At 38.6% G+C, this 70,795-nt stretch overlaps 1 protein-coding gene across 1 annotated transcript; it reads right to left on the bottom strand.

Moving 5' to 3' along the window:
• Window positions 1-10,140: 10,140 nt before the first annotated feature.
• On the bottom strand, window positions 10,141-38,905 carry LOC140141425 (uncharacterized). The gene is made up of 7 exons (XM_072163273.1): window positions 38,822-38,905; window positions 18,445-18,669; window positions 16,978-17,061; window positions 15,674-15,802; window positions 14,524-14,661; window positions 13,175-13,294; window positions 10,141-12,363 (listed from the first exon to the last, which is right to left on the bottom strand). Exons 2-7 carry the CDS (start codon window positions 18,656-18,658, stop codon window positions 11,843-11,845), a joined length of 1,206 nt encoding a protein of 401 aa, XP_072019374.1. The 5' UTR covers window positions 18,659-18,669; window positions 38,822-38,905; the 3' UTR covers window positions 10,141-11,842.
• Window positions 38,906-70,795: the final 31,890 nt, after the last annotated feature.

Below are 70,795 nucleotides of genomic sequence, written 5' to 3'. Positions count from 1 at the left end.
ACCAGACTTTACACTAAGGATAAACCCAATGCACTTGTAAATGTAAGTGTTTCCCATCAAAATGTTAGTTCCTGTCATATGTGACGTGTCATGTCAAAAGGAGACACTTTTGGGCAGGTTATCAATTTTGAGGTTTTTACATATCTTAAATATAGAGATATTTTGCTCCACAATGCCATTTTCCCCAATGAAATCAGACATTCCTAAGCGAAGGTATGGAGTTTGTAAGTTATGGTACTATAAAATTGATAATTGAGATATCAGCCTTTAAAAATATTATTGACAATGTTGAGAGTAGGAATTACCTTGATAAATGTCTCAAAAAATACAAGATGCCAGTTATTATTTTCTGGTCTGAAACTATCAGTCAATATTTTAAACATTAATTACATCACAAATTCGCAACAAACCCAAATTGTGAAAAAATCACCCTGGGCAGATTTTTGGCTAATACGTCACATATAGTTGAGTGTTTATAACAAGGTCACATTTCCTTGATGCAATGTTTGCTTTAAAAAGGAATGAAAACTGGTCTTGGAAAAAAAAACACTGAAAAGCCATGTTTTTTTACCATTTTCTGTGAATTTGATTCAGAAATAGGCTGAAAAACACTGAAAACAATAACAAAAAATGCTGAAAATTTTCATGCCTGAAAAAACATTCTGATAAGGTTTTTTTTTTGCAATTTCTTATTTTCAAGAGAAGACAACACATTTGGCACCCTATAAAAAGTGGGCAAATTGCAGTAAAAGAAATTCCGCATAGCACATAGCCTTTTTATTTTTGTCCCTGAACTTATGCAAAGTACATTATCTTTATACAAAGCACATTATCTTTTTGTAACATCATGTAGGCCCCCCCCCCCCGTGTTATCACTTGACATTGGCTATGTGTGCGCATGATCATTCCCAATTTCGAGAAAAAAGGGGTTATTTTTAAACTATGTTCGCGAACATTATATGTTTGCGATATTTAAAAAATAGGGTTGTTTTTTATGACGGTGTACATGTACTCAAAATTACAAAATAGGGTATATTTTTGTGAATCTGAGCATGTTGAAATCCCAAGAAATCTTAACATTTCTTGCTCAATTTACTCCTGGATTTCAAGTTTTGTGAAACTTTTGTCTTGTGCCAACACTTGTATAAAATCAGGTCTCACAAGCAGCTGAAGAACTATCAATGTCATATTTTTTATGTAGAGCAGAGCAAGGGATTGACATAGCATTATTTGTGCCTTATCCTAAATGGGCTATTGAAATTCACATTCCCTGTGTGGAAGATTAAGATCATGTCTTCCATAGGGGGTATTATATGAATATCAACTGGAATAGGTCTGTCTATAAAACAAAGTATCTGTCCAGGAAAAATGTGTGTTCTTTTCAAAAGTAGTACAAGTTACAAATGTTGAAATGTTTTGTACATGTTTATACTTTTGGATAATAAAAGTTAAAGGATCAAAGTATTTGACTTGCGTGACTGTGTTCTTCACCAAGTAATGTGGAATTGATATGTGAAATGTTATGTAACAACAACAACAACAACAAGCAGCTTTTATATAGCGCCGTAACATGAGCAAAACACGACCTCGGCGCTTTACAAAAAAAATATCTTAAACTACACATCTTACATTACTAATTTAAACAAACAAACAAAGCAGCATGAAACATGGGGAAAGAAATTAGTCCGGGAATAAATGAGTTTTTTTTTGGCTCTTGAAAGAAGCAACTGTGATAGAGTTTCTGATGACATTTGGTAAAGTGTTCCATAACATTGGGGCAGCATGTGTGAAAGTGCGATCCCCTTGAGTAGTGAAAGTTCTGTTGACAACAAGGCGAGGTTGGTCATGCCCGGAACGCAGGTTGACAGACGGAATGTAAATGTGAAGGAGTTCAGTGAGGTAAATGGGGGCTTGATTGTGCAGGCACTTGTAAGCAAGCAGAAGGGTCTTAAAGATGATTCGCTGTTTGACTGGCAACCAGTGCAGCTCTTGAATCAGTGGAGAAGTGTTCTCACGTCTGCTTGCCCGGAAAATGAGACGTGCAGAGCGGTTCTGGATCTTTTGAAGCTTCTGTATGTCTTTGGCTGCGATGTTAATAATGTAACAGTTATTGTCCAAATATTACCTAAATCACAGGTTCTCAATTACACGTGACCTGTTCCGACAAAATCATGAATAAGTCACATTTTTTACATTTCATGATTTGAATAAAAATGTAAGCATGGGACAATAAGCTTCAAAATGATTCCAAAATTATATACATATAGCATCAATACTTTTCAAGATATGTGACATGATCAAGGGGAATGAGTCACATGTCGGCCCTGGTCGAAAATGAGTTTTACATATGTTCCTAAAGAGGACGTTTAGAGCTTTCAGAAACTGAAAACCCCATGTTGATACGATTTTTCTTGTGTCTCTTTTTACATAATAGCTAGGATTAAATACCAGACTCATCTCAAGTGGAGATCACTTCAAATCATTCCGAAGTCGCATGTTTTAGGAATAGAGGACACTCCTTGACCATATGTGACTTTGGAGATGATTTGAAGTGACCTCCACTTAAAGGAGTATTTTGTGATCCTAGCATCCTCTATTTATGTCATTTTTAATTAGATATCCACAAAAAAAACCTATTCCCGAAATTTCAGTTGATTCCGATTTTTCGGTCGCGAGTTATGCATGATTATGTGTATTACACTGCTCCATAGACAATGCGTTGTAATTTCGTTCTGGTGCACCAGAACGAAATTCAAATTTCACGATATCTTTGCTAAACGAATTAATCTGCAAGAAATATTTTGAACATAAACATTATGTAGCCAGAGGTTTCCAGTGATATAAAAAACTTTTTTTGAGAAAAGTGGGGGGATGAGGCTCTGGAGCACGAAATGCCCTTTTAAGATGAGTCTGGTATTTATTCCAAGCTAATTATGTGAAATGAGACACATGTAGCAGCCGACAAGTGCATCATTTTGATATGGATGTACACAAATGATACCTTGATATTTTTGCCAACTGTTATTCTGACTAATTGGCTAATTAGTTTTCTGCTTTACACAGGATTGAATAGGGATTATCATCATAGTTCAACTGTTCATTTAAAGCCATATTCCCGGTGTCGTCACTTAACATTCAAAGGCGTAACGCATGATCGTTCCCTAAGTCAAAAACACCCCCTATTTTGCGCGGTTTCAAGAACATTTTCGTCATTTTTACCCCTATTTTACACTAAAACGGGTACAAATTAGCCTTTAAAAATACCCCTATTTTTTTGCATTTCAAGTACACTTTTACAAAAGTACCCCTTTTTTAACATTTCAAGAACACACGCAAAAACACTTGTTCCGATTCACTTTCTTTTCTGAGGAGAACTCTGTTGTCCTTTTAATATATTAATGAGGAAAATAACAGAAAAATATACAAATACATCCAATAGGATGCATCAAACTCGTCATAATCGCGGCATTTCTGGCATTTGCCACGAAGAGTTTGTGGTCCGGTTTGTGAGTACCCAGTTTGTCAAGGCTCCGGAGGCCGGGCGCGTCATTAATAAAGCCGATGAAAAAAGTCCCATGAATTCAGCGGCCAAACTGGGTAAGTCCCCAGTGACGTAATCGGTGTATTCAAACCATGAAACAAATAAAACCGAGTCGAGCGTGTTGCTGAATATTTAGGCCGGGATATTAGGAAGGCAAAAAAGTTTCACAAAAGTGAAATCCGGGAGTAAATTGAGCGAGAAATGGTAAGATTTCTTGGGATTTCAACATTATCAATTTATCATGATTCACAAAAATATACCCTATTTTTTAATTTCGAGTACACCGTCATCAAAAACAACCCTATTTTTTAAACATCGCGAACATAAAATGTTCGCGAACATAGTTTAAAAATAACCCCCTTTTTCGCGAAATTGGGAACGATCATGCGTACACATAGTCAATGTTAAGTAACGACACCGGGGCCATATTATAACATTTGCTGAGGAGGACGCCCTCACTGAATTTTTTTAATTCATTTTTTTACACAATTAAATTGTACTTTATTAAACCAATATAGCCTGCAAAAATCAAGACTCTAGGTGCCGTAGTTTTGTCAAAATCCGAGATTTTGAATAAAACGCCGGATTCGGCGCTTTATTACGATGGAATTATTAGTCGACGCATACACGATGTTCATAACACACAGTACGTGACGGCGTGCGGGACGGTGATATACACAACAAAAGGTCGTACTATAACATGACCGAAGGAGTGGTACGTATTGGCGACATGTGCGCTGGTAGTAAATTCCAATTTTCTTTGCTTTGCCGTAGTTGTTCGGCTCACAAATAAAAGGGGATATATCTGACAGTAAAAGCTAACATTTTATGGCAAAGAAATGCTAATCTATTTTGTTTGAAAATGTTATAATATGGCTTTAAATAAACCTCTTTTTACTAAGTACTTTCAATGATTTGAAAATCCACTCCGTCCCAAGGTCAAATACCTTAAAATTAAGAATTCCAAAATTTTTTTTTTATGGGAATGTCATCTTTAAAGGTCAATAACTCAAAAACATGCCTGGCGACTTGTTTCGGGTTTTGTTGGAGCTGGTCAAATATTTACTCGCTGACCCCTATTCAATTGGGTATTGACACAACACAAGCAATAGCCACAAATATCGTACATTTTGGTTATTTTATTGTTTTACATTTTGTAACATGTAATAACATGCATCATAGGCAATCACATTCAATGGCAACATATATCACTTGGCTGTTCCATCTGAAAGTCACGCACCCCCTGTAGAAGATACTGCTATAATATTGCAATTCTAGTTTAAGTACATGGTCATTCCAAGGGGAATTTGGGTGTATTTTATGTTAAAATCCAACTGAAATATATTTAAAAATGTTGAAATATAGTTGGATTTTACCAAATTTGGCCCCAAATTAAAAAATGTTTGTTTGAAATTCCAAAATCTTCCACTGTTTTAGAATGAAAATTGTCTTGAAATCTATTCAGGGGTGTGTGGCTCTCAAAGGAATAGCCCATTGCAGATCTATGAGAAATGCATTCAACACATTGAGAAAATCATCTATAAATAGTATCTATATCTGGTAGTCTAAATGACTATGGATTACAGCTCTTACTGTTTCTCAATTCTACCCATGCCTCATGTTCACTTTTTTTGCATGGTAACTATATGATCCCATGGTTGGCTAAGTGCAGTGGTAACATCGGTGAGTAAGTTATAGGGCACTTTTCCCAATTTGCGAGCACTGTGATCACTCACGGAATATAAAATGTCACATCTAGTAAAGCATGTGTGAAACAGCAACCTTGCTTAATGTCACTGGCTGCAAGGATGTGCATGGAATGTTCTCAAAATACGTACCACAAACAAACATGGCCAAAAGGTTAACATGGACACAACTACCCAGATCTAGTACACCCTTAGTCTGGGGTGTCTCATAAGTCTGACATGAAATAAACAATTAATTTTCTCACTTGTCCACCCAGAACGTTGACCAGCGAGGACGTCCGTCTATGATGATGGTTGACCCTTATAATGTAACCAAAAAGAGAGACAGGTACATAGTTCGCAATAAAGTTTAATTTGATTTTAGTTTACTCAACTGATGTTTAAAAAGAAGTGAACAAGCATTCTGTGAAAAGTGGCGTATAAATCAGGGAGCAAGGAGGCAGATACCCCAATCCCCCCAGTCAGGATTTGAAGATGAATATAACTGCCCTTGACTATGACCAAATTAGTAATATTTGTCAAAAACTTTGGCAATATGTTCAGGAAGAGTTATGGGAGCAGGTCAGCTGGATGACTTTGCCATTTGTACCCTCAAGAAGGTGTGCTTACTGCTATAATTCCCTGTCCTTGCCCCATAGACACCACAAACCCTAGCTACGCTCCTGGTAAATGTCTTAATAAATATTCAAATTTCAAGGGCATCCACTAACCTAAAAACAAAGATGCTGTTTCTCAATGACACTATGAAATTGAAATTAATTTCTTAGTATTTTAGAATGCATGGCATTAGGTACTAGAAGTAGGTAAGTGCAATAGCTGCCCTGTGAACATTTGGCAATTTACACATAGCATATTGTACTCATCTAACACATGGCAGCTACACATGGCAGCTATTGTACCTACTCACTTCTGGCACTGAGCAGTTGATTTGTTCATTGAAAAATATTGGCAATACACATAGCAACAAACTGGCAAATAGGTGTGCACATAAAGTTATATTTTACACAATTTCTCATCAAAGAATGGATATAATTTAAGGATCGTTTGTAAGATTGCGACAGAAATTCGTTACATCTTCATTCATTTTCAAATTATATTTTCCTTGAGCAATTGTTACACATAATCAACATAAACATTAAAAATTAGTCCACATATTTGTGTGACCCAATTTCACAAAATGAGGCTAATGGAGGGAATGCAAAATCTTAAGACACTGCGGGGACAAGTGTCCATGCACCTAAGCTTTCCTGAAGGGGGTACTACACCCCTGGCCAATTTTGTGCCTATTTTTGCATTTTTCTTTAAAATTATAGTACATTGGTGACAAGTAAGATATGTATATTATTGGGGCATGGGCTACAACTACTGTACTGAAAATTCAGCAACTCAAAGCAATTAGTTATTGATTTATTGATCAAATATTGGTTTTCCCTCATTTTTGACTGTAACTCCACAACTGTTGCCTGTCCTGAAATAAATTTCCAGTGCAGTAGTTGTAGTCCTTGCCCCTATAATATAAATATCTTACTTGTTCACAATGCGCTATAATTTTTGAGAAAAATGCAAAAATAGGCACAAAATTGGGCCGGGGTGTAGTACCCCCTTAAACCAATACCTTAATAATGTGTCTAACTAAAATTCAGATGCAAATGACTAAAAGAACTAATCTATCTCATATTTCCTGGAAGTCCTGAACCTGCTGTTGGAATAAAAGTTCACCAATATGTGACCCGATACCATGAAATGAGCGTTGGAACGGTTTTGAGATATCCTGGCTGTTGCGTTGCTATTTTTTAGTTTCACACACACCCATTCAAGCCACACAGTATGTCTGTATGTCCTTGAATGGGGGCACAAATGCACAATGGGCCATTCACGAAGGACATGCTGGCTTGTATAGGTGCCTGGCAAACAAAGAACATCAACTCAATCAGCCAGGCCATCTTGAAACTACCAACTTGCGACTCTACGCTCATTTTGTGGTAGCACGTCACATATGATAATCCCACAATCAGCCTCATGAAGTGATGTTGGGTCACAACATTCTTTTTTCTACACAGATGTGACACGATCAAGAGGAACGAGTCTTACATCGTTAATTTTGATTTTGAGTTATTGATAAAAACAGGTGATACATTCCTACATTTACGTTAGTCCAATTTTGATGGGGTTTGGACCATACTTCAGCATTTTTAAAGTGTGACTGAATAATGAACAAAATCAAAATTGAACATTTTCAGCATTGGACTCGCTCCGTTTGATCGTGCCACACATTCCCACATGATATACAGTTAGTATAAACATGAGATTATTTATACAATTATATTAAATCACCCTATAGTATTCTCCATTAATGGGCTATTCTGTTTGAAATCCACACTCCTGTCAAACATTCCAGTTACACCACATGATCAATCTGGATTGGATTGATCTGGACTGGATTAATCAAGCTGGGCAGCTCAAATATTTTGCCTGTTTTTATGTGTAATTCCAGTTTACACTGATAGCTCAATTCCAGTTACACCACATGATCAATCTGGATTGGATTGATCTGGACTGGATTAATCAAGCTGGGCAGCTCAAATAGTTTGCCTGTTTTTATGTGTAATTCCAGTTTACACTGATAGCTCAATTCCAGTTACACCACATGATCAATCTGGATTGGATTGATCTGGACTGGATTAATCAAGCTGGGCAGCTCAAATAGTTTGCCTGTTTTTATGTGTAATTCCAATTACACTGATAGCTCAATTCCAGTTGCACCACATGATCAATCTGGACTGCATTGATCTAGACTGGATTGATCGAGTTGAACAGCTCAAATATTTTGCCTGTTTTCATGATTAATTCCAGTTGAGAATGAATGAATCCAGTTGAATTTTAAACAATTTGGTCCCTCATTTGGGAAAAAAGTATTACAAATTCATTCCAAAGTTTAAAACCTGTTATTTTGGGATAAAATTGTGTGATCTGGAATGGCAAGAAGAGTTAAGTTTCAATTCTATTATCTTGCTCAAGGGGAGTGCAGTTTTCAAGCGGAACAGCCCATCACTATAATTAAGGGGATTTGGAGGGTTGTTCACCTTATTTTCTTTTCTTTTTTACCCCAAACTTGGAAGTTAATTCAGCCTCCTGGGAAACATCACTCCATAATGATTTCTTACAGAGCCTCTGATTGGTTAATTACATGATACAATCATCTTAGTAACCAATCAAAATTGAACTTTTGGATCTCTCAGCACTTTGAGCATCATCCCCAACAGACCATTCTTACCATATCTCTGATTGGCTCAATAAATGGCATAGTCCTCTTTATAACCAATCAAAATAGTTCTTACAGATCAGAAGGTAGTGCCCATGGGGTAATTCCACAGAATTAAAGAAGGAGAACCGGGACTTGACCGTCATCTTGATACATATATGGAGAAATAATTGGGGTTCTCTTTCTCTAATTCTGTGGGTAAATCTCAAATCAGATAATAGATTAAACAATCATGCTTTAAATTGTAACAATGGACAATGTAACCAAAATATTTTCAACAGACCCAACTGTTTACTTGATACAGAAAATACGATGAAAACTCTCCCAATCCACTTACATCACAAATATTACATAATTGAGTTATCCCAGCATCACCTTTGAAATCATTACATTGTCTAACCTCTATTAGAAAAAAAATTAAAAATAAAATAATTTTTATTTACAGAAATATTCTCATTGATGCTATATGCAATTTCAAACATTTAAACTCAAGATATTTTTGATCCATGATACAAAACTTGAGTAGTGCACCCTGTCATATAGTTCAGCAGTAATGGGGGTATTCCAGTTAGAATCCATGCATGACCTTAATCTCCCACACAAGGGGTGTGAATTTTAAATGGGGATACCTGATGGATGAATTTGAAATCTAGACTCCCTGTGTGGGAGATTAAGGTCATGTCTTCCATGGGATGTATGGATTTCAACAGGAATAATGTAATAATTGAAAAATGTCACCTTAGTGAAAGAATTCATCGTTTAAATAAATAGTTGCCCTTTTGATTTCAACTCTAGCACTCTGGTCTTTCAGGGCTGTAGCTACAAATGACCATATGGGGACGACCGCAAACATGGGTAGCATTTTCGGCCTTCTGGTATATCCATGACCCCTTTTTCAAAGCCTATTTTAGTATATGAATGGGTCCTTTTTTCAAAATTTTCTCAATTTTTTCGGAAAACATCCCAATTTTTCCTTAATCTCCAAAATTTTCAAAATGTTCCCAAAATTTTGGGAAAATTTGTAAAAACTAAGACAATTTTGGTTAAATTTGCCCGAAAATTTTGACTTTTGGTATATCAATGGGTCCAAATTTCTTGAAAATTTGGTATATTTATGGGTCCACTTCCAAAATCTCAGTGCACGTCCCTACCAAAACCAAACTTGAGTACTTCGGGTGCAAGGCAGGCCCAGTACACCCAATCTCCCCCTGGCATTCTGGTCAATCCGAGTCTTACTGCCCGGCACAGAAAAATCACCAAACTACTCATGATCGCAACAACAAAAAATACATTCATCTACATGTTTACAGCAAAACAACTTCCTTTTGCCTGCTACTTGCCTGCTGACTCGTGAGCAATAAATTAAAAATTATTTTTATGTGAACTTATGAACCTAAACATGAGTGCATGAGTAAATGACTTCCAATAGAACCGGTCATTAATATAATAGCATAGGATGTGTTGTACATCACGCTCATGTAATTGCTAAACCATATGTTCAGTATCATCATGATCATAAGTGTTATGATTTAGCCACGTGGTTTATACACGTGGTAATACATGTAATATATAAATGCTATATATATATATATCTATTTATTTTTGATAAAATTCATATTTTGAATTCTGCAAGTCTTTTTAGGGTAAAAAAATCAATGTGGTTTTGGTCAAGATTACAACTTCCTTAATTTGTTTCAATATCAAGGCTAAACTAGGCATTAACAGCAGAAATCTAACAAAGTTATGCTGACGGGATAGCGCCTAGATAGGTATTAACCTAGAAATGGGTTGCGCCAAATGGGGTATTTATCCCAAATTGGCCCAATTTTTACTCAGTAATTCCTCAAATTGACTAATTGTAATACAGAATTGCAAATATTTGGGCGCCAAATATAATTTTTACTAGGCTAAAATCACGTCATAGGGCCTCTTAAACATTGGTCATAATAAATTGGCTTAATTATTTCATACAAAATTAGATTGGAATGCATAAACAATGTATGAATGGTTGTAAATATCACTTAGAACTGGTTGATTAATCACAGAAAATACCCTTAAACCATTTTCTTGAGTTTTCCATAAATATCAGCTAACAATATGAAGAAAACAGAAAGGTTCGCATCCCCTGTTGGATTTACACAGAATTCCTAATGTCCAAGCATACAGAATGAAGACTGGTCTCCCTTGACATGACAACACAGTGTTTAGCTTATTCATTATAGGGGTTAGTTACTACATTAGTAAATTTTGTGACTAATTTTGCATTTTTCTCAAAACTAACTACACACTGGTAACAAAGGTTATGTGCAGGGAATCCAATTACTTCACTGAAATTTCAGTGATTCACAACAAGTGGTTTACATATGTTACGAAATGAGGTACATTCTAGCGGTACCTCTTTTCTTATCATTTAAATAATGTGCCGCTTGTCTTGAGTCACTGAAATTCCAATGTAGTAACTGGATTCCTTGCCCCTATAATATGCATAACTTTTGTTACCAGTGTGTTATTATTTTTTGAGAAAAATGCAAAAATAGTCACAAATTTATCAAGGGGTGTAGTACCACCTTAATGAGCAAACCAAATGACACGTGTAGAGGACATAGTTTGATTTATTAAATATTCCACAAGTGCAAAAAATGACATGTGTGTGGAATAGGGTAATTTGTGATTCACAATCTCTGAATGTCCTTTTAAATCACAGGCTAAATACCACTAATTGCCTTTTACACAGTTTTCAATGGCAAATGGCTAATTGGGCTATTCCATTTAAAATCCACACTACCCCTGTTGAAGATTTAGCTAATATCTTCCACAAAGGGAGCATAAGTTTCGAATAGAATAGACAATTGGGTAACTTTCATTTGGAATACTCACTTCAGTTGTGGTAGATATAGGTAAAACCATTATACAGGGGTATGGGTTTCAAAATGATTAACTCTGACCAATTACATTTGAAAACATACTCCCCTTGTGGAAAATATTTCCAAAATCTTCCACAGGGGTAGTGTGGATTTCAACTGGAATAGCCCATTCTGTGCTGAAACAGTAGCCTTGTTTCATATTTTTATATGATCCAACCTTTTTTCCACACTAGGTCAAATAGAAAGGTTATCTATTATCCCACTCAATTTGACATTTGTTTTTACTTAAAATAAATAAAAAAGAACCAAGATTAACAATTGTGACCATTTCAAAGGTGTCAACTAACAGATAACTCATATGACTTACAAAAATGTACATCGCTATAAATTAAATCTTCTTCATTTGTAGCCCGGCCCTGGAATTTGGTAGCTACCCGATCGGCCATACTGCACGTTCCTTGCGTAAGGATTAGATTGCTGAGGTCCCCCTGGCCCTGGCTGCTGCTGCGGGTAACCCATCTGAGGGTTGTAGGGGGTCTGTTGTTGCTGTTGGCCAGGAGGACCCCCTGGCATTGGATATTGCCCCTGCGGCTGCTGTGGCTGCTGCTGCTGGTTGTAACCGGTTGCTGGGGAGTAGGAGCACCCCCTGGTTGTGAAGATGGGGGATAGTTATATCCTTGTTGTTGTGGTTGCTGCTGCTGCTGTTGTTGTTGTTGCTGTTGATAAGCTGCTTGTTGTTGGGCGGTGTATTGGGATGTGGCTGGTTGTTGCGGCTGTTGTTGTTGATATGCCACTTGTTGCTGTTGCTGCGTTCCGTAGCCTGGTTGAGTTGGAGCTTGCCCGGGTTGAGTTGACCCTGGCTGTGGTTGGCCAGGCTGTGGTTGGCCAGGCTGTGGTTGACCAGGCTGTGGTTGGCCAGGCTGTGGTTGACTAGGCTGAGGATGGCGGGTTGTGGTTGCCCAGGCTGTGGTTGGCCAGGTTGTGGAGCACCTGTGATAAGGAAACATTGCCATGGAATTAGTCATTTTAAAATAACAGGAGTTTTCATAACATTAACTTAATATTTGTTACATAAAATAGCATTTAGTTATATCAATATAATATGAAAACAATATTTAACCGATTTTAAGATTGATAATAATTAAATGCTAGACAGGATTTTTTGTTTTTACCAACCTCTATCGTGTGGTAGAGGACATGCAGGTCATATATTTTATCAGGCAAAAAAAAATTGTTTGCTTGCCTTCCACCGACCGACCCAATATTGACCAAAATCAGGGTCAGTCCTTTTAAAAAATGTTTATTTTAGTTTGTTTTTTGTTCATAATTTTAATGGGTTTTTATTACTTTTTCTGGGTCTAAATTTCATTTCGAAGAAAGAAAATCATTACTGTAAATTGCTTACAGGGCTATTAAGTAGTGAGTCATTTTAATTTTTAAAAAAAACAAACAAAAAAACAACAACACATTTTTCCGACCGACCCACCCACCTCAAAAATCCAACTGAAGGGCAAGCAAACATTTTTTTCTTGGCCTAGCTCATACTACTCAAAATATTGGATCAGTATATCCTCTACCACACGATAGAGGATAGTAAAAACAAAAATTCCTATCGTTTATACTCTAATTTAACCAATCATTTCCGGGCAATTTGAACTTATATTTAACCATGCAGTTGACACCACTGCGTCAAGTAAGTACCGCCAGTGTATGATTAGTTTTTTGTCTAACGCATGTGACAAATTTCTGATATAATTTCCTAAGACTGCTGACAAAGTCTCTAGAAATACTTCATATTTACCTGGATACCCCTGTGGCTGTTGCTGACCATACTGCTGATGCCTGGGTGTGTTAGGTCCATGAGATGAGCTATGACTAGAATTAACACTCTCTGTAGGCGATCCTGGCCTTTCAGGCTGATCTAAACATTACAAAATCATACATGTAGTATATTGTCAACACTTGTGCGTCAATTTTAGTGCTCTGTCAATTTTAAACTAAATTTGCATGTTTTTAAATTCAAAATTTTGAGGTTTCTTACATAGAGCTACTTTTTAGTACATGTATATAATACACAAAAGAACATTATTCGCCTGTTTTTATTTTCATGGAACCTGTCCAGACTGTTTTATTATCTGCATCATTGTTAACGACCAGCGAGTTCTTAAAGATTGTTTTTTATTGTGTGCGTGCATGCTTTTTAAAATCTTTTTTTCTTGCTCTTTATGGCTTTAAGCGTGCAGCATGTATGTTAATAATTGGGCTATTCCATTTACATGTAATATATACTACAATCAGTTTCAGAGAAAACCGGCAGTCCCTTGCTCAGATTTATGCGAGTGCCCTGTTAATGAGCGACATACATACACATAGCTTTGTTTGCCCCGACAAACATTTTGATGCATAATTGGCCAATCAGATTACTGCGTCTGTTGTTATGACTGTTAGATGATTGAATCAGCCAATCACAACCCCACTTCTGTGTTTACGCTGTGCACGCTCTCAAAATGTAAACAAGTGCTGTTCTTCTTTGGCAGAAACTGTAGAACATACTGTAGAACATACTAGAATAACTAGAGGGGAGCGTGGCCTAGCGTTGGACTTTGAATCCAAGGGTCGAGGGTTCGAATCCCAGGTCCGCCTAAGCTCGGCTGGCTCTTTGTGACCTTGAGCAAGGCTCTTCACTCTACTTGCTTAGTGCTTCGGAGGGCACTTTAAGCTGTCGGTCCCGTGTACATGTATTTCTGACATTAATGCAGTGTGCACGTAACAGAACGTCACAGGCTATTCGAAAAGAGCAGGGGATCATCCCGGTACTGTTGACTGTACCTTCAAAAATACACTCATCTACTCTAGGTTCCAGAGTAAAAAATAAGTACAGCTTGTCTGTACACAGTGCGATAATACTCATACATATGAGGGAGGCACTAATAAGGAAGAAGAAGAAGAAGAAGAAGAAGAAGAAGAACTATACCCCATCACAACCCACTTAATGTCTTCAGGTTTCAGTCCAAAACTTGCCACAACAGCTTGCTGGATTTTCAGCTGGTCTCTCATACAGATTAAATAAGGCTGCACATAGGGTATCTAATACAGGGGCTCAGAACCCTATTCAGCCTAGATAATTATAACCCACCACAACCCACTTACCATCTTCAGGTTTCAGTCCAAAACTTGCCACAACGGCTGGATTTTCAGCTGGTTTCTTATAGGGATCAAACAGAGCTGCCTGTGTGCTATCTAATACAGGGGCTGGTGGCTTGTCTTGGGTTGAGTCTGCTGGGGCAGCTGTCAAAGAAAATAACATCATGTTTCAAAAATGCCAATATTGCTGCTCAAAACTGGGCAGAACAATCAACTGAAAGGACTAAGGACATATGAAAAATTATGATGTGTTCCTTCTTTCTAGTCAATAAGCTTCGACCAGCTTGATGCAAAAACAACAGTAATTTGAAATTCTTGTCATGGACCTTTCACACTATGTGCCTTAATCAAGATGTAGTCTTTTTGCATACAAGTGCTCCTACAAGCACTTTTCTAATGCCTCTGAACCAAACAATCTGCTGCTTGCTAGGACCATTTCATGCGGTAAAAGTCATTTTTATTTTGAATGGCAAGCGCCAAGATTGACTGTTACATGATGTAAACACCATCAAGATCGTTTTTTGTTTTTTTGTCGTCTCTTGCTTAAATTTCAATGAATTTCTCCATTTTTTTTTTTTTTTTTCAGATTAGATTTGGTTTAATAGGTGAAATATCCTGTAAGATTTACCCCAAACAGTGGCAAAATCAAGAAAATTAAATTCTCTCAAGGTAGTTTAGAAACCTGCTTTGCTTGCTTCGCAAAACTCCTGTCACTTAAAACCTGTATAACTATTCAAAAGGGTTCAGACCATACTTGATATGCAGTAAACAAGGGCAATTTCCCCATGTTTATCAAGAAGCAGTAATAAATCTTGGTATTGGCCCTATTTTCCAACTCAAAACCCAGAGAATATACCTTACCCTTCCCAGAATCCTTTGCAACATCATACATCCCCTTATTTCATCAAATGATGCTCCCATTTATGTACTTTGTAGTCAGCTTTTCTTAACCAGTATATTCACAACATTGTTTTCATGTGGAGAATATACAGATATGGTCAAAAGTCAAGAAATAAACACTTTGCAAAATCTGGATGTGCTCTGTTTATTGAGGTACATTAAATCACTACTAGATCTACTCATGTTGCATTACAAAGCAAATCAGTAGAGGAAATCAAAATGGGAGAAATGCATTATGGGAAGACTCTGGTCTTACCTTGTGGTTTTTCTACAGCTGGTGGTTCCAATGAATCCATTAAATATATGACTTGATTACGAATGGCAGCAAGCTGGCTCCTAAGATGTTTAACTTGATCACTTTCTAACGGCCTAGGTTGACCATTGACTGGAAAATGTGAGGGGAACGTAAAAGAAAATACAACTTCATTATAGTGATATATCAATGGCCTTGAAAATGGATTTTTTTTAATGTCAAGGCATATCAAGGCATTAACCCCATGGGCACTACTGTCTTCATCACAGTGCCCCTGATTGTTTAATTACATGATATAATCATGTGAGTAACCAATCAAAAGGGAGCTTAGACCTCTTAGTACTTTTAAGCTTAATCCCCTTCAGCCCTGCTGACTATTCTTACCATACCTCTGATTGGCTCAATACATGATATATATCTCTTTGTATACCGATAATCAGGCTGGTAGTTTGCATGGGGTTAACAGAGGTTGTCATTACCATAAAACTGACAGGTTGGTGCCTAGATAAGCAGTTTACCACCTTTTTGAACCGGGCCCGTTTCACAACCTGGGATGTGATTCAGGAGTGTATTCTATGACTATGTGCAGGCTGTTATGGAATGAAGGTCCTCTCATGACCAACAAGAATTTGAACTGCAATGGGGGCAAGATAGAACTGAGCAGCAGAGACACATGTCAGTCTGGAGTTGGTCAGGTAGTAGTTGGCACAAAAGCTCTGGAACATTACCATACATGTAGTACATGTACATTCGATGGAACATTGTAGTGGCACTAACTGCCCTATGGTGGGCTATAGGCTGAATTTAGAAGGAGGTGGGGTCTGTAATACAAATGGCACTTTCACCCCCTGGACACTACTTATCATCTAACAGTGTTTCTGATTGGTTGAGAACTTGAAATGCTGATTTCAATTGCCAATTATGACGAGGCTTTAAACTATTTATGGTCAACTTGCATTTACAGATGATCTTATTAATACCCTCCTTGATTGGTTCAAAATTGGACACAATATTCATTTGGGCCAATCGGCAGGTAGTTCTCATAGGGTTCAACTTTAAACAGACTCGTAGTAATTCTGATACAATTGACAATGGGCTATTCCAGTTGAAATACACACCCCTATGGGAGACACAACCTGAATCTCCCACACAGGGAGTATAGATTTCAAATGGAGTAACCAATTCAGGTAATCCCATTTGAAATACACACTCCCTGTGTGGGTGATTAACATGAAGATGTCTTCCACAGGGGGTGTATGGATTTGAACTGGAATTTACTCATGTAATAAAAGTATGAATTAACTTACCGAAAAGAGTCAACTTTAATATGCGGCTACATTGTATGGCAAACGATAGATCTGAACTATCAAATATTGTTATAAGGTCTCCATCTGAAGAATAAGAGGTAAATATAATATGACTAACAAACTGAACAGCTAAAAATCAATAATAACAACAACAATAGCAACAACAAAATAATACCTAATTTACAACTAAGGCCTAAAAAATTTGTTTGATTGGCGTAACATTAAAAAAATTTAGGGCAGGTCGGTCTGCAATTTTTTCTTTTTTTATAAATTTTTTACACACATTTTAAGCTGTAAATCGCAAATTTTAAAGGCTTTGGATTTTTTTTTTTCAATTTTTTTGCAAAAAAATAAGAAAAAAAGTCTAGGGTCGGGCCTATTTTTAGGGTCGGTCGGGTCACGTCAATCAAACAATTTTTTTTAGGCCTAAGTTAAGGAATACGCAAAGGTGTGTCCCAAAGATATCCTTCCCAGAATCCTTTACAACATGATGCATCACCTCATTACAGCAAATGACACTCCTATTACTCTTAAATGTATTAAATTCAGCTTGAGAAAAGCCTGGTTAACCATGGGTCGATAGTCAAGAAATAAACACATTTTGCAGGATCTGGATATGTGCTCTATTCATTGAGGAACTTTTTGTCACTATCGACCCATGTAGCACCAAAAAGCAATTCAGTTAAAGAAAATTGAAATGGAAGAAATGCATTGTGGGATATCTTCACTGGTCAACACCTCTAACTAAAAACATCCAATTAGGGCAAATTTGCGTGCTTTTTGGGTGTTCTTTGTTAAAAATTGGTACATGTATACTGATTAGGGATGTGATTTTCGGGTAATTTTGTGCCCGGGTACCGGCGCATTTTTCGGGCGGGTAACCGGGTACCCGAAATTGCAAAAAAAAAATTCATGTTTGACCTAAAAAAAAATAAATTGAATTTTGCACATTGTTTTGTGTTTTTAATCTGAAAATTGATACATAGTTTTCATGTCATACTCTATTAATGATATCAAAATGCATTCAAATTCAATGCATTTTGATATCATTAATAAGTATGACATGAAAACTATATATCAATTTTCATATTAAAAACACAAAACAATGTGCAAAATTCAATTTTTTTTTTAGGTCAACCATGATCCTAGCATTTAGGTCTAGGTCCAGAGACACTACAAAAACTGGAAAAAAACTTTTTTTTTTAAATTTGGGGTACCCGGGCAGGGAATTTCCTGCCCGGGTAATAGGATTATCGGGCGGGACTCGAATTCCCGGGACTCACTCACACCCTTAATACTGATGGGTGGTAAAAACAGCAAAAAGTTGGTATAGAGAAAGTCATTATCCAAAAGTCTGTGTGGCACATCGACATCCCCATACAAAATCTTTTGAATACCCCCTTCCCTGGTTAGTGGACATGCCTATGCAAGTGGTGTGAGTAATATCCTAATCAGTATGATACATACCTTCATCTTTATATTTAATCTGGACTTCATCTGTGCTATTCAGCTTGCCTTTATACACCCTCTGCATCATAAGCACCAGCTCGTCGTATGTGATATCTTCATTGTTGATTGGAATGCGTCGGATATCTTCACCAAGTTGTACTTTGATGATGAGCTTGTTGCTGAGGTCTATCTGAGGGAAGTGAGACTCGCTCCGAGAACCACCTGAATCCATCGTCACTCACTCTGCAACAATTTAAAAACAAGAGCCAGGGGTTCAAATTTGCAAGCAATTGCAGGTTCGTGTAAACGTTGCAGTGCAGGGCAATATATTCAAAAATTGTATTCATCTATTGCTATGGTAGTAAATCCTGTTACATTCATCACACTAGCGAGGTCACATCTGGTCGCATGTCATAAGTTGGGTATGCTAAAAGGGTGGAGGGATTACACTTTTCTGAAAATTGCGATACAAATTTGATTGGCTTTCCGTAAGGCAAAAAAAAAAAAGGTGTTTGTTTGCCCAGACACGACCGACCCAAAAAATCAAAAAACATCATACACTTTTTTTTTTCTTTTTTTTTACAATGATATAAAAATAAATAAAAGGATGTTTTTTTCCTATAAATATGCCAAATGAGACTTGAAAGTTAATATTCCAGGCAATCACAGCTTTCATTCCTCCCATTTAGCCCTCCCCAACAACATTTTACCATCAATATAGAGAACCAAGGATGTCAAGTATGGTCTGGGAATTTTGTATACAGGCTTCCAGCCCATCACCCTTGCAACAGACGTGCATTTATGCTGAATATTTATCAAGATTTTGTTGCCAAAGAGATTAAACTTTATATGATAACGTTGAAATACATTAAAGTTTACATTAAATACACACAATTACAAAATGTAAGGCTGAATGTCATATGCACCAATCCGACTAAGTCATTACTAAGGTGTCCCCGACGAATTGTATACAACAGTGAGTTTCAATACACGATCATGAATTGATTGAACAAATTAAATCCCCCGCACTGGTACATGTACATCTTGTGGTTCCATCAATAGATGGCCAAAGATAATAAACGCTTCTCGGATTTGTGAATAGGCCTATATTTTCTCTTACCCCACTTGCTGCAACACGTGTAGGCCTACAGATCTTAAAAAAAAAAAAAGAAAAAAAAAAAAAAAAAAATCGACCTACCGACCCACTCCTTTGTACCCCATGTCTGGGCAAACAAACACTTTTTTTTTTTTGGCCTAACCCCATACCCTACAGCAGTGGTTGATACCTCATTTTAAGCCTAATATTATACTCTTTCAGTCTACTGAAGCATATAATTATACATTATTCAGTAAAAAAATCACATCAGTTGAAATGAAAAATGCCAGGGGTGGAGGACACGGCCCTGCAAGGTGCTAACACTTCAAAGTGTTCATAGTTCTGGTCGCTAGGGTTCAAATCCCCGCACAGGCATGGAATCCTACGTAATATGTATCATGTTCGCTTCCATCTAGCGATCAATAACCTGAATAACCATTGTGTAATTCAATTCAATGGACAAGCTCATACACATGTGGTTCTTTGATGTCAATCGCATACAATATAATCCGTGATCAATAATGAACGTTGGTCAAAAGACGAGCTTACTGAAGTGAAAAAGTATGTACATGCAGATTCATCATTTATGCATATTGCCTTGAAAATCATAAAAAGCAACTGCTTGATCAACCCAAATGATTTTATTAGCGTTATTTCTAAACCAAATTTCAAAACCACAAAGTGTTTTACCTGACTTTTGACCCAGAAATGTATGAATTTGATGAGAAATTGTGATGAAAAATAATATTTTACAAGTCAGATTCAGAAAGAGAAAATCTCATTACACACGTTAATTACATCACAATCCAAACATAGATGGTTAAGTTCATGGAGAATGTTACAAACTGTTGTATGTTTTGCCATATTGTTTTTCTATAGGGAATAATGTTTACTCGTTAAAATCGGACATGAAAACCTATCAAAAACACAACAAAAACGTGCATCGCTATTTGTATGCATGAAACAAATTATAAGAATTGTACAGAAGTGACCTAAGGCCATGTGTTTTGAACTCGCCACCCGTAGCGTTACATCACAAATATATGAATTTTTACACCAATTGAGTTTCAAATTAGAATATCTCCACAATTATCAACCCTAAACTAGCAAAAGTATACATTTTTTGGAAAGCTGAAGGCATAAGGAATGTAACAATACATATTTCAACTCATTATACAGGGTGACCTTGAAGTTATACAGGGTGGAATAAAAAAATTGCGGATACAAAAAGAGTTACTTAATGCATTGCTTATTACTAACTTGCAGTAATAAACTGAAAGTAAATAACATCTATTTAGTTAGAGGATAGGGGGAGCCTACAGACTTTGGAAGATAAAAAATCACAGCTGTTTGGTAATCTCGGAATACAGGGTGTCCAAAAGTATGTTAGAATTTTTTACAATTCATCATATTTTGAACTGAATCATTTTACCCCTAACCCATACAGGAAAAGTAAGTCCATATTTAGATTCCTCATCAAATTTCCTATCAGAAAATGTATACTTTGACTATGATAGGATAAGTAATAAAAATTTTACAGCCACTTTTAGATTTTGAAGACATCCAGTATTACTTACTACAGTGTTTAATATGAAAGCGGGTGGTTTAGATGCGTGAAAGTTTGAATTTTATAGACTAAACCAATCATTAAGAGTTCAAAATGATTAAAAATAATTAGCAGAATTGTTTATCTGTAAATTAAGACCAAAACCAAGGTTATAGCCCCTGTAGCAGTGAATTTATTCAAGTTATACACGTGAAACACCGCGTTCCCATAGAGTTTGTGTGTACCGCTTCCCCCTCCTCCGCTTCCCCCTCCTCCACCACCCTGACTACTCGCAATTCAATCGACCACAGCTTCGTTAGTTGAGAAGCTATATTGTTCATATTTACAGGTTATTTAGTGGTATTATTTAGCTTTTAAATGAGACCAAAACCATGTCATAATCTTTTTGTTTATCCGAGGTATGATGAATTGAACAGATCACAATTTGAAAATACGTAACACCACCACCCTTTTTGGGTGGCGAGTTCAAAACGCGTGGCCCTAACACTTATCAAGGCTGTATCTTGAGAACGCAGCATGGCCTGGTGCTAGAATCTTGGCAAGGACACTCTGGTGAAATAAAGAAAATATATGTGATTGATTTTGTGTGACTTTTGAGCGTTAAATGTTTCAAAATTTAAAAATGAACAAAATGCGAGTAACTATGATGTCATCAACATGACCATTATATTTATGATAAATAATTATTGCGCCCTAAAAGAGAAATGGTAAACAAATGGTTTGAATACATAAATACGACCTTATAGTAACTGTATCTAGAAATTTGTGCAAGTTACTTGTCAATTTTCGCCAGAAGCGAGCTTTTTCCTCACGGTTACTGCCCAGCTCATTAGCGCGATATGGGATATTCTTTACCTCAAGTTTACTGCCCTCTGTTGACGACAGGGCTTCGAACTCTTATCAAGGCGATCTAAGAAGTGCAGGGCCGTGAGGAGCAGGCGGATGTGGAGCAGGCGGATGCGGGAGTGTACAATGTGAAAATTCATATGTCAGCATGTCAAAACTACTGGTTACTTTTTCAAATCTAGGGAGGGTATGATGTATTGACAGCTTTGAATGTTGAATTTGTACAATTAAAACAATTACTGACTACTTAAGGTGGTACTACACCCCCTGATAATTTTTTGACTAATTTTGCATTTTTCTCAAAAAGTAACTACACACTGGTAACAAAAGTTATATGTATATATATTATAGGGGCAAGGAATCCAATTACTTCACTGAAATTTCAGTGATTCAAGACAAGGGGTCATTATATATGTTAAGAAATGAGGTACGTTCTAGCAGTACCTCTTTTCTTATCATAAATAACGTACCGCTTGTCTTGAGTCACTGAAATTCCAGTGTAGTAACTGGATTCCTTATCCCTCTAATATACACAACTTTTGTTACCAGTGTGATATTATTTTTTGAGAAAAATGCAAAAATAGTCACAAATTTATCAAGGTGTGTAGTACCACCTTAAAGGGTTATATGTTCCATTTTTTCATTTTTAATGAAATCCTAGTTGAATTTCAGTATTTTTAGCAATATGCTAATGTACATTTCTTTTCTTGATATTCATTTCCTCAATAATAGAATAATAATCTTGCTAATTACTTGTAAAAAGGTCATTGACCTTCACAATGTAATTAACTTACGTACAATTATTTTAAAAAGTTCATTTGAAGCATTAATGTATTGAGAACATATCCTCCAAATCTGATGACATTCTTGCATAAAATAAAAATTTTACAGTCATTTTTGTAATTGAGGTCCGATTTGAGAAAAACGCATTTGAAAATTGAGATTTACATAGACACCTGTGTATTAATTAATTACTAATTAAGCATTTTCTCAAAAATTAAACATGTGTTAAGGTTAAAAATGGTGTTAATTATTAGAGATTGTCAATATATACAACATATCCAAAAACACATTTTTTGTCATTTTTGACCATGTAATGGAAATTGTACCCAACTTATGACATGCGACCATCTATTATTATGGAATGGTCGAGCAGCCCTCGAATTAACCCACGGCACCCATGGCATTTTGCCGTGGGTGCCCACCCCCACTGCCGTAATGCCCTCAAAATATGTCCTTTACCCAAGGCATTCACTTGCCGTGCCCTCTAATGAAGTTGCCGTCGGTGCCCCAGCCCTGCCCCTTCATTATAAAATTGTCTATCTATGTTTGTGTGTGTTTTCTTCACTTTTGAGAAATTGCCTTGGTGCCCTCTTGATATATTACAAAATGCCGTGCTGCCTTGCCTTTAAAGTGAAAATCCAAGGCAATTTTCAACTTGCCCTAAAAAAGTTGCCGTGCCCCTTCAGATCCTTAATTCGAGGGCTGTGGTCGAGTAATATAAACATTGAAAGTACGGTACATCACACATGGGCCATGGATTCTCATTTGTGATCATACAATATTAAATTGACAGCTAAAATGAAGACAACTTTGCATTTCCCCCATCACATTTCAGAATTATATTTTTGGATTATTTCCGTTGCAGAAAGGTAAAATATAACACAAATAATGCAATTTGAGACTTGGAAGCTTACAAGAACCAATTTTGGTTCTCCTACAATCTCCGAAATATGTCTTGAAACATTAAAAGCGTCTTTAGGGAAAATAAGTCCCCCACTCCCCGTGCAATGTTGAAACATGCAAATGTGTTCAGCGTGTCTCCAAAGTGTCGTGCAAATGTGTTCAGCGTGTCTCCAAAGTGTCGCAACATTGAATGATGGGGGGTGGGGAAGGGACAAGTGTTAATTGATGGCCCAGCTTTCTTCTAATTCCAAATATTGAACATTTTTATCCACATTAAAAATACACTTTTGATTTCATTCAAGATGCCTAAAGCGCTTCAAGGACATTTTTCGAGGATTGTCTGAGGCAATCGCTAAAATTAACATCTGATTTTAATCTTTTGGCTATAACTTTAAAACTACTTGAAAGAATCACTCCAAATTTTCAATGAATATTAGTTAGTGCATAAGCTATGATGTGGATATAAAATAAAATAGTCCCAAACAAAAATGTTTGGTAGACTCATAACCGGTGCGATCTTACCTTTCCGATGTTGATTAAGATACTTCTTGCATCGATCCCGAGATGCGGAAAAACCAATAGTCATTTTGTCCCACATAAATGAATAAATAACAAAAAACCCCCGATCCCCCGAGTGGACTCACCCATTCGGTGAGGTCACACACGATAATCATCCCTTATCCGACTTGGGCAGCCCCTACTCGGCCAAACTTGTAGGTGGCTGCCGGGGTCCGGGATTATCAACATCGGAAAGGTAAGATCGCACCGGTTATGAGTCTACCAAACATTTTTGTTTGGGACTAGACTCAGTACACCGGTCGACCTTACCCTTTCCGATGTTGATTAAGATACTTCTTGCAGCAACATCTGAAAGATCGATCTAGCAAGTAACCGACGGATGGAGGTACAAGATTGGCCAGCATCTGATAAGGATCGGGAGTGGGTAGCATGGTTATCGCGAGGTCAAACTATTTCCCCCCCTCACGGCCGGGAAACAGAAAGACTACGTGAACAGACAAAAACCCCTGAACTGAAGTGCAGTGGTTAAGAATAGAAACACTGGTTCTTACCATGTTGGAATTCTCTGAAATACACCTGGTACTCAACCACCATATTATCGCCCAAGAACTGCCCTGGTGAACTTATCGCCTGGTCGTTGGCTTACGTTTTTATAGTAAACTGACGAAAAGGACGACGGGTTCTTCCAGGACACAGCCTGACAAATCTCCTCAATGGGGACCCCCTATGGTAGGCCCACGATGATGAGATAGATCTGGTTGAGTGGGCCTTGGGGCGAAGCGTCTTTTTCGCCCAGTCCACCAACACCTGGACCAGCCACCGTGCCAGAGTCTGCTTAGCGGCTGGACCGTGCGGTTCAGCGTGGGTGATAAATAAGCGTCATGAGCCCCTCTTAAGGTTTGTGTTCGGCCAAGGTAGTGCTGTAGCGCCTCACCGGGCACCACAACCTGTCTTCGGCTATTGACTTAACCCTGCCCAATACTGGGTAGGAAGAGGGGCGAGTGTCGGAATGTACTTCGCTCATTTTTGCAAGGAAATCGGGCGAAGAAACAGCGTCGCTCCGTTGTTAGTAAATCACGGAGGCTGACTTCGAGACTGCGTGCAACTCCGAGCAGCGCCGTCCCGAAGCCAACGCCAGAAGAAAGGCCGCCTTAAGAGTGACGTATTTAAGGGTCGCTTTTGACAGGGGCTCAAAAGGGGGACCCTTAATATACTCCAAGACTGTGTTGAGGTCCCATGGGGGACCACCTTCCTTTCGGCGGCGCTCGTTGAACATACCATCGAGAAGAAGACTTAGGGACCCATCTGAATTGATAGTCGACCCGTCTTCAAATCCCCGATGAATCGAGAGAATTGCTGACTTGTTGTTGGCTATCGTCGCCTGCGGAAGTCCTGACCTGAACTTTTCTGTCAGAAAATCTGCCACTAGAGGCACAGGGGCTCTAGTGGGAGATGGATGTCTCTCATCGCACCATGCGTAGTAGGGAGCCAAACGCTGACGATACGGACGGAGGGTAGACCCTCGTCTACCCCCGGCGATGAGAGAAGCAGCTTCTGATGAAAGCCTCCCTCCGCCGCACGTTCCCTGATAAGGGCCATGCAGCTAACTGCAGGTGCTCTAGTGGTAGACTTGGTACCTCTCCTCCGGGCATCCGGAGTAGATTTGGTAACTCGGGGAGTACTCGCGGCGGTGCCGCTAGTAGATCCACCATCGGTCGACACCACAGGTGTTCCCGCCAGAACGGTGCTATCAGAATGACGTTGCAATCCTCCTCCCGATCTTGGTCACTACCCTTGCGAGCAGTGAGATCGGGGAAAGCGTAAGCAGTCATTCCTCCCCAGTCTCACGGCCAGAGCGCCCACGGCGAATGCCTGTGGGTCTGCGCCCCTCGAGCAGTACACCGGCAGCTGATGATTGCGATGAGATGCGAACAAATCTATCGAGGGGTGGTACATCACCTCGAAGATCGTCTGGACGACCTGCGGAGCAAGGGACCATTCTGTAGGTCCCGACACCTTTCCTCGTGACAGATCGTCGCGAGGATGTTGGTGACTCCGCTATGTGCATCGCTCTCAACGTAATCTGCCTGGCCTTGCACCACCCTATCAGGCGTGAGTGCGTGCAGGCACAACCGTGGTGACCTGGTGCCCCCTTGTCTGTTGAGGTAGGCCACCACGGTTGTGTTGTCTGTTTGGACAACGATATGAGATCCACGATCACCTTCTCGAAATGCTGGAGAGTTCTCTCCACTGCCCAAAGTTCGAGAAGGTTGATATGGAACTCCGTCTCCGTGGCCGACCATAGGCCCGAGACTGAGTCCCGTGGATGTGGCCCCCAGCCCAGCTTTGACGCGTCGGTCGTCACTACGTGACGCACCGCTGGTGCAGGAAACCTGACACCTTGAGTCAAATTGGGCTGATGGGTCCACCACCAGAGTTCCTCTCGCGCGATCCCCGACATCGGAACCGCGAGGGATATTGGGTGACGACTGGGCCTGTAAAAGGCTAGAAGGTGTAGTTGTATAGGCCTCATGTGAAAGCGGCAGTACGGTACGAGGTCTACCATACTGGCCATAAGGCCCAAAACCTTCATCCATGCCACAGCGGGTGCTCCCTCTGACTCGGCCAAGAGTCGGGCACACCTCGCCATGTTCGTCACCCTCTCGGGTGAGGGCGCCGCGATCCCTCCTTGAGGTTGATCTGGGCCCCTAGAAATAGTGGTGTCTCATGTCGGGACCAAATTGGATTTCTTGGCGTTGATCAGAAATCCCAGGTCCCGCACCGCACGGACTACTAACTCCACGAGACACTGTGTCTCCAGCGGGTGCGTCCGTAAATGAACCAATCGTCCAGGTAGCAACACATGTTGACTCCCCTGCGCTTCAGGTACGCTGCCACCGCCTGACCAGGAGTGTAAACACTCTGGGGGAGGTGGACAAGTCGAATGGCAGGCATCGAAACTGGTAAGTTTGACCCTGTACCTTGAAGCGTAGAAACCTCTGATCTTGAGGTGCGATCGGAACATGCAGATATGTGTCCGAGAGATCTAGCGATGCCGCCCACATACCCTTGATGGGGCAGGCTAGCACTGAAGCGAGAGTCTCCATTCTGAACCTCTTGGGCCTGATGAACTCGTTCAACGGCTTGAGGTTCAGAATGGGCCTCCAGTTGCCGGTCTTCTTTGGAGCCAGAAAAATGTGCTCCAAAACCCCTTGGTGAAAGGGGGGTAGACCGGGACAATCGCTTGCTTCGTGAGAAGCTGAGTGACCTCTGACAGTAGTGCCCGACGCTGGGGGCTGTCTGGCGGCACTACCGTGGACCTCTGAATCGTGCAGGCGCACGAGGGGTGGCTGGTAAATTCCAGCCTGTAACCCCCACTGACCACTGACAATACCCAGGCGCCGGTGAGATGGCATGCCATCTCTGGGCGTAATGCACAGCGGCCGCCCACAGGGGAATCCCTGTGGAAGTCCAAACCTGCCGGCATGGACTGTCGACCGCCGTGCCCTCAGGACCGATCTGGTTTGCCTCCCTTAGAAGAACGGCTCTTCTTAGGGGGCTTGCCATACGATCCAGCACTACTCTTGCGCTTCCCAGTTTTTTTGGGAGGTGCTGGAGTAGCCTCGGGCTCGGGTGTAGTCGGTGGTGCGCGTCCTGCTGAAGCCGGAGCTGGCGCTGAAGAACGCTTAGAAGACTTTTTCTTCTTGTGCTTCTTCTTCGCCTTACTGCCCTTCCCCTTGGTCAGGGCAGCCTCTGACTTCTTCAGAGTGCTCTCATTGGTGGCCTTCTTTGCCCGGTCCTCTACCGTAGCGCAAAAGGCCTGTCCAAAGAGTAGCCCCTGTCCCTCCGAGTCTGACTTCTTCATTGCTTCAGCAAAGTCGGAGCCATAAGTTGACTGGAGGGACAGACAGGCATTCTCCGGCGGCGAGATGACATCCTATGGGCTAGGCCCATAGAACTCTCGTTGAGGTTAGCTGTTAGCACCGCTAACAGATTAACCTCGTGGGAAGAGTTCGACGTTGCCCGTGGTCGTTCGCTACCTTCCTGCCGAGGTGCTCGGCAAGCGTGGTAGCGACGCTAGAGACTCTGATAAGCGGCGTGCTCAACGCTTATCGATGAGCTTTAGCTCCTCCTCCCACTGGGGGGAGAACGACCCGCTGCCCCTTGGCCGCTAGCTGCAGGCGCTTGGCAACGTCTGGATCCATGTCAGGGACCCTGAGGTAGGTTTCGTAGTCCTCCTGCGAAACACGCAGTGGAAGCGTGCAAGCACGCGGCGTCGAAGCTCCAGCGAGCCTGACAGCCCTACGAAACCTACCCTTGAGGTCCGCCGGGAATGCAAGTGCGGGCGACCCTTGTGTGGACGCGCTAGCTGGGCATCCTACTGAAAAGATGCCCTGGTCCTCCTGAATGGACTCCTCCTGAGAGAAAGCCAGGCCCAAACCTTGGGCCACACGGCTCATCACCTCAGCGGTGTCCCGAGGCAGACCATTGCTAGCGAGGGAAGCGGGGAAGGATACCTGAAGCTACCTGCACAGCCTCATCAGACTGTGAGTCGCTACTGGTTTCATCTTCCGACTCCTTTCCCTCGCCTTCAGACTCTGACTCACTCTCTGATGAGGAAGAGATCTGACGACGGGCATCTGAAGGTGGACAGGGAGGTGTCGCCACCGTGTGGCTAGCCAACTGAACACCAGCAGAAGAGGGAGTACTCCCGCTAGACCCCGAGATGCTAGCCATAGCACCCCGGGATCCGCACGCTCTCGCTGCTGTCGCCCTAGCCATAGCAGCGTGCGGCCTACCCTGAGCTGTATCAGGGTTAGCCACTCGCCGCCCAGCCTGGGTAACAGCTGGTGGTACTGCTTGCCCAGCGCTAGGCGGCACTTGCCACGGTGCTAGACCGTGGAAGAAACCACCCTGCGGCGGGTACCACGGGGCATACCCTGTCGGTAGCTGACCCTGAAAGGATCCGCCACCAGGGAAACCCCATGGAACGGCAGTACCAGCACCGCCTCCCCCCCCCCTGTTGCCACAAAGACTGTGGAAACCAGGACGAGCACTGCGGTACCTGCGTGGTTGTAGCGTAGCTGCGCACCACTGTACCCATGCCTCACAGCGTTCCCGCTAGAGGATCAAGCCGTGTGTATGGGTACCCGCTATACTGGCTGTCCCTTGGCTAGAAGGAGCTTGCTGAGTATCACAGGTAGCTGAGCGTGTATACCCCCGATCAGTCACCTCGCTACCTGAATAGGCAGTATCAATCAATGGAGCCATGCTCCGCTGAATAGATAGTGATCGATCATAAGAGGGTAATTGACCCATTGACTGTAATGGATCACCCACGCTCTGCTGGCTCTCGAGGACATAAGTGGGTTGTTGATCAGCCAGGCTGTTCAAACTACCTACCCTAACCTCTTGAGCCTCGCCCAAGGTCGCTGTGTTTGGCGGACCACTCACGGCAGCTATGGGCGCGTGCATAGTGGCTACCACTGAAGTCGAGCCGTAGCTCGTCTCAGTAGCTGCCACCGATTGCACTTGGGTCGCTGTCCCGTGAGAGACTGCGAACCCAACCCCGGTATAGCCGCTAGCCAGTCCCGGAGGACAGCCGGCAGCCATTCCAAGGCCCAGGGTATCACTCGGCGGTCCCGCCATGGAACGCTGCCGTGTGACAACCCCAGTTGGTTCTGCTAAGACTACACCGAAGCGTTAGCCCCGGTATCGTCTCTGCTAAACCCATGCACGTTTTCATTCGACCCTTGCGGGGAACGAAAGGCGTGCTGCGTGCCGTGGATCAACCCCGGGTACCCTTGGCATACTGTCCCTCGCCGGCTACTTCCGCGGGTGCTAGACCCGCTCGTTCGCCAGCAATAGACGGGTGTCCACCTGCAAGAAACTCGCTAGAGATCTCACTGGTAGACTGGTACTCGCCTGTTAGGGCAAGTACCGCCCTGCTGCCTGCTACTAGCTTAGACGGTTTGTCAGTGCTTTCGCTGGCTGCTAGGCCTTCGGGCTCGCTAGCAGTCCCTGGAGGGTCCGCCTGCTTGCCCGGGACCGGAGCCCCAGAGGTTCCCTTAGCGTGGCCCTTGCCGGCCGCGCTAGTACCTACCATATCAACCTTACCTGTAGCCTTCTGTTTCTTGGTCTTCGTTTTCTGTCTGTGTCGAAGTCCCAAACAGCGCTACTTTCTAAATCTTGAAATGTACGTCCGATAAGCCTATGCAAAAGATGCACACTTATTAAATTTAGAACAATCCCTATGGGTGTAGCAGAGTGGATGTGGGTCCCACTCTGCCACAAGGGAAGGGCAGGATTGACAAGGCCTGGACATGTTGTAGTAAATCGGGAGCGTATAGCACTACCCCGAACACAAGCTCAAGCCCAATAAGCAGACCCACACGCACAGTGGCTGTCGCAGATACTTGGTATGATATAAAAATATATTACAAAGGGATGAAAAACTGAAAACCTTTTCCTATAGATTTGTCAGGCTGGTCCCTTCGGAAACCCACCGAACTCTTAGCAGTAACTCGTCATCTGACGCGTACTGAAAGATATAACGATAGAGCACACCGTAAACATAGCGATAATCACTCACCATACATGTATACACAGTACTGTACAAACATCTATTGTAACTTACTAGTCTGCTATAGTTGTTTTACGTGAGAACAAAAATAAAATGGCGCCCTAAGGCGGCCATTTTGAAAACGATGTGTCCCGTATCTGAACGGAAACACTCATACAAGCTAAGTTTTTGGATCGTTTTGTCACTTTTCTAGCGAAAAATGTCGTCAAAACTATCTCCCTAGCGTACTATACTGGTTGGTTTTTACCTCAGGTGTACCAAACATACTGTATATATCGTCCTTTGGTTCGTAATGATACTTAGCGTTGGCAAAGAAAAATCCACACGTCTATCTCATGTAGAAACCAAGGAGGATAAGGGATGATTATCGTGTGTGACGTCACCGATTGGGTGAGTCCACTCGGGGGATCGGGGTTTTTTTGTTATTTATTCATTTATGTGGGACAAAATGACTATTGGTTTTTTCCGCATCTCGGGATCGATGCAAGAAGTATCTTAATCAACATCGGAAACGGTAAGATCGACCGGTGTACTGAGTCCAACTAATTGTATCAATTTTGACTATATCGCCCTGCACTACAAGCAGGTTGCACCCATCACCTGTGTATGTCTACAATCATAGATTGAATACAATAGCACTCTTTTCATACATACTAATCTTACAGATGTGAGTGATCAGCATGATATAGTTCAATGCATAGGTACCGCATGAAAAATTTTCCATGACTATTTATTAATAGATAGGCTATGATGTGGGCACAAAATAAAACAACTAATCTTTTATTTAGATAGTGGTCAAATAATTCTTTTGTACTGCATCCATTTGCATATCTTCTGGAGCGTGCCTATAGAGGAGATGATTTGAACTAATGACCTTATGTGCAAGCACTCTATAAGTAAATACTTATGAAACGTATGAAACTTGAACGTGGGGGGTGTGGGGGGAGGGGGTTACACGATAATCGATTTTCCTCCACCACCCTCAACCACACAAATATAACCCCCCCCCCCCCTAATCATCCTTAGCGACTGCGATTGAACATGACAGTCTGTGATCATCATTTCCGTGTTAGGTTTTAGAATTTAATTGAATATTGACATTTAATTGATCATTGATTGTCGGTTATCGACTGTCTATTACCCCCCCCCCCTCCCACCACCACCAACAACTCAAACACTGCTTAACAACGACATCTACCGGCGTGGCGTGTTAAATAAAGACTGTGATCACGAACTCCTACACTAGTGGAAGTTTTGGATGAGAAACGGACATTTTGATGAGAATCGGCCAAAATGGTGAGAATTTAATTTTCTCATTCTCTTGGATGAGAAACTTCCTGGTGTGTGTGTCAATCATTATCCCTGGTGACAATTGCTAATCCCCGATTATTATTTTCTCATCCAAAAGAATGAGAAAATTAAATTCTCACCATTTTGGCCGTTTCTCATCAAAATGTCCGTTTTCTCATCCAAAACTTCCACTAGTGTTATCTGACAATTGCTATATTGCCCATATTCATGACATTTAAAGATGTCCGGATCTATGTGTGTCTTTATTACAATTAAAAAAAACCAATCAATTATCATGCCATAGATAAATTAGGGTTTTAAAACTTATTTTCGTGTTTCACAATGTCAATTGTCATGAATATAGAAGAACAGTTTACTGGTTTGAATAAGTCACACACAAAAAAAAGGAAAAAAAAGTGAAACTGTTGGGGCTCGAACCACTAGCCTTTCGTTTCACCGTCTGAAGTACTGTCCATTACACCACGCTGTCATCATGTGTCATGTTGAAATAATTACGGGATTCCGTGATATATGGGTGCGCATTGCATTCTCGTGATTATGAAAATGGTAAATCTCGACAGACGATTTACATTTGCTAAAATCAGTAAAATGTAAATAATGTTAGAGCTAACAAAACGTAAAATAGTAAAATTAGATGTAGTTTTGAACAAGCTTTCAAACAAAACACTTTCCAAATAAAAGTTGACACCAAATCGGCTTAAATTATGAATTTTGTCAACGGTTTACCATTTCTAAATTAAAGAAACTCCTTGTATTAATATTCAGTATTAGACTATGGTAAACCGTCAAATCACTATGTGATTCAATGGGACGATTTACAATCGCACTTTACCATTTCACGCAAATAAAATGATCAATTTTAAAGATATTTCTGCATGAGTAGGCCTACTTCATGAGCGTACTAATGCTATTTTTTTATTGGTTCGTTTTGTTTTGTTTTGTTTTTTGCTTTGGGGAGGGTGTTGATCTGAAAAAGGTGAAAAAGGTCGTTTTTTGACTATATTGCCCTGCACTGCAGCGTTCACACGATACATATCCACTGAACTATATCATGCTGATCACTCACATCTGTAAGATTAGTAATGTTTGAAAAGAGCGCTATTGTATTCAATCTATGATTGTAGACATACACAGGTGATGGGTGCAACCTGCTTGTAGTGCAGGGCGATATAGTCAAAATTGATACAATAAGTTGTTTTATTTTATATCCACATCATACAAAATGTAGCTTATGCATTAACTAATATTCATTGAAAATTCTATCAAGTAGTTTTAAAGTTACAGCCAAAAGTTTAAAATCAGATGTTAATTTTAGCGATTGCCTCATACAATCCCAGAAATATGTCTTGAAACATTAAAAGCGTCTTTAGGGAAAATAAGTCCCCACTCCCCGTGCAATGTTGAAGCGTGCAAATGTGTTCAGCGTGTCTCCAAAGTGTCGCAACATTGAATGATGGGGGGTGGGGAAGGGACAAGTGTTAATTGATGGCCCAGCTTTCTTCTAATTCTAAATATTGAACATTTTTATCCACATTAAAAATACACTTTTGATTTCATTCAAGATGCCTAAAGCGTTTCAAGGACATTTTTCGGGGATTGTAGTTGTAATCAGCGAGAACCTTCAAGAGAACCAGTTCACGGGTTCTCCTCAAATTTGAATCCCTGAGAGCACCGATGGTGCAAAAGCCTCACCTGAATTGATGCAGTCTAGTTCAAACTTTGATTGTCTGAGGCTGATCCCGAATGCATGAAAAGTTGATCTGAAAAAAGGTGAAAAAGGTCGTTTTTTGACTATATTGCCCTGCACTGCAGCGTTCACGCGATACATATCCACTGAACTATATCATGCTGATCACTCACATCTGTAAGATTAGTAATGTTTGAAAAGAGCGCTATTGTATTCAATCTATGATTGTAGACATACACAGGTGATGGGTGCAACCTGCTTGTAGTGCAGGGCGATATAGTCAAAATTGATACAATAAGTTGTTTTATTTTATATCCACATCATAGCTTATGCATTAACTAATATTCATTGAAAATTCTATCAAGTAGTTTTAAAGTTACAGCCAAAAGTTTAAAATCAGATGTTAATTTTAGCGATTGCCTCATACAATCCCGAAATATGTCTTGAAACATTAAAGCGTCTTTAGGGGAAAATAAGTCCCCCCACTCCCCCGTGCAATGTTGAAACGTGCAAATGTGTTCAGCGTGTCTCCAAAGTGTCGTGCAAATGTGTTCAGCGTGTCTCCAAAGTATCGCAACATTGAATGATGGGGGGTGGGGAAGGGACAAGTGTTAATTGATGGCCCAGCTTTCTTCTAATTCCAAATATTGAACATTTTTTATCCACATTAAAAATACACTTTTGATTTCATTCAAGATGCCTAAAGCGTTTCAAGGACATTTTTCGGGGATTGTAGTTGTAATCAGCGAGAACCTTCAGGAGAACCAGTTCACAGGTTCTCCTCAAATTTGAATCCCTGAGAGCACCGATGGTGCAAAAGCCTCACCTGAATTGATGCAGTCTAGTTCAAACTTTGATTGTCTGAGGCTGATCCCGAATGCATGAAAAGTTCTTAACTTGTTTTTCTTCACAGTCATGGAAACACCATGACTCAATCAACATAGGAGGCCCAGCACAAACAAGGCCCAGAACTCCGCCGTGTACCTCCATAAGGAAGAACAGTGGCATAGGAGAGGCATCAAGGAAGCCATCTGGGAAAGAGTAGAGCAGCCGTCACTTAATAAGAAAGGGGGACTGAGACACAACCTATCTCACGCATGGGACCGGGTCATCAAGACGATCCATAGCTGTCTCAAAGTGTCACATGACCAGCCCAGCGCAGCGGGTCAGTTGCCTGATGAAGTCTGATGGTTTCAGACGCAACGTAGCAAGTTGCAAACTATGTAAGTTCCAGTATTATTTGATTTAATCAAAACCTTGTGACATGTACATGTTACATCAATACATCATCATCAGTGATCATCATGTAATATCAGTACGGGCGCACAGAGTTTTTACGAGACATACTTACTTGTTCCGCAATAACGGGTAATCCTGTCATAACAAGACAATATGTTTTTATCATACTCTTTGGGCTAAACGATCGAGTATCGCATGTTGTGAATAGCGCCATCGTGTTCAGCGTGAAAAGAACCCCTACAGTGTAAGTCAACCATGGCGGGGGGTTATGGCAAAATGGGATGTTACTGATATTTTGCTATTTCTTGTTTTCCATTGAAATATCTATAGACAATTTGAACAATGCAATACGTTTTTAGCAACATAATAAACAATTTTTTATTTGACTTATTTTAAACAATTAATATATTTTATTTGTTCCAAGAAAGAATTCCCAACAACTGAGGAGTCAAATTTTACTACAGTTAATTTCCCGACTCCAAACAAAATTTATAAAAGTCATTTTTTAACCACATTCCATTGTATACATTTTCAAAATATCGTGCTCATATTCGTGGAATTATTTATCGATAAGCTGCTCAAAAAAGTAGCATAATTTGCTAAAAACTGAATCAATTCCCATCGGATTTTTTTTTCAGTGGGCGCCATGATGCTTATTAATATTCTGACGTAAAAAGGTCATAGGTTGCGTATTTGCATAATTCGGAAAACTCCGGAAACTACGCTGCTAAATTTCATTCATAAATCCAAAGTCGGAAGCTTTTTCCGACCAATAATGGTGATGACGTCACCTAAAAACGAGGTATCTGCGCTTGCGCCGAGTGAAAATAACAGCGGCCGATTACACACTGCCGAATGCATACTTCGATTATGTCCTCTAACTAATGGAAGTTTTCATGTTATAACGGGACTTCCTTCAATGACCGGACTTAAGGGTACGGTGGGTAATAAATTACGAATATTTAATAATGTCTGTTTATTGCAAGACATCCTCTAATGTAAGAAAGTCCGCTAAAAAGTCTGTGCGCCCGTACTGAATAGGTGACCCCGGAGTGACGTCACAAGCCGTTGACCTCCGTTTGTCCCTTTTCAAATTGGCCAAAATACTACCATTTCTATAACTTCTCGACATGGGGCCTCCAGCCAACAACAAAAATAAAGACTCTCCTCTACATGTTCATGTGTTCAGTTCAGCTTCACATAAAATGCAATTTTCGCCAAGTATTTAACCTTTATTTTACTGAAATCGGCCGAGAAATTTGCTCGATTCGAGGCACAAAACAGAACGTAAACAACTGAATGAGCTCTGCTACAAGTCTTCAAGTTCAAGTAGTCGCTCAACTGCACGATCTATTGTGGGTTGAAAAGCGTAAGTGTAGCCGACTGTAGCATCATGTAAAATAAGTACCCGGATGACCGGGGTGACCTATATAATACTATCATGACTATTGACTACCTATGACTACACTGCAAGATTCTCATCTGTGTGACGCCGATGTCACCAGAATGTCACTCCATCGGAAACTACACCTCGGTTTTCCATATCGCCGGTCCGAAATAGCCGGGTAGCCAGCCTCCTAGGTTTCTACAGAGTGACTTCGCGGCGCGGTGACTTCACACCGGTGTGACTACGCGACTGGACCTGGGTGCTCAGTACCGGGGTTTTGGGTTGCCGGTTTTGCTTTTGTTGCCATATTTTTTATATTCTCTTGATTGATTCAAATAATATTCTTTATTTCTTGCTTTTTTAGGGGATTAGGGAGGGCAAATTGCAAACTGGACTTTAAAAATAAGGGAAATATTAGATGAATAAAATAAATTTGTTAGTAAAAGAAATAAACATGATCAGTAAACAAAGTATAATTCAATAAACTAATATGATGAATAAAATACATTTTTGTTAATTGGTGGTTATTTGAATAACTAAATGAATAAAAAAATAAATAAACAGGAAGAAACCAATAAACGAAGAATGGAAGAAACAAAGAAACACTTCTAAAGAAAGCAACTTGAGAAAAATTGCAAATAAAGAAGTTAAAAGTAGGAATATTATAAGAAGCATGTAGGCCTATTGATGAATTAAAATATTAAATGTGTAAAATAAATAAATAATTATAACAATAATAATTCATAACAAGCATTAATATTTGCGTGATAAAAAATAAGACAATTTCAAACAAACATTGCAACAGGCCTATATTGATGTGACACCGATTTATAGGCATAATTGAGTAACGTAAAAAAAATCAACATGAAAAACAAATCAAACTAATATAGGCCTATAAAAACACCATTTTGAAAAACGGAAAAAGAAAATAGCACAAGCCAAAGTTTTGCATGAACTTACGGCAGTAAAAGTATAAATGTGTAGTAGACCTTTCAGGAAAGTGACAAGAAGTAAAACAAAATGCATGCTAGGCCTATAAATCAATTTTAAATAACAGAAAAATTCTTGCTTCAAAATAAGTAAAGTTTTGGCAAATAAAAGTGTATAAATTGAAAATGCTAGGCCTATAATAGGCATACTTTATGAACTTCGCTGAAAATTAATCTCTCTTTAAAACATTTAAAAACACAATTCGTTTTAAATATAAAAAAAGTTTCAATAGGCCTATATAACGTTATCGTGCAAAATATGAAAAAACAGGCCTAATTTGATAGCAAAACATGTCATCTAACCACTGAAGTAAACAAAGCAATGATATAAGTTTTGTGGGAAAACAAGCAAACAAATAGACAAAATAAAAATGTTTGAAATGAAACAAACAAATAAACCAAGAACAAGAACTGCAAATAAAACACACACAGTTGATGAGATTATTAAACAGGCAGCACGAAAAGAATTAAAATATTATATTAAAAAGAGAACAATAAATAAATGAAACAAAATGAATCGGAAGTCTCACAGTTGAAATATAAATGATAACGAATGCAAAAGCACGATAAAAACAAAACAAAAACAAAGACGGCAGTAGAACCACAGACCCACTGTACAGCATGCATCAATCAATTAATTATAAAACCAACTCATTCCATTCATGAGCGTATACAAGCAGTAAACAAGCATGATACGCGTATTTGTCATCATCAGCGGCAGATTTGGTAGATATCGCCGCGTCCCCAGAGTGTTCGAACTCATAAGAGGGTTCGGTCAACGACCTTTCGGCAGCGTAGTCACCTTGAAGTTCGCCGACTGGGCACCGAGCAGGCGACGCATGGGCCACTGGCTACGGAAGTCACTTTGATGTGACTACAAGATGTGGACCACTGTCGGAATCTAGTCGGTGGTGTACATCATGAGTCGCCGATGCGGCATCGAGCAGGTAACACATCGGAGGCTAGCAGTTGTAGTCACTACGTGATGACACTGCTGCATAATACCCTACTGCCTTGTTTCCGATGTAGTCACTCTCCTGTAGTGACTCTGTCGGCCACCATAGGGTAGGTTATTCTGGAGTGACGGCGGTAGTGACTTCAGAGTTCAAGTGCGATGTAGTCACTCTGTCGCCAGGAATTTTGCAGTGTATGTCTAAAAAACCCAGGTTTTCTACCTATAGTATGGCGCTCTAGCTGAAATACAGCAAGATAATGCAAGTTAGTATCTAGTAAAATGTAAACCTGCATTTTACCTAGAGTATCTCGAGCTAGTCTAGCCTAGGTACACGTATGCATGTACAATGTACGGTACATGATAAGTAATAAATGAGCCTGACGAATTCGACAGGCACGACAATTCACCTTTATCAGTGGATTTCATCTAAATAAACAAAAATATATCTATAAGAAACCCTAATTAGCAGTCTTCAATCATTACAATATACTCGATTCGTGTTTTGAGATTTAAAAGTGTACAATAAATACCTGAAAACGTCGATAAAATTTCCAAGTACCTGTCACTGATAACAGGAAGCTGAATAAAAGTACATTAACTGCACGGTACATTTGCTGACTAATCATTTCATGACCAGTTTTGCTATTTTATTTTTGGTTAGAATTTTATGAATAAAAATACAAAGATATTATAATATTATTTATTCTAACACAGTTTATTTGAAAATTTCTTGTTTCTTTACATGGAAAAGTCAGTATCATAAAGCTGTTTGTAATTCCCTTTTTACGTCTTTTTGGTTCCTAAAAATATGAGCTATCAAGTAGAAACGCCGTTGACGGACGTGGCCACTCTTCGGCAGATTATAACTTAAAAGGGCATTTCGTGATCCACCAGAGGAGGCTTAAAGGCATTCCTACAATGCACTATGATTGGGAAATTTGATCAATATAACCTAATTTTAAAGGCAAAGTCCCCATTGCCACACACACAAAATGGTAATTTTAAAACTGCAGCCAACGAGCTATAAATAGTTGAGACTTAGGACTGATTTGATTTCTTACAGGAAACATTCATATTGTCCCACTGCATTAATTTTATTCCTAAGTCTCGATGTTTTGAATGTTAAATATGATGAAAACACAAGATATTTTCACACAATCCCAATGCAAGGTATGATCAACTGTACCACATGTGTACATAAAAATTCCCTTTAAAAGGGAAGGCCAGCCTCAATGCAGAAGAGGTCTTGTAAATAGTTTGGGTCACCGTGAAAGGCATTTTTTAGGATCACGCTAATACATCCATCATCCATGTTACCTGACAGTCCACCAAACCATGAATGGTGAGAACATGCACACTGAAACAGCAAAAAACATTAACTCCTATAACTCCTGTCAACTCTTTAATTCATTACTCCAAATTGTACGGTATTTTTGTCTTTACTGAAGCCAGACATACAAGGTCAGAAACCCCATTGTGTTATGGGAATGTCTTTAAACATCCTCTGGTGATCCACAGCCTCATCCCCCACTTTTCTCAAAAAAAAGTTGAGATTTTTATATCACTGGAAACCTCTGGCTACATAATGTTTATGTACAAAATATTTCTTGCAGATTAATTCGTTTTGCAAAGATATCGTGAAATTTGAATTTCGTTCTGGCGCACCAGAACGAAATTACAACGCATTGTCCCGGGAGCAGTGTATTTACACATACACTTCTAGTGCCCGTTTCTATTCATCGTTATGTATTCTTCTCCCGTGCATTATTTTCGCGAACTACCCTTCACAGCCCAAATTATATAAACCTGCACGCTAAACAATGCATTATCTAAAACCTGCACGCTAAACAATAGATTCTAGATAATACGTGCACGCTCAAATACTAGAAATACTACTTTCACATAACCATAAAGTAGAGTTAGGTGGCGCTTTAGACACAGAGATCACATAACTATATAATTGTCTGTTCGATATATATATACCAACAAAAAGTACGAATATACATTCTGTGGTGTTAAAATGGTATAGTTACAAACGCTGTTCTATAATAGTGTACAATTACCGAATAAGGTGCAACTCGCTAGACTTTAGTCCAGTCCTCGTTTACGGAGTTTAGGATTAGGGTTGGGATAGGGCAGTCTTGTAATAAGACTAGTAGAGTTGCACCCTTGCAAATATCATTGTCATAAATTATGATTAATGACCTCAAATAAATCAAACATCAAATGAGAATAATCGAGCTTCTATTAATTAAAAAGGGCCAAAAACAGGTGGATCATAATTATACAAGATGACACCATTGCTAAATATTCAGCATTTTACAAATGAAATACATGTAGGCCTATATCTAAAATAACATAGCCGGGCCCGGGAAACACACACTAGCGCATAATATCATGATCATGCTTTATAATACCATAGGCCTTCAAACACATGTGTTTGAAGGCCTATAATAATACTGAACAAATGGTTAAATCCCAATGTCGTGTGTTTTAATATAAGTAGTTCAAATTATAGAGCTATAAAAGTCCAGTTGATATTCACCGTAGTACTAGTCTGACATCTAAATCGATCGTTTCCAACTGGTTCAGTGCTCTCTGTGTTCGAAACCACGATATTAAATGATCACAACATCAAGTCAAGTCAATTAAACCATGCGTGAATAAGTTACCTAAGTATGACGTATGGCGCAATCGATACCATTGATTACAGGGATTGATTTTCTTTACCAGTTAAATGCTACGTAGCTGGTCAATGTCCTGACGGTGTTTTTAAAATGTAAGATATTTTCCCTAATATTAAAACTAATATAATGAATGCAGCAATTAATATTGCCTATTGTTTTAATATGCCTACACTCAAAGTGTATGACGGATAATGTACTCGTGCAAATGCATTCGTCAAGATAATTGCACTTGCCATGGAGTTATTGCATTTAGCTTTCGAGCCTATCGGCTCTCAAGCTAAATGCAATAACTCCACGGCGCGTGCGATTATCTTGACGAATGCATTGCACTCAGTTCATTATCCTTATCATAATCATGCATAACTCGCAAACACAAAGTCGGAATCAACTGAAATTTTGGGAATAGGCTTTTTTCGTGGATAGGGGCGGCCTTATGTACTGAAAAATGTCATAAAAAGAGGATGCTTGGATCACGAAATCCTCCTTTAAAGTCCATTCGCTAAGACTGAGTGAAGGTTTTGACTGGATGTGTTTACTTGTTTAATTTATGGGTTACCTCACTGATATGCTGATGAATAACCTGATTATAACCACAAGTTCCAAAGGGGTACTCAAGAAGTCATAACAATGATATGAGACTGTATACAATTGTAACTATTTTAGTCTAAAAATACTATGCCAATTTCAGTTGTTGACAGAAAACCTCTCAGTGTGCAAGTAGTGTAGTCGATTTATTATCAATATTGGGAATTGTCAACTCCCAAAATCCTTCACAGTTAGAGCAAATGGACTTTACAATAGGTAAAAGATATTGCGCTTGGGATTTTCTACGCAGTTGGTTGGGGGGGGGGGAGCACTCTAACTTTGGAGGTGACGCGTATGTAGGGCTGTTAAGACCCCCCTTTTCAACGTCGCTGTCATCCAAAGACCCCATATTTTTTTACGAACACGGCATGCTCTGTCCGTGACCCGAAGACCCCCTCCATTTGATCTGTCACTCACAAGTTCAACTTGATTTGAACAGCAACTTTCATTTATCACTGATTTTGTTACTTATTTTGAAAACAAAGAAATTTGAGCCATTTGGAACTAGATAGGGCCTATTCGATTTTCGATGTTTCCGCGGGCGCTGTTTCGGCTCCGACCCAAAGATTCCATTTAAAAAAAAGCTCATGTTCTCACCCAATGACCCCATATTTTTTACATTTTGCTCTCACCGAATGCCAAAAATCACGCTCTCACCCAATGACCCCATATTTTTTACATTTTGCTCTCACCAAATGCCCATTCAGTGCGAAAGTGGCACACGCCCCCCCCCCCGGATTTGGTTGCCATTCCATGCGCAGGAATGCGGGAATCCCTCTCACATTTAACAAGAAATGTCTTTAAAAAGACAACGCCATGGATGAAGATCATGTTTCATAATTTTGCATTGCAAGTACATGTATACTTGGAAAGCTAGTAAATTTGAATGTTTGGCACTTATTGGCATTTATTGGTAAATACCACTAATGACATACTAGGAAATACTCAAAATTTTCATGTCGAAAGCTGAATTGGAAAATGTGTGCTAAATAGGTCTACATTTAATTCATACTTGTAACAAACGGCTCAATTGAAATCACATCCTCTGAGTTTTACAACAATGCAACAATCTATATTCAGATAACCTTAAGAATGTTTGCTGCTTAATTAAGGGATTTCATATCAACCAAATTTCATGACAATCCAACTATCTATTATCAGTAACTGTTAACCTTGATATGACCTTGATGGTTTTGACCCTTAGGGCCTAATTGTGATTACATGCACCACGTTTTATGAAAATCAGACTATCGATGCTCAGTTGACATCAAATGCGCTTGACACCACTTTGAACATTCTGACAATCCAACACAATATATACTTAGTCGACCTCAAATGACCTTTAACAATTTTGGGCAGAATTGTTATCCACAATCTGACAATCTATACTCAATTCACCTCGGATGACCTTGACCTGACCTTCAACATTTTCCGCTTACTAACCCACCATGTCCATAACAATCTAACTCCTTCGAATTCCTCTCAAATCTTTTATTCATATAAACTCCAAATTTCTGTCCTTTTACCTTTTCTGTGTTTTACTATTTACCAATATTTAGTATAAAATCCATTAAAAGCATGGTAATTAATTTTAGATATATTTATTCGCAAAGTATAGTTTATTGGTAGTTACAATCACATTATAAGGCCACTAACAGTCAATTTTGAGTTTCCCGTCACATAATTTCTGAAAACAACTGAGGTAACTTTTTCATTATTCATTATTTTTCTGCCTTTCATTATATGACCAACACGTATGTAAAATGTGTTGTTATTTGCCACTCACTCACTTGAAGATGGATGTTTATCCCTCATGAGATTCAAAAGTAGGCCTATATTAAAAATAGTCACAATAATGAATTCAAGTGAGGGTCAGAAAATGAAGTGAGGGCGGTGACGGGAAACTCAAAATTGACTTTCATTGGCCTAATCAAAAAGACTGATTACTCAATCCCAGGGATTCCCGGTTGCTCTACACATGATGCAGTCATGTCTACAGTAGAATTCATCTCGACCTTTGCAGGACTTAAACCCCATTAAAAGCTATTAAACCAAGATAACACTCATTGAAACAGCTCAACTGATTAAATCGGATCTTCTCTGGTTGTGCACATGTGTCTGTTTTATATGTGCGGTATCGCTATGAGGTGCTATAATACAGCTTCAGTTGGGTACCTGATTATAAAGGAAACAATGGTATGTGGACCTTTGTTCACGAAATGAGACAATGGCCTGCTTTTTGTTAACCAGCATTCTTGAAAATGAGCAACATAATGATTGTTGACTTAACACGGTTTGGAAATAATTTCTTCATATTTTTGGTGTTATCTGTCGTTTACATATCCTTCCTAAAACACAAAAGTGCGACTATTTCCAAACACCTAAATTAGCTAAAAATTTAGGACATGTTACAAAACTATATTTTCTAGAATTTCATAGAATAGTTTAAATGTAGCTTGTACCGTTTTTTTGTGGCATCCTTCAGAACGGAGCGGTCCGTTACCAATATAGCTCAATATTTTCGGTCAAATCTCCATTCAATTAACACGGGGAGTTGGCTAGCTATGAGCTAGCTATGCTTTGCCCTCACTCATATTCTACGAAAGTGCGACTATTTCTGAACATCTAACCTAGCTGTAATTTTAGGTCATGTTAGAGAAATATATTTGCTAGAAGTTTGGAGAATAGTTTAAATATTGGCCGGTTATTTTTCACACAGTGATGTTAACTAGGCAAATGCAATATACTTCTAACATACACTATTTGTAAAGGTCGCGCGTCAATGTTGAGAGCACTGTGTATTGTGTATAGGAAAACGGACAGTAACTGCAGTATGATGTACCAAAAATGTATAAAACCAAAGCCACTATCTACCCCAATTACTGGTATCCCCCGCCCGACGACCAGTGTCACTCCCAACATCAATTAGTGGTGGTAGTAGGCACCTGCACTATTTATACCCAGCTCTGGTCAGATCAGGGAATGGTCAGATAATGCTCATTATTATTGTTTAATTAGTGGTCACACTTTACTTGTCAATGCTTGTTGACAGCTTATCAGTAGTCGGATCAGCAGGGGTGCAATTGTATCCTTTTTCATAGAGCAAAATTGTTCAAAATGTTAATTAATTTTAGATATATTTATTCGCAAAGTATAGTTTATTGGTAGTTACAATCACATTATAAGGCCACTAACAGTCAATTTTGAGTTTCCCGTCACATAATTTCTGAAAACAACTGAGGTAACTTTTTCATTATTCATTATTTTTCTGCCTTTCATTATATGACCAACACGTATGTAAAATGTGTTGTTATTTGCCACTCACTCACTTGAAGATGGATGTTTATCCCTCATGAGATTCAAAAGTAGGCCTATATTAAAAATAGTCACAATAATGAATTCAAGTGAGGGTCAGAAAATGAAGTGAGGGCGGTGACGGGAAACTCAAAATTGACTTTCATTGGCCTAATCAAAAAGACTGATTACTCAATCCCAGGGATTCCCGGATGCTCTACACATGATGCAGTCATGTCTACAGTAGAATTCATCTCGACCTTTGCAGGACTTAAACCCCATTAAAAGCTATTAAACCAAGATAACACTCATTGAAACAGCTCAACTGATTAAATCGGATCTTCTCTGGTTGTGCACATGTGTCTGTTTTATATGTGCGGTATCGCTATGAGGTGCTATAATACAGCTTCAGTTGGGTACCTGATTATAAAGGAAACAATGGTATGTGGACCTTTGTTCACGAAATGAGACAATGGCCTGCTTTTTGTTAACCAGCATTCTTGAAAATGAGCAGCATAATGATTGTTGACTTAACACGGTTTGGAAATAATTTCTTCATATTTTTGGTGTTATCTGTCGTTTACATATCCTTCCTAAAACACAAAAGTGCGACTATTTCCAAACACCTAAATTAGCTAAAAATTTAGGACATGTTACAAAACTATATTTTCTAGAATTTCATAGAATAGTTTAAATTTAACGTGTACCGTTTTTTTGTGGCATCCTTCAGAACGGAGCGGTCCGTTACCAATATAGCTCAATATTTTCGGTCAAATCTCCATTCAATTAACACGGGGAGTTGGCTAGCTATGAGCTAGCTATGCTTTGCCCTCACTCATATTCTACGAAAGTGCGACTATTTCTGAACATCTAACCTAGCTGTAATTTTAGGTCATGTTAGAGAAATATATTTGCTAGAAGTTTGGAGAATAGTTTAAATATTGGCCGGTTATTTTTCACATAGTGATGTTAACTAGGCAAATGCAATATACTTCTAACATACACTATTTGTAAAGGTCGCGCGTCAATGGTGAGAGCACTGTGTATTGTGTATAGGAAAACGGACAGTAACTGCAGTATGATGTACCAAAATGTATAAAACCAAAGCCACTATCTACCCCAATTACTGGTACCCCCCCCCCCGCCCGACGACCAGTGTCACTCCCAACATCAATTAGTGGTGGTAGTAGGCACCTGCACTATTTATACCCAGCTCTGGTCAGATCAGGGAATGGTCAGATAATGCTCATTATTATTGTTTAATTAGTGGTCACACTTTACTTGTCAATGCTTGTTGACAGCTTATCAGTAGTCGGATCAGCAGGGGTGCAATTGTATCCTTTTTCATAGAGCAAAATTGTTCAAAATGTTTAATGTCGAATGGTTCCTAAAAACCTTATTTGTGAACGGATTTTCATCGTTAACAAAGCAAAATGTATGTTTAATATATTAATTATTTCATTAATAGCAATTTCCTAAGTTTCCATCCATAAATAACCACAGAGCATTATCTGTTTACAAAATAAGTGTTTATTTTCAATTAGCCATCTTATCAGTAAAACTGATAGGAGGCCATATCCAGATTACATTGTTATATTCAAAAAAGAGATACTTTGTCTGGTAGTCCCGGCAACCCAGTCTGTATGGGGCTCAGTTGTAAACATACACAACAGAAACCGGCTGTGAAGGAGCCTATATGCACGTAAACAACTTTCTAGTACATGTATAATAAAATCCGTTTTTGAGTATAATAAAGAAAGTCATGCATTGGCAACATGAAGGAAATACCTATTGCTAACTTGGTAAAATGCATACTCGTAGCCCAATCTTGTACATCATAGCACGCAGTTTGGGTTTGTAGTTTCGAAATGTTGCAATTAAACATTAGTTCTTTCAAATATGAAACGCTAAAACACAAATCTAGAACAAACAATCATTATATTTAGCCCGGATATTTAGAAAAATATAGCAAACTTTCCATGATAGAGATTGAACCCAAGACAAAGTACACCCAAATTAAGTGTCAATTCAGAATTAAGCCATGGCTGGAAAAACTAGAGCGGTAACCGCACCATAGCTGACCCATGGGGATTCGGCAGTATATTGTGGTACATGTATATATATGTCAGATGCAAAGTTATCCGACCATTTTCATAATGTGTACAGTAAAAGCTGCCGACTCTAAAGATCATTGCATTTCAATATCAGCTCAATTGAAGCAGTTTGAAAACTTGACCTTTGGCCCCTTTATGACCCCTTAATGACCTTAAATAAAAATTAAAATATTTTAAACATTTTTAGAATGTCATAAGGATCATTGCATTTAAATTTCAGCTTAATTGGAGCATTTTCGGTTAAAATGACCTTTTGTTTTACCCCTGTGACCCCTGACGTTAGGAAATATTTTGATTATATTCTTTACTCCTTCCTCTTTCATTTGACATCACACCGGGGTTCATACCTTTGTGGCATTTAAAGATATGTCCATTTCAGACCAATTATAATAGGCCTCTCTTTGATTGGCCGGTTTTTGTCTTCTTGGACTAAGACCTTGGACCAAAAACTACTAACACTACATGCTAATTTTACATGGGGGAGAGGAAAAAAACCCTCCCTCCCTCATCAAATGAAAATCCTCTGGACAAGAACCAAAACATCAATTTTATACGGCCTATAAAACAAAACAACAACAACAAAATGATAAAATTGTTTTTCAAAGAGCTTGGCACATTCAAAAATCGAATGCTGAATGCCGCTGCCCAAGGTCTGTCCAGCCCCGTCAGGGAGCTCCGTTTGACAATTAAAACGCCCTCAAATGAATGACATCATTGGAGATTCCCATCAGTCAAACCAGTACGTCATGTATAGGCCTAAGTGATACGTTTTACGTGGTGGTATTTTTTTGATTGGAAAATGCGATTAAATATAGGTTTGAGATGGACGTCGCATGTTAATTCCTGGGGATCATAACATCAGAAGGTATCACAAATATGACACAATTTAGTGTCTTGAATTTAAGCCAAGAAGTAGATAGAAAAGGGTAAGTATAAGTTGATTTGCAGATCATCATTCCCGGGTCATCATCATGAGATCACTATTTCTTCATGCATTGCATCATTCAAATGATAGTCATAGCTAGTCATAAGAGGCTGTGCATGCAATACATGAATAATTATGAGCCCTGGGGGAGGGTAAAAGGGGGGGAGAGAAATTTTTGGCCGTGAGCCGAAAGGGGGGAGAGCAATTTTTGGCCAGCCGAGTGGGGGAGGGGGCGATTTTTGGCACACATTCATGGGGCGCCTTTTAAATAAAACGCTCTAAAAGGCTTGTGAAAACAGTAGGGCCTATACGGAACGCTTTAATATGCAAATTTTCTTCCTGCTTGCTGCACTCGCAACATATATACTGTATCTAGACAATTTAAGGGAGTGTTCAGAAATACTTTGGTGGGGGGCTGGTAAAAAGAGAGGGGGCCAGAAAAGTTTTGGGCCTTAAAAGAGGGGGGACCAACAAGTTTTAGGTAGTGAGAAAGGGGGGTCAAAAAAGTTTTCCGCTTTAAAACCCAAAATTTTCGCGCGCTTTGCGCGCATCTCTATATATCACTTTTAACATGGGCAAGTTTGGGTTTTCATTGCTTTTGTTTGACAAAATGATGGCAATTAGTGTACACATATCTGTTAAATAATATAACATCAAAGATGATCAGCAACATGCAACATCTGGGTTGGTCTAAGAAATACTGGCACTTTTATCATAGTATTTTATATCTCTACAAAGTAGGCTACAAACATGATTATGTATACCAATCTGATCAAAATACAACTAAATCAAGAAATTTATAAAGCGCACGAAAATTTTGGGTTTTAAAGCAGAAAACCCGCATTTGTACTAGGCCTATCATAATAGCCACGGATCCAAATTATGCTGCTGTGCCTATGAACCTTTTATGGTAAATGATTAAAAATTGATATTTTTGAAATTCATCAGTCCTCGAAGTAAATTGTATAAATCTATAATGATAAGTACTTAAAGTGTGTCACTGGATGAAAAGCCGTCCATCATATGAACATTTTGACCTTTCGTATTGAAGATCTTGACATTTCGTATTGAAGATATAGATTTTTTTTCCAAAACACCAAAAAATGTAGTAGGTCTTTTGAAAAAAAAATGTATATCTTCAATAAAGGTCAAAAATTTCAATTAATAATAATAATAATAATAAAAGAGATTTATATAGCGCATCATACAGAAGTCTCGATGCGCTTTACAGAGCACACATACATAAAAGTAAAAACTAAATAAGTGTACAAAAATCCTTAAATAATACACCTTAAAATACAAACTACAATAACATGATTAATTAGGCTACACCAAGCATCCCTCACAAGGAAAGGAGAAAATAAGAACGAGCAAAGGGTCCCAACCAAGTGAAAGACGCATGGTAGCACAACATATACATACAGTAAGCAATAAAACAATGACCATATTATATTTACAGGCCATTACACACATAGCAAAAACCAAGTTCAACATGATCAATATAAAAACATAATAATTATTAAATGGCGAATAAGATCAAATCAGACAGAAGCGAGAAATATTTCAGCTTGGAGGGCACACACCACTAAATAATCGTCCCATTGAAATACACGGGAAAATACAAGAAAGTAAGTTTGTTTTTCTACCCCATGTAACAACATTTTTAATAGTTTGATCAAACCAATGTCTTAAATAAAGATTAAACTTTTATTTAAATTTAATTTTTTGGGACAAGTTAAGACAAACTTGAGAGATACGAACACCTGAACAGCGCCATCCCGAATTTCAGCCGACACGCTCGCCTCCTTACCAGTTCCGGCCATGATATTGTTCCGAGGGCCTATTACCCATGCACATTCGATTCAGAAAATTTTCTGAACAGATATGTAATGTTGAGCTCCTATTCTATCTTTTTATCAAAACAACCAAGAGTCACTCAAATTTGGTTCCCTCGGGACGCCGATATATTTCGCATAGGTGCTATTTTTTACCGGAACTATGAACACCAAATGCGGAAGGATTTAGTGTAGTGCACCCTTGGAAAAACAGCAATATGATGGTGGCACAGCACCTTGCTGAGGGGAGAGGTTGCCAGCACGTCACCCTCAGCTAGAAACATAATAAATAAAACGCGAAATATGGGGTGGCACAACACCCTGCTGAGGGGAGAGGTTACCAGCACGTCACCCTCAGCGAGAACAAACATGATAAAACAATTAAAATTAAGGCGTAGGCGTGACCAGCGGCGAGAACAACATTATGCCGATTATTAAAACGCAATACGGGGTGACACAGCACCCTGCTGAGGGGAGAGGTTACCAGCACGTCACCCTCAGCAAGAACAACACAGAAGTATTTTTACAAGATATATTTGACGAAAAACAGCGATAACTATCTGGCGATAAATAAAACACGAAATGGGGTGGCACAACACCCTGCTGAGGGGAGAGGTTTCTAGCACATCACCGTCAGCAAATTGAAACATAATGAATTATATAACAACAAAATCACAGATGAATCAAACAATGAAAAGATGCGTCTTCAGAAGTCGCTTGAAAGAGTGCAGTGAGTCAGCAGAACGAATGTTATGTGGCAGGTTGTTCCAAAGAAAAGGTGCAGCGAACGCGAATGATCTTTCCCCATAATACTTGGTAGATGGACGACATTCATTCATTCATATTCATTCATTCATATTTTATTTTCATCAATCATCAACATCAATATACAAGTGATACTAATAGCTCAACAAAGTAATAAAGTTAAACGTAAACAAGAGTCATTGGTATAAATAAATATCAATACATTTAGGTAGTAACAATTAAATCAATATAATTAAATTAGAATAGCATTACTATGTATGATTGACCAAATGATGGTGTGCAAAAAGGATGTTGGAGTCATCAGCAAACAATATAAAATGTGGAATAGATGTGGTGCAGGGAAGGTCATTAATGTAGAGGAGGAAAAGAAGAGGGCCCAAAATTGATCCCTGGGGAACACCGCAGGTAACATCAGAAGAATAAGAGCAAACACCATTAACCATGACTTTTGGCTTCTTCCAGAGAGATAGTTTTGGATCAATCATTAGCAAGGCCCCGGATACCATAATGATAAAGTTTTTCAAGAAGGATAGTGTGGTTTATGGTATCGAAGGCCTTGCTGAGATCCAAAAAGATTCCAATTGTGTGTAGTTTCTGATCAAGATTGTCAGTAATCCTGCAGTAGAGATCATTTACTGCCATGTTGGTGGACCTTCCTGGTCTAAAACCAAACTGATGTTTGGTTAGTATGTTGTTGTGGGTGATAAAATCTTGGATCCTGATGTATACAATTCTTTCCAGAAGTTTGGAAATAGTTGGAAGAATGGAGATGGGCCTATAGTTGGTAAAGTCATGTTTATCACCAGACTTGAAGATAGGGGTAACGTTGGCTTTTTTAAGTGTTGATGGTATGATGCCAGTGGAGAGTGATAGATTAAAGATATGTGCAAGTATGGTGCTGATGGAAGGAATGATTTGTTTTAGAAGATTATTACTGAGAGAAGTGATTTAGAAGACGAACGAAGTTTGCGACTAGGATTGTAGTGCGAGATTTGATTTGTTCAGGTTTTGACAACCCTGGATAACCCAAGAAAGCCTCTATTGAAGCTTATTTCCATTGGGGTCCATTTGAACACCGGGACGGGTTGGGAACAGTCAGGGGTTAACACCCTACTCTTTTCGAAACTGGCTGCGAGATACATGTACAGGTATGGCTCTTTGTACACAGGACCGACGGCTTAACGTCCCCTCCGAAGGACGGAGTACTTTCATGATTCATTTACCCAATTCTAAATGAACCATGGGGAGAGCGGAAGTCTGAATTTAATCTACAGAAGTTGCCAATTAATTTCAGACTTTTTTTTTTCCAAGTCAATATCCCAGCAAATCGCCACCGCCGGGAATCGAACCTGGGACCTCATGCACTAAAGGCAAGTACCCTAACCATTGCGCCACGCTCTCCCTAATGAACTGTGAGATGTACAGAGGAGAAAGTTGATTTTGAGCCTTGAAGGTCATGAGAAGAATCTTATAGATTATCCGCTGTTGTACAGGGAGCCAGTGAAGTGCCTGAAGAATAGGAGTGATGTGTTGATACTTGGAGGCGCGAGTAACGAGCCGGGCAGCTGTGTTTTGAACTCGCTGCAACTTGGAGATATAGCTATCCGGAAGGCCGTATAACAAAGAGTTGCAGGAATCAATCCTTGAAGTAACAAATGCATGAACTAATCTCGCTGTGTTGACCTCGTCAAGATAATATCTGATTTGACCAATTCTACGAATTGCAACTAGGGCAGATTTACAGATACTGTCGATGTGCTCTTTCATACAAAAGTGATTGCTCGGCTTTTCTTCACAACTACCATGACTACATACACTTTAAGTATACATATCATTAGATTTATAAAGTTTACTTCGAGGACTATTAAATAGATAACAAAAATATTTTAAAACATGTACAATTTTAATAATACGTCATGAAGTTAGTATTATATCACCAATTAAAACAAAAAATCAAAATTATTTGATATCAGAAGGATACCTATATCTCAAACTTGTTAAGACTGCATTACGTATAGGATAATCATGATAATGGTCAAGGATTAGAACGTTCGTGGTTAATGTTGACAGACTAGTCAGTCCTGCATGGCTGTAATGAACTGCAGGACTAATTTGTGATATAGGCATGGATTGACTAACTTGATGTTGTTTGATAGGAATAAGTTAGTCATGTAGTCAGGGCCTAGGTTAGTCATCCATTGCAAACAAAACTATCCAATCAAATGTCTTCATTTCGTTTCAAATCTAGTTGATCAAATTACATGTTTTCATGATTATTCTTACACATGTTCTTCTTCTGTATAATTTTTCTTTAAATCTGACGCTAGGCCTACAAATTCGAGCATTCATCATAATTCAATAGGCCTAAATTTACTTTCTTTCTTCTTATTCAAAAGGGGGGGGGGGTGAACAGGAGCTGACTACAAGGCGACATGATATCTCAGATATAATAACTGGAATTGGATAATTGTAGATGCTTTTACAGTCAGCTACCTGCACAACCGATTCTTTTGTTCTGCAAGGCTCACTCAGTCATTTAATGAGGCAATACAAACGATCGAAATTGGTGTTGAAATGAGCAAAATTTTGAGTTACACCTTTTCAGTGTAAAATATTTTTTCTCAGCTAAATAAAAAGAAAAAAATTTCATTTTTTCAGTAAATGGCTGGAAAAACTATAATGCTTGATACTGATTTTTAAAAAAATCCTGGTGTTAAACTTAGGCCTGAAATTCAGTCATTTAGTGTAAGATATTCGATTTTTATAGGCTTCAGCTCGGCCCGCGAGCTTTTTCTTGGATCAACCTTTTAGCTTTTCAAAGTAATATAGTTCGCTAATGAAGGATTTTCCCCAACTTTCTAAAGCACATCACCGTGAGCTATATATCATAGTTTTGTCAGAATTTCCGTTTTGATTTCACCATCTTTCACTGTCGGCTGAAAAAATTTCTAAATCAACACGTGAAATCTAAAGGCTAGTACTAGCATTGTGGATCGATATCCCTGGGTTTAATAGGAATACCGGCATGGCTATAGTGTTGCCAGAACTTCAATATAGCAAAGAAATTCCCAGACCTATAGCGCTCCTACTGATCATGTTTAACCAGAACACCCAATTGGGGATTTAATCGCTGGTCGGGCAATTTGCTTTCAATGAAAAATTGACCTGGATAACAACAAAGGAAATATCGACTATTTCTGCTGGTTGCTCTCGAGATAAAAGTACTCACCATTGCCTACTTTTACTTAGTTTGACATTTTCGGAGACTGAATGGAAAAAGGGTAAAACAAAAACGGAAATTCTGACAAAACTATAACATATAGACCCACACGATGTGCTTTACAGAGGTGGGAAATATCTTTCTTTAGCAAACTATGTTAGTTTGAGACGCTAAAACATGAATTCCGTAAAAAGCTCGCAGGCGAATTCAAGGCCTATAAAAATCAAAAATATCACACTAAAAGACACAATTTGATGCTTAATTTTAACACCAGGATTTAAAAAAATGTATATCCAAGCACCAAGTTTTTAACTGACATTACTGAAGAAAAAAAAATATTGCTTTATATTTGACCGAGAAAATTAATTTCATAGCAAAAAGGTGTATCTCTGAATTGTGCTGATTTTTACATGTATCGATCGACTTTTAGCGCGACTAAGCATTTCTAAAGAATTGGTTGTCCAGGCGGCAGACTGTTTATTCCATGATAGGAATGCATTCAAATGATATTATCAATCAAGTTTTAATTATTGTTTTATGCTTTATAATGTCTAAAAGACATAGGATAAATGAGAAGGCAAGGTTACCTTCAACGGGAACCGGTTTTCGCCTGCGCAATATAGCCAGGCTCATCAGCCGCACAGTTAAACTGTATCAGGGATAAAGTATATTAAAAGCATATAAACTTCACACAAGTACTCCCCGAGTTTTTTTTTTATCTTTTTATTCACAAGAATTCTTGTGACAATAATTTATTAAAATAAATTGTAGGGTAGTTACTTGTTTTCAGCATTATATTTAATAGCCAATGGCTTTCTGTGGATATACCAATCCTTCATGATGAGTTGGATTGACATTTTCGAAAATGTTCAGAAATAGTCGCACTTTCGTAGAATATGAGTGAGGGCAAAGCATAGCTAGCTCATAGCTAGCCAACTCCCCGTGTTAATTGAATGGAGATTTGACCGAAAATATTGAGCTATATTGGTAACGGACCGCTCCGTTCTGAAGGATGCCACAAAAAAACGGTACAAGCTACATTTAAACTATTCTATGAAATTCTAGAAAATATAGTTTTGTAACATGTCCTAAATTTTTAGCTAATATAGGTGTTTGGAAATAGTCGCACTTTTGTGTTTTAGGAAGGATATGTAAACGACAGATAACACCAAAAATATGAAGAAATTATTTCCAAACCGTGTTAAGTCAACAATCATTATGTTGCTCATTTTCAAGAATGCTGGTTAACAAAAAGCAGGCCATTGTCTCATTTCGTGAACAAAGGTCTACATACCATTGTTTCCTTGCGTTTCCTTTATAATCAGTTACCCAACTGACGCTGTATTATAGCACCTCATAGCGAAAACAGACACATGTGCACAACCAGAGGAGATCCGATTTAATCAGTTGAGCTGTTTCAATGAGTGTTATCTTGGTTTAATAGCTTTTAATGGGGTTTAAGTCCTGCAAAGGTCGAGATGAATTCTACTGTAGACATGACTGCATCATGCGTATAACACGTCGCTCACACAGCAAAGCATTCATTGAAGTACAGTCATCTAAAGACTGTTACAAGCACTCTTTTCTGCCTAGAACTCTTAAGGAGTGGAACAGTTTACCAGAGGAGATAGTTAATATTGAAGACCCCAAACAATTCAAGACACAAGTCATTAACTACCAGTTAGCTTAGCATTTATGCGCACACCACAACCCGGTTCGTCTTCCCCACCAGGGGTGTTGAACTGTACAAAAAGAAGAAGAAGAAGATATTATGTGCAATATTGTTGATTTTGATATAATGCCTTTTTGTAAGCTGTTATCAGATAAACACAACCTTGCTAATACCTTTAGAAAACATAAAGACCCATCCGAGTGTAAAAATGCTACAGAGGACAAAGTGTTAATTCTGGTAAAGAATACGTAAGAAGTAAATAATTTTTTTTGGTCTACAGATAAGAAGACGGATTTTAAAAACAATATTTGTATTGATACTGTGAATAATACTGAAATGTTTCTTGATGAATTATTGAACACACCTAGTAACATATTGAATCATCTCTAAATAATTTAGGTCTTGGATATATTTGGTTAAATCAGGGATGTGAAGTAAATAGTTTTTGGTTAAAAAACACTGTGTCTCACTGCCTCACAGATCAGTTTATTCAGGAATGGAAGTCAAATGTAGACACAGCAAGTAGTTGTATTAATTAGACTTTTTAAAAAATGAGCTGTGTTATGAAAACTACTTAAACAAACTGTCTTCAAATCTGAGAATCACATACACTCGTTTTATAGATGTAGGAATTTGAGTAAATTACCTGTTGTTTCTGGTAGTTATTTGAATATTTCACTAGCAAATAGATTATGTGACAAATGTGATAGTAATAGTATTGGTGATGAGTTTCATTATGTTTTAGAATACAGTTTCTTTAATGATGAAAGGAAATCATTTCATATTAAATTTTGTCAGTTATTCAATTCATCAGGTAGAGAATTGATCAACTTGTGTAAATTGTTATTTTATATTTCCAAACAACTGAGATTATCTTCCTAATTTTGTTCAAATCTAATCTATTTTATTTGCGTATGTTTATTTTTATATTATGTAAAAATGTTTTGTTCTGTTGTTGCAATAACTGAAATTGTTGTGCCGTACTGAAATTTTGTGTTAAGTGCTTATGTTCTGTACCTTGTATTAGTAAGGTTTTGAACAATAAAAGAATCTTGAGTCATGCCAGAAATTCAAATTTTGTTCAAAAGTGAGCGCGTGGGCGGAGTAACGCAGCTTATGCTTATTCACGGCGTAGACAAATGAGATTGCTTTTGTGGAATCTTCCACCACAACTTGGCTCCTTTCAAGAAAGCAAATGCAAACCAAGCAATCAGCCTCAAATGGCACTCACACTTTAGTTCGAGTTCGAGGCGCCGCTTAATTGGTTAGGCCTGCCTAATTTGGGCAAGTAGCTCGCCGCAAGTCCAAGGGAAATGCCCTCCTGTGTTATGGGTGCATTTATTGCTGCACGACAAGCTCGTTTTGGGTGCTGGCATTGATGCTCTGTAGTATAGTTTGATCAGCTCGTAATTGGCGGGCCTTATGACATCGCGGATTGATATCAATATTTTTTTTTTTGAGAATTGTTTTGTGACATTTCGCCACTCGTCTACTTTTCGGCGTAGTTATAAAAGCCTAACAATTCCCGCCGATTACGAGCTGATGAAACTATAGGTCTACTAGGCCTTGGCCTATGTCACGGTGATGAGTGATTCTGTTGATTAAATTGTAAAGCTTCTAGAATCATATTTAAGCAGATAGTATATATTTTTCTGCAAGAGCGTTGATTCCTTAGCAATTTGCAAAATTTCTGTCAAGTCCTTTCTTTCTTTCAATCTTATAATGAGCCCTTTCAGCCATGTTGCCCATAGTTGGTCATTAGGCCTATTGGGTGGGGGACAAATGAAACATGAAAGGTCATCCACTTCTGGTCAATGGCCAAAAACGTGATTTTCACTAAAAATGCTACTTTTTCCACAAATTACACAGCACGATGATGGCACTTGGGGCACATGCATCAGCTATAATGAAAGACAAAGATAAAGACAATTTATCGCGTCTGACGTCACCTGTCAATCAAACTCGAGCACGGATTGTTTAGAAGTGTCGTGATGATGACTTGCTGAACGCGGATTTATAACCGGGCGCCTTATTGTTAATTTTGCACCTTTCGACATGCAAACCATCTCAAAAGTTAGGTCTTTTTAGTAGGAAACTTTCTTTGGTGAAGGCACCATGTCGACAATGCCTAGAAAAGCTGCTTTTTGCCTTGTAAAAGTACGTAATTTTTCGCCATTTGCTGCTATTCCTTTTCTCCGATCAACACCAGATAGACGGTCTTTCTTTTACGCGCTGATTAACCTGTGTAAACCAATCAAGGATCGTAATTGACAGTGACATCAGACGCGATAAATTGTTTTTATCTCTGTCTTTAATTATATACCCAGTGTCTAAAAGTTATTGTCCAGAATTGGAGTCAAAGCTCATTAAAGGGATACTTCCGGTATATGACCAAATACCCTAAAATCATACCGCGGAAACATGGCATGTTGCCTCAGGGGATCGACGCTAAGTCAGGTACCGCGTGAGCAAACTCAAAAATCATTTTCGGCCATAATGACCTTTCCATGACCTTTGACCTTGAGTTGGTCACGTGACATTTGTGCCACCAGCCATTGGTCCTGGTGACCAAGTAACATCGTTGTAGGCCTACTATATATAATTTGCGACTGCAGCAGCATTTTAGGCTTAGATTATTATTATGCCTGTGCCCTCTAAGCGTACTCGAATTCAGCTGACGCCGGTACAGCGTACAGACCTGGCGACATCGCTTATCTTACGCGAGAAGTTTCTTTTGTGTACGCTCGCGCTGTTTGCGCTATTTTGAGTTTGCTCACGCTGTACCTGACAGCGTCGATCCCCTGAGGCAACATGCCATGTTTCCGCGGTATGATGATGACATTACTTGCATACATCCATTGGGGTCAAAGGTCATTGGGGTCAAAGGTCATGTAGGGATTACTTTCGGTATGAAGCAAAATACCAAAGGAAGTCGAACTAAATATAATAGCGCATGACCAAAGTTGTACAGAAATATTTACATGAATATTGATTAACTTTTGGTTAACAAAATCATTTCACATACAGAGCGTAATACTAGGGAAAATAATTATGTAATACAACATTAATAATTATAATTATAATACTACGCGCTTCTTTTCATTTTCCGATGAATTATAGGATGGTGGAGTGCTGGGCCGGGTAGGGTGTGGGGTAGTGGGGTCAGGCAGTGGCATGGTAGGGTGGTGGGGATAGTAGGTTTAGTGGGGTCAGGGTGTACAGTGCTGTAGGCACCGTAAACCACTAAAAACGAGCAATTCGGCGAAAATCCTGTCGCAACCATTCAACTTAATATATTGTACCAATGTGGATCGTAATATAAGAAAATGATCTTGGAATATCTTTAACACATCGATGACATAACAGGCTATAATATCTGAAAATTTGATCATTCAAATCGTATTATTTTGGAAGTAGCGATGTTTCGAAGTTGGCCGAGTGGTCAAAACCCATATGTCGCAAATCATGAACTTCACATATTTGTGTAATAAAAGTAACACAATGAATATGCTTTGAAATAGTATTAAAATGTAATTTATAGTGTATTCCTACAAGAAAAATAGGAAAACACCATCCCTAAATTGGAAAAGATGATTTATTTACAATTGAAATTTGTCGCAATACTCCGTGTAACCTACGTTACATTGACATGTTATCTAACCCTTGATAACCTTTTTTTTAAATCAATTTAGGTATCATGTTTTGCCTTTATGATGTCAAATTAATAGCGTGGAAATAAAATTCATGACTGAAAACGTAATGTGGGTATCCATTTTAGAGAAAAGCAAGACAAAGTACCATGATCTATGACCGTATAGTTAAGGAAAGTAGCCTACGTTACCAATTTTCTAAAAATCAAACGGTAGAATATATACCTGGTAGGTAGTAAACATTAGCACGGGATACCCTCATAAAAGTGAAATAATTTTGTTGCACTGCTATCATTAACAGAACATGTGGAAATTTTAGAAGTTTAAATGAAACATCCGTTACTGAAACATACGTTACCAGTATTTGTACGACCATGATTAAATTTAAGAAAATCACAACAGACTCCGCCTGTTTGATGTATAGAATTGGCTTCATTATTAACTAAATGCAAACTATAGATGGCGCTATTTATCCTAAATCATATTTCTTTATTTGCAAGGGTTAGGTGATTGATACTGCCATTAAAACAGCTGGAATAGGTGAAACAAGCAACAAGGAAATTTTATAAACAAATTTTATCAAACAATAAATGGAATTATTTGTATTAAAAGCTTAAAAGGGTAATTTCCAGTAACTAAATAGCGCCACCAATTTTGTCATAAATATACTAAGTATACATTTTATATCCGAAAAAGCTTTAAAAATACTATAGAAGTGAATAATTTTGTAAAAGAGGGGAAATGAAAGTTGAGAACGACTCAAAAGCATCTGTATACATTAGCACGATATCACTTTTAGCTGTTTAAGCCTAAAATTTGGTTGTACATGATGTTTTGTTTGAAAAATTAATAAATGATCCCATCAAACAACCGTGGCCTGCATGTAATTTTTAGGCTAGCAATGTAGAACATTTTTATTTTTTTGAGTTCTATGAGTATGTAAATGATTTGTAACATACGTTACGTAACATACGTTACCATTCTTAACAGTGACACAGTGCAATATGAGGAACCATTATGGAAATTATTTGGTGGTATAATGTCAAACACATTAAACTAGAAATTTTTTGATCCAATACTTGCATAAGATTCTCTAAAGTACCAGATAATAGTCTAAATTATGAAAGATGGATATTATATAGATTACTTATTCCACATCTCCTCTTCCACATTCACACTCACTCCAGGATACCAATGGTAAGGGTGAAATAAGACTTTTGGGTTGAAAGAAGCAAGTTCAAACATCCATTTCAAATAGTGAAAACCGATCATTAGCAATGCGCTTCCGTCGCTGACAAAAACACTGCTGAATTTTACCAACCAGTAGTAACGTATGTTACAGCAGCTTGTAAGTGTCATATGATACCAATGGTAAGGTGAAATAAGTTCAAACATCCATTTTTTAAAAATAGTGAAAACCGATCATTAGTTTGTTTGTTTTAAATGATCTTCCCGTAGGAACTTAGTAATGCGCTTCCATCCCTGACAAAAACAATGCTGAGTCTTACAAACCAAAGTAACGTCTGTTACAGCAGTAAATTTCGCTAGTTTTCTTGTAAGTGCCATAAATAAAAAAGTTTACAATATTACGTGCTCATATATATTATATAATATTTGTCTGGGTCAAAATTCGAAGTGTTATCTCTGATTTTATATGTGTAAACATGATTAGAATAACAATTTATTTTCCCCATTTTTGGAAATCCGAATTGCTCGTTTTTAGTGGTTTTGACCCTAGGGTGATTTGGAGGTGATGGTAGGGTTAGGGTGGTGGGCAGAGTGGTGAAGGTAGTGGGGTAAGGGTGGGACACGGTAGGGTGTGGTGGGGTAAGGGTGGTGTGGGTGTCCCTGTGATGATTTATACTTAAAGTGTAAAGGGTGGGATGAAAAGCCGACGATCCATTAAAAATTTTGACATTTCGTATTGAAGATATGGAATTTTCCTAAAACACAAAAAATAGGTCGTTTTGGGAAAAAATCCATATCTTCAATATGAAAGGTCAAAATTGTCAATTGATAGTCGGCTTTTCCTCACAGCTACATACACTTAAAAAATGTATCATTAGATTCATAAAATTTACTTCGAGGACTGTTATATATCAAAAATATGAAAAATATCAAATTTTAATAATTTGTCATAAAATTTGTATTGTATCGTGAATTTCAAAAATGAAAATTATTTGATATCAGAAAGACATTCTTCGTATTCAGAATGCAATTCGATATGTCTGATGTGCTCTCATGTCCCACAAAAATACTGTCGAAACGCTCAAAACGCTCATTCCATATCCCTTAAAGCAAAATAAAAAAATCACCAAATGGGGATAAAAGTTGTCTAAGGAAATATCATGGTTTCAAGTAGAAAAAGAAGACTGCTGGGCAGAGTATACCTCTGACATGACCCCGGAGGGGGTTCTCCCTGGTTAAAGGTATACGGGGATGTGCCACGGTTTTGGGGGTACTTTGCAATTTTGGTATATCTGGCAACACTGTATATACAGATGTGTTTTCCCCGAGCTCAAATGCAACTTTTTCATAAGACCAATGTATCATCTCAACATGATGTGGTCGATGTTGAACTCGGAGCACTACCATATGGTTTATGAGCTATACAAAGTTGGTATATTTTCATACTTTGAAAAAATTGAAAAACACTCCTATTTCAAATAAATGGTATAACCCACCCTGACATCTGGTGATCATTTTTTTACTTTCAATGCGGCATCTAATGTTTGACCTATTCATACCATATAAAGAAAACATTATATATATATTGTGTATATTAGTAACACTGGCTTCAAAACTTGACAATTTCACTGCTGAAAAATGCCAAAATTGTGAAAATAGGCCTAGAATAGACATTTGGCTGTTACCATGTTAACGGGGATATTTTTCCGAAATTTATCCCACGTGTGTTAGTTTGAGGTCAAGGTCCATCAAATATGAAAGTATAAAGAAAATTTATTTTTTGACCGTGGCAACTCTATTCTCAAAAATAACAGATGGTAGGGTTAGGGTAGGGTGGTGGGCAGAGTGGTGAAGGTAGTGGGGTAAGGGTGGGACACGGTAGGGTGTGGTGGGGTAAGGGTGGTGTGGGTGTCCCTATTCACCCCGGATTAGATGACATTTACCTGAAACATATTAAAAAATTTATTCTGAAAAATCCCGTCAGAATAACTAATCTTTTAAGTTGTAGGGCCGGAAAGGCTAGGTCCTGGTGCATTTCCAGCTCATTTTCTAAAATAGTGGCCATGGGAGCAGGAAGGTTCAGACCACCCCATTTTTAGAGCTCTTTTTAGACAATTTTATTTTGGACATCCTTACCCTATGTCCTAAATTTAAGTTTTTATATTTCTAAATTTATTCTTTCACATCTGCTGAATCATTTTCTAAATACTGTTTGATTGTTCTTTCATCCTGTCGAAATAGGAAAAAAGTGTTAACCAAATGCAAAAAAAAAGAGATTTCAAAAGCTTTCTCATTTTTGTCCCTATTGACCCACATGTTCTATTCACCCCATATGGTACTAGTCATGCTAGTAGCACTGCCACTGTCAGGGTATGCTCGGTGCTCCCCGGAATTATGAAGAGCTGTGAACAGTCAAAATAGAAAGATTAAACGAGAACTTACCTTGTTTGAAGTTTAATCTTGATTGTATTAAGGTGGCTGTGTTCTCTCAGACATGCGTGTAGTAAAAGTGCCATAACTTTGTAATTATTCGCGCAAGGCATATAAAAAAGGCAAGACATCAGTGAGTCTAAATATGAATACACACAACAACAATGAAGAACCCCCCCCCCCAAAAAAAAATGAATTTTTGGCAAGTTTTCCTCTGTACATCATAACAACAACAACAAAAAAACCCACTGTTTCCACTCTTTTTTTGATATTGACCTTATTTTTGGAGATATTGACCATATAAGACATCAAAGTGAACTTTTTAAAATACACAAATGCCTATTTGCACAAAATGATGCCTAAAATCGGAAATAGACCAAAATATAAGAAAATGAGAAAACCGTTTCTTAAATCGATCATGCTTTTTATGATGAGCATAATTGCTTACCTATAGATGCTGTATTTATTGAGTTATCACCGAGAAAATGAACATTGAAATAAAGGCCGTTGAAGTTTAAAGTGGTCACATTTTGCACTTTGATCGAAGCTTACAGAAGAATGCGACAGTTCTCGTTTTTCTACCTTACATTACGTTAACATCGGGTAAATCCACAGCCCCTTGAGAAGTTTGGGCGAAATCTATTTATATCTTGATGTTTAAATCGGGGGAAAGAACTTGAAAAATTTCACATTTTATAAGCTAAAGCAGAGCCATTTGACCGCTAGGTTTTTGTCAGGCGGCGGATGACATGATCGAGCCGGCAACTCGTGAAACCGCCCGGCCGTATGGCATTTATACTCGGTTAGTTTTGTGGGGTTCATTATCGAACCCCAACGGTTTTAGCTTGTATTTATATTATTTATCAACATAGGCCTATTTGTTTGTGATATTTCAAGCGTTTTAAAATTTCAAAATAATCCCATTCAATTACACGGTTGACGATGAAAATTTACTGAATTTAGGGACTGCACGTCATACACCACCTGGTTTTTGTGAAATCAGTGCTTCCGTGGTGTTTCCATAAGATGCGCCGCGCATGCAGATAAGCGTCGCGTATGCGTCGCGTATTTGTGCGTTACCAAATTGCGCGATACGCAACGCGATGCGTTGTTGCTCGCGTGTACCCTGCTGGTACAACAAAGATTTTCTTTCCTTTTAAATTTCAAACACGAGTGGAATAGTGAAATAAAATCCTTAAATATTGCAGTTGGAGTTTACAAATCTGGATTTTCATTCCTTGTATTTATAAAAAAAAACATAACAAAGTACAAACATATCAAAAAAACCTCAATTTCGCGAAAGAAACAATGTCTATAGAGTACACAGCCGCGTTAACCACACATAGTCTGCGGTCAACTACATAAGCTGTTAAGTCCAGCTTGATTCCGGTGTTTCCCGGTTTAGACTGCTCAAAGGAGGATTTCGTGATCCTAGCATTCTCTTTTTATGACATTTTTCAGTAGATATCCACGAAAAAAGCTTATTTCCAACATTTCAGTTGATTCCGATTTTGCGTTTGTGAGTTATGCATGATTATGTGAATACACTGCTCCATAGACAATGTGTTGTAATTTCGTTCTGGTGCACCAGAACGAAATTCAAATTTGGCGATATTTTTGCTAAAGGAATTAATCTATTATCTAGAAATATTTAGTACATAAACATTATGTAGCCAGAGGTATCCAGTGGTGTAAAAATCTCAACTTTTTTTGGGAAAAGTGGGGGGATAAGGCTGTGGATCACGAAATGCCCCTTTAAGTATGTCATGTACATAAAATATAATTGAGGTTGATTTTTGTTTCATTTTGTCAACCCTCAAAAGGTGGATAGTTTGCTGTCTTTGTGCTGAAACTAGAGCAAAAGGCATACACAGATTCAGCATAAGATCCTATCCTTGAGTGCGATTTTTTCTGCCAGCGATACTTTTCTCAAATAATTAGGTTTTGGTGGATGCAAGTTATATTTATAGGTTAATGAACGCGTATTACTTATTGGGAGAGAAATTAGACAAAATAATGCACGCGCGCTGATGTTGATGTGTCTAATGCACGAGCCCCGTGCATTGTGTCTAATGCACGAGCCACGAGCACGGGTTTTTTAAATTAATTTTTAAAAACTAGATCAAGATATCTAGGACCCGTTTTCTCATTTTTTTAATTTTGACCAGATTCACCAAAAATTTTTGAAATTTGGGCCAAAATCGGGCTTTTTTATGATTTTTTTGAAAAATCAGCATTTTTTTTACAATTGTTGGCGCAAATTTCTGAAAGTTGGTCGAAATTCAAAAAAATGAAAAAACAGGTCCTAGATATTTTGATCTATTTTTTAAAATTAATAAAAAAAAATTTGGCCCAAGAATTTTTTTGTTACGATGCACGAAAAAGAAGTGGGCCAAAAAGCGTTATTTCTAGGATTTTGACCTCACAGATGAACTTATCAAGTCTTTGCCATTCTAAATATGTATACTTTTATATACTTTAGACCAACAATTTAGAAGTTATGAGGCCCGAAAGTTTCCATATTTCAAGGGTTCAGACCAACCTTAAGCGCAGCATATCCTAATTTATTGTCTAAATGTAGCCCTGTTAAGAAAGTCAACACCCGAGGTATAGAGGTCTACACTGGATTTGTTTGCTGTCGATGGCAAAAATCCAACCAGTCCCTCATTTCAAATATATAGTTTTGGTTTCTCTTTTGTTCAGAAACCAAAAATCAAGGGATTAAAAAGTAGAGCTGATCTGATCTGCAATCATAACACTATTATGCTGGGAGGACACAGTATAGGGTATATAACCAGAAGTATACAATAGCCTATTGTGCTAACATAATTATTATCATGATTGATATCGGAAATCTATCCCGCGGACGACAGTTGATGCTCTCTGTCGAAGGTAGGTGAGCCTTTGCATCGGGGCCTGAGATTGGAATTCCAGTTTCCTTTCTCACGAAGTAAGGGCTAAGAGTAAAATTGTACAATTGTGTTTGGGAGTGGCCTTCTCTCTTTCTCTTTTTCCTAGCTATTTTCTTCCATTTCTTGCTTTGTTTATCAAAGCTATCTAGGCCAGCATGCATATATTAGCCTACACTGGCTATCCAGGCTTGTGCATTTGTATGAGCTTGGAACGGTCCATGGTTTTCCATGGATTAGCATGTGTTCCTCACGGACCAACCTGGGTAAACAAACAAACAATATATTACACTCACGAGTTCTAGGCCTAGAAATCATATACATGCGCGTATACTGAAGGATGGGGTGGGGTGGGGGAATTTGTTTGTATGAAACATAAACGATGCATGGAGATGATTTGATTATGAATTAGTTTATTATCCCCGGGAAGCACAACCCATACCTCTTTAAGAGGGGCCTCCCCTCCCTATATAACCACCTCTTTCCTAAATTACCCCTTTCCCCTCCTCCTCCCCTACATTCGATATCTTCATCTCGAGCTCTCCTCCCCTTCTCTTTCACTTCCAATGCTCTCTCTCATATGTTTCTCTCTCTCCCGGCCCATATCCCCCTCTATCTTCTACTTTTTGCAGTAAAAATTGCTTCAGTAAAAGTCATTAGGTTATTAGAGGTCATATAATGGCCTTCCATCGATTCTGGTACATGGGATTAAGGACATGAATCGATTTTGTTTATAGCACCTATACAATTACAGTAGTGGCCCCTTTTGTAATGTTGAATGCAAATATTTCGATGGTCTATATATTTTCACAGTGAAATCAGCTTAGGCTATTTCGTAGTCTCAAGCCAATGCTTTCAAATGTAGACTGTTTTGTTCGACTTCTCTGCTCGTGAATATTGCACTGCGAAATTTAAACATTTCTTTTGTATACTTAGATCAGGTAACTCGAAAATCCTGTAATTTTATTCGCCACACCACTTATACGAAACTGAAACCAAAACCGAAACTACCTGTCACAAATGTTTAGTTTTAAACAAAAGGTAGAAACAAAGAGTTCGATATCTTGTGATTCAAGTAGTTAGGCAGTACAATAGGAAACCACGTGACCAAAACCAAAACTAAAACTATATATTTGAAATGAGGCACTTTTGAATGTAGACATTAGAGACATTGCGATTTCCAAACGTAGACATCGGACGTATGTTGATCTATTCAAAACCACTCTCCTGTATCGAAGCGAGGTCACGTATTTAGCTATTTTTGAAGATATTCCACGTGCGAAATCGACGTAGATACATCGTTGAAAATGCACAAAATTTGTCCATTTCACAATATGTTAAAGACAGTCAAAGATAATGAACATACGAAGGAAAGTCTAATTATTATTATGATATTTTTTGTTTGTAACAAATCATTATAATAAAGGTACAGCGACGTGATAAAAATGGACTAAATTTAAACGCAATATTCATACGCAGAGATTGTCCATTGAAATGTGTATGATACTTTGCGTACAAAAAATTACATTGCGATTTCCCATTTTGGATTCCAACGTAGAATAAAGCGCAGATGCTACGTTGAAATATGCTGATTTTACCTCATGTCTAAGTCCATGCCACGCGCCCAATTTTCAGGACGAAAAAGTCTCATTTTGAAAGTAAAGTCATGATGTATGGATGTAGTGATCTTTAATCTACCAAAATATATGTTTTTGAGCAACTATAATATTTGGGGAGCACAAAAAAACCCAATTAAGTTTAATCAGCATGTCGGTCAAAATTTTGTTTGAACTAGGCAGAGACTCGGCTTACTGTTATTTTTTCAATCACTATGCCCTCTATCGACCTAGATTAGATTAGATCATATATTATAGTCTTTTTCCAGCTGAATTGTTCTCCTTCGTGACAAATGAGCACAATCCAGTTTGGAACCGAGACTAGCAATATTTAACACCGTATTAACGTACGTAAAAACGTACGTAAAAACGTACGTGAAAACGTACGTTCCACGTGCTGCGTTTGGAAATCGCAATGTCTCTATTATACTGTCTCTGAGTCGACTCTCTCCACGATGCGAGTAGAATTGGGATAGTCCTCTCCGATATTCCTGTGTTGTGACATAACGTCTACAATCCACCAATGGAGCTCGGCATGAGCTGCCTCTGACAATTTCATTGAGGGGATGGAGAAGGGAAGGAAGAAAAGTACAGAGAATGGAGAAGAAAGGAATGATAAATAAATGTAGGCCTAATAATAATTATTATAGAAACTAAACACAGCCACATAGGCCTAACACTAACAGCACTATAGGCAGCCATTCGATGACGTCAATGCCTTCATGCGTTACGTAATTAAAATGCCCAGTCAGATCATGTACTTTACACCTGCCAAGCACAAGTCACCCAATTTCGAAAATTGGACGTTCAATCGTGGTTCAATGTACACTCTCATGAATATTGATTGGCAACATTTTCCAATTTGTCAGTGCTCAAATCGGACACAATAGAACAATGGTATTATCTATATAGCCCATAATACCAACCAAAATTTAACTTCGAGTGCCCCAGGGTATTATTATTCATGTGCATTCTAGACTTGCGTCTAAGCAGTCATGTCAAAACAAACGATTATGATTAAAATCCATTTAACCAATTAATGATATAACTGAAAGCAATCTTGCTTTTTGGTTGTTCTTTTATTTACAAACTGAATTTATTTGCATGCAAAATTACTTATTAATCATGTCATGTGATCATTGATCAAGCATTAGAAGTTTATAATGAACGGAAAATAAAATACCTAAAAAGACCCTATTTTGCCGTACTCGAGAAGGACTCGAAGCCGGGTCCCCGAGTCCTTGGGGTCCGAGTCCGAGTACCTTAGCTTCCGAGTCCAAGTCCGAGTCCTTGAAAAAAGGACTTGAGTCCGGACTCCCGAGTCCTCTAACACTGGAACTTTGGTCTCTGTTGATATTGGTTTTGGCCTTGGGTCATTTGAACTGCTTTCAGTAACTGCTGCACAGCGTCATCATCCCTATATCTTCGTGTCAAAAATTGCCGTGATAGTACGGCGAATCCTCTCGTTTTTCAATAGCTACGCATGGCGATTTTGTTCGAGATAGGCCGAGCGACTCAGGCTAAGCATACTATTTACACCATACGACTATCATATGAGATACCACCAAGTTTCTATTCTACACATTATTACGATTTGTGCATGCTCTAGTACCCCATATGATGTTGCTATTACAAGAAAATTCGATTTGTTTTTAGGTAAAACCCAGATTTTGTTTTTAATACACTACCTTGAAATTAAATACACTAATTAGCGGCCATTGCTGTTTGATGTAGATATATTTTACTGCATTTTATAAGCAACGATTTTGAAATCGTAAATAAAAATTGTGATATATTTAATTTTGAGAATTTACAATTATATAAAGGAACACATTTAGCCCATTCACCTAAGATCCAGGTGCTTGTATAGAATATTCATCACCGTATCTATAACACAATGCATATGTAAACTTTCTTTATCTGTGTCAATAATAGAGTATTGATTTCAATAGAATTGAATACATTTTGAGTTTGTACTTTACCAGTGAGCGATCTAGCTATCGATTTCTAGCTAATCAGATAGGACTCCTTTCCTTGCGTTCGGTGAAATACCAATCGCCCGTCGCTCACCAACGGAGTATGGAGCTGTATGGAAAAAATATTTATAATATAGGGTGTTGACACTGTGTGCTGGTGGACATTCTTCCCTAAAAAAGGGTTGGCAAATGTGCTTGCAGCTCATCATGCAGTTATTGTTAACTACATGTATGCACACAACACAGGGGCACTCACAATAGGCAATTGACCCGTACTGGTAACGCTGTGTTGTAGATATAGGAGATGAACTAGTTAGCGTCATATATCAAAAAGTATAAAAGCTATGATTTTAGTACTTGCTCTATCTTTCAATTACTTATTCTTTTCAAAATATCTGAATTTTTAATCCGGTACAAGCTTTAATAACGGGGGACCATACATTTGTATGAGAAAGGAAATCTACATCTTATCCAAACTCCCGTGTTAATCCAATGCACATTTTGCTTCACCGGGCCGCCCTGACTTGGTCGCATTTGGAAGATGGGTGCCACGAAACCGTAATAGGTACACATTTAGTACTTTCTGTCAATCAAGTATGGTTTATTCTCTACATGTCAATCTTTAAATTATTAGCATAGTCCTTATAATAACGGGAGACCGCCTTGATAAGTAAATGATAGCAAACCAGTGAAAAATACCCCAAAACTCGGTCAGTGGAGCTCCGCCCGTACATGTCAATAGCATCATTATCGATTGGATTAGTCGACCGTAGCGGACAATTCGATCGCTCATTGGATTAATATTATCACGTGGTAAGAAATTTCCATTGGACAACCGATTACTATAATGGTTTAGTACTGCATATTTCGGTTTAATCTTCACTAAGCGGGTTTATGGCTGAAAAGGTCAGGTCATGTGATTTGCCACCTCTCTTGCCGGATTGCCATCCGGCAAGAGAGGTGGCAAATCACATACTGCAGTTTTGCCGGATTGCCATCCAGCCACATGGTAGGGGCGGCTGTTGTGGTTGTAGAATTTCTTCCTAAATGGGCGACCAGCATAATTACTAGTAAACGTGCGACCGCCATAAGCATAACCGCGCATCACACCAGCTGCTTTTTGTTCTTCATCAAGGTCTTTTACTCTTTTAGACATCTGATCCCCAAAAAGCCACTCAGTTGGCTTTACAGTTGGTTACACAAATGAACGTATCTCTTATTTAACGCGGGCTTGATGAGTTCTTCCTGAGATTATTCATTTCAAAGTATGCATGGGCTATCAACGCTAGTCCTTCTTCTTGTTCTGGTGACGGTTTTGGCGTCTTGGCCATGGCAATAAGCCCTTTTACCACAGTCTAATAAATTTCGGGACAAAGATAAAGTTTACACTAATTCAAAGGATATTGCTAATGGCTTTAGCGAGTTCTTTGTAAACATTGGTACAAATCTAGGTCAATCAATTGACAATATTCCTGGCATTGACTATTCACATTATCTTTCAAAGAATAAGACTGCGAACAACAACAGCGTCCTATTTACACCCATCACTGAACATGAAATTCTCAAAATAATCAATAAACTTGATTCAAATAAAAGTCCAGGGCAGGATGGTTTTGGTTCATTCATCATCAAAAAGGT

Source organism: Amphiura filiformis, chromosome 19, assembly GCF_039555335.1.
Source record: "Amphiura filiformis chromosome 19, Afil_fr2py, whole genome shotgun sequence".
Lineage (NCBI taxonomy): Eukaryota > Metazoa > Echinodermata > Ophiuroidea > Amphilepidida > Amphiuridae > Amphiura > Amphiura filiformis.
The sequence above is the reverse complement of the archived record's forward strand: the minus strand, read 5'-3'. Positions and strand labels throughout refer to the sequence as shown.

Bases quoted from the DNA above. Each gene is read 5' to 3' on its own strand.
- LOC140141425 (XM_072163273.1), bottom strand. From the start codon at position 18,658: ATGGATTCAGGTGGTTCTCGGAGCGAGTCTCACTTCCCTCAGATAGAC. The intron at 14,662-15,673 runs GTAAGACCAGAG...TTTCTTTGACAG, and splicing joins AGCTGTAGAAAAACCACAAG to CTGCCCCAGCAGACTCAACC. The intron at 12,364-13,174 runs GTAAATATGAAG...TCCTTATCACAG, and splicing joins ACAGCCACAGGGGTATCCAG to GTGCTCCACAACCTGGCCAA.